This window comes from Macaca mulatta, chromosome 4, assembly GCF_049350105.2.
Source record: "Macaca mulatta isolate MMU2019108-1 chromosome 4, T2T-MMU8v2.0, whole genome shotgun sequence".
Taxonomy (NCBI): Eukaryota; Metazoa; Chordata; class Mammalia; order Primates; family Cercopithecidae; genus Macaca; species Macaca mulatta.
The window spans coordinates 149,383,303-149,441,607 of record NC_133409.1 but is presented as its reverse complement, the minus strand read 5'-3'; the positions used below and the strand labels follow the sequence as shown (position 1 = coordinate 149,441,607).

General features: G+C 38.5%; 4 long non-coding RNA genes and 1 pseudogene across 6 annotated transcripts; 1 reads left to right on the top strand and 4 right to left on the bottom strand.

Annotated features, from left to right (window-relative positions):
• Nucleotides 1–14,356: 14,356 nt before the first annotated feature.
• On the bottom strand, nucleotides 14,357–18,296 carry LOC106997904 (uncharacterized). The gene is made up of 2 exons (XR_013416570.1): nucleotides 16,834–18,296; nucleotides 14,357–16,700 (listed from the first exon to the last, which is right to left on the bottom strand). It is a non-coding gene; the product is annotated as an uncharacterized LOC106997904 (long non-coding RNA).
• A 964-nt stretch (nucleotides 18,297–19,260) lies between these two features.
• LOC144340619 (protein phosphatase inhibitor 2-like) lies at nucleotides 19,261–20,105 on the bottom strand (annotated as a pseudogene).
• A 6,060-nt stretch (nucleotides 20,106–26,165) lies between these two features.
• On the bottom strand, nucleotides 26,166–34,563 carry LOC114677629 (uncharacterized). 3 transcript variants are annotated; one of them, XR_013416566.1, is made up of 6 exons: nucleotides 34,512–34,563; nucleotides 34,072–34,193; nucleotides 33,488–33,585; nucleotides 33,176–33,308; nucleotides 31,784–31,884; nucleotides 26,166–27,576 (listed from the first exon to the last, which is right to left on the bottom strand). It is a non-coding gene; the product is annotated as an uncharacterized LOC114677629 (long non-coding RNA). The 3 variants fall into 3 exon arrangements; XR_013416565.1 differs by lacking the exon at nucleotides 26,166–27,576 and adding an exon at nucleotides 29,609–31,700 and having other exon boundaries at nucleotides 34,116–34,378; XR_013416567.1 differs by lacking the exons at nucleotides 33,488–33,585; nucleotides 34,072–34,193.
• Nucleotides 28,319–34,541, top strand: LOC144340459 (uncharacterized). Its single transcript, XR_013416569.1, has 2 exons — nucleotides 28,319–29,328; nucleotides 31,718–34,541. It is a non-coding gene; the product is annotated as an uncharacterized LOC144340459 (long non-coding RNA).
• A 115-nt stretch (nucleotides 34,564–34,678) lies between the features above and the next one.
• LOC144340458 (uncharacterized) lies at nucleotides 34,679–35,742 on the bottom strand. The gene is made up of 2 exons (XR_013416568.1): nucleotides 35,339–35,742; nucleotides 34,679–35,056 (listed from the first exon to the last, which is right to left on the bottom strand). It is a non-coding gene; the product is annotated as an uncharacterized LOC144340458 (long non-coding RNA).
• Nucleotides 35,743–58,305: the final 22,563 nt, after the last annotated feature.

The window sequence follows — 58,305 nt, the reverse complement described above, 5'->3', positions numbered from 1 at the left end:
AAAAAGGGCCCCTGCGGGCGGGGATGTATAGGGGAATCTCCAAACTGAGAGTGCAGGAGGAAATTCCCTAATTCTGAGTCTGAACCCTCAGGTGTACCAGGTTCCCCCTGAGCTGCACATGCATGTGACATGCCCTAAGGGCACAGCAAAGACTTTGAGAACCTAATGAAGATTAAATCTTTTAATATTAGAAGACTTCGGCCGGGCGTGGTGGCTCACGCCTGTGATTCCAGCACTTTGGGAGGCCAAGGCGGGTGGTTCACCTGAGGTCAGGAGTTCGTGACCAGCCTGGCCAACATGGTGAAACCCCTTCTCTACTAAAACTACAAAAATTAGCTGGGCATGGTGTCTGTAATCCCAGTTACTTGGGAGGCTGAGGCAGGGAGAATCACTTGAATCTGGGAGGCAGAGGTTGCAGTGAGCCAAGATCGCGCCATTGCACTCCAGCCTGGGCAACAAGAGCGAAACTCCATCTCAAAAAAAAAAAAAATTGAAGACTTCATTTTTCTGCATTGGCCAAATAACTGTTCTAATGCTCTTCATTCCAATAAAAAGTTTGTAGCAGCTTACAGACATAATTTTAAACAATTTTTAAAAGACGAAAACAACATTGGGTCAAAGAGAAAATATGGTTAAGAAAAATAAGTGAAGCCAAGGAGTGAAACTAATGGACAACATGAATATCTTTAAAAAAAATAGTGGTGTGCTGTCTTATACTGGCTAGCAAGAGCAGACTGTGAAGTATTCAGGATTTTTGAAGACAGTTGTTAACTACTGGTAACTTGATACCACGGTGGAAATATTTATACTATAGAAATCAGCAATGCTACAAGTCAGAAGCATTGTTTTTCTTGAGAGCCAGTTTAACAGGACACATATTTATCAGCCAACTATAAATGGATAAAAAATAATTGGCTCTGGGCCATAGGATAGTGAAAGCAAAGAAGGAAGTAAAATGAGGTACAAGATTCATAGGATTCATTTTTTAAAAGTTGCCAAAAAGCCAAAAATTATATGTAATAGTTCGAGCCACACAGAACATTTACTCAAATAGGCCATGCATCATTCCATAAAGGTAATTCCAATAAATTCCAGAGTATCAGTATCTTAGAAACTATCTATATTCTAGGCCAGGAGCAGTGGCTCACGCCTATAATCCCAACACTCTGGGAGGTCAACGTGGGCAGATCCCTAGAGCCCAGGAGTTTGAGACCAGCCTGGGCAACATGGCAAAACCCCATCTCTACAAAAAATTTAGCTGGATGAGGTGCACCTGTAGTCCCAGCTACTCAGGAGGCTGGGCAGGAGGATCGCTTGAACCCAGGAGGCAGAGGTTGCAGTGAGCTGAGATTGTGCCATTGCTCGCCAACATGGGCAACAGAGTAGGACCCTGTCTAAAAAAAAAAAAAGGAAAGAAACTATATTCTGCAACTATACTGTAATAAAATTAGAACTTGATAACTAAAATATACTTAAAATTGTAAGTGAACAAATATATTTATCAGTAACATGGATTTAAAAGGCAGTCGTGGATGGGAGGATCGCTGGAGTCCAGGAGATGGAGGCTGCGGTGAGGCATGATTGCGTCACTGAACTCCAGCCTCAGCAACAGAGTGGGACCGTGTGTCAAATAAATAAATAGCAGTTATAAAGAAAATTAACTATTTTTAAACCAGGTGGTAAAAATGTTACACATAAAATATACATATAAAATAATGTTATAATTTCAAATACATTTATTAGAACAAGAAAAGTTAAAATAAATGACCTAAAAATTCTACTCAAAACTTTGGAAAAAGAAATTGAGCAAACCTAAAGAAATAAGAAGAAAAGGAGTTAGTTATAAAGATAAGAATAGAAAGCAATGAAACAGAAATAGAGAACAAAAAACTAGGTAATGAAAATTAACACACTTTTGATTCCAAAAGCTGCTTATTTAAAAATATTTGTAAGATATTCACTTACAACAAGGCTGATTATGGATAACGGGAGAAAAAATGAATAAACAAATACATAATGAAAAAGGGGGAACAGCTACATATATGACACAGAAAGTGTAGAGTATTATGAACAAGTATATGCTAATAAATTTGAAAACCTAGGTGAGATAGGTAAATTCCTAGAAACATTTCATCTATCAAAATTAGCACAAGAAGAATACAAAACTTGACTATACCAGTAAGTATTAAAGCAATTTTTAAAGTTATCAATGACCTCTAATAAAAATTTATATATTTTTAAATGCCCAGATGGTTTCACAGATGAGTTCTATCAAACATTCAAGGAACATGAAACTTCTATATTATGTATTTTTCCCAGAAAATAGAAAAAAGATTAAACCTGATTAGCTAATTTTATCAGCAAGTGTAATCTTGATTCGAAATTGAGTTGTGGAAAACTCAAGGAAAGAAAATAATAGGCCCGTTTCACCTTAAACACAGATGGGAGACAAAATATTTATGAACCGAATTCAACAATATTACAAATAATAATACTGGGAGGCCAAGGTGAGAGGATCGCCTGAGGCCAGGAGTTCAAGACCAGTGTGGACAACATACTGAGATCCTGTCTCCACAAAAAATTAAAAAATTAGCCAGGTGTGGTGGTGAGCATCTGTAGTCTCAGCTACTGGGGAGGCTGACGCAGGAGGATCACTTGAGCCCAGGAGTTTGAGGCTGCAGTAAGCTATGATTGCACCACTGCATTTTGGCCTGTGCAACAGAGCAAGACCCTGTCTCTAAAAATATGTATAATAATAACAATAATAATAATGATTATGCTAGTAATGATACATCAAGATCTAATAGGGAATCCTTGGAATACTGGGGTGGTTCAATATAATAAAATATATTGTTGCTATAATTCACCATATTCATAGACAGAAAAGTCATTTCCTTTGCTCAGTCTATTAATAAAAGACATTTGGTAAAGTATATCCATTTGTGATTTTTGGAAAACAGTTAAGGAGGCAGGAATCAAAAGTTTCTTATTTTGGTAAAGGTTATATTCCAAAAAATCTGTAACCACCAGTATACATAATGGAAAAACCTCAGGTACCCAAGACAAGAATGTTCACTATAATTACTAGCTTAACATAGCACAAAGCCTATGGGCAACATAGCAAGACCCATTTACCAAAAATAAATTTAAAACATTTTAATTAGCTGGCATGGTGGTGTGCGCCTGTAGTCCTACCTACTTGGGAGGCCAAGGCAGGAAGATTGCTTGCGCCCAGGAGTTTGAGCTTACTGTGAGCTGTGATCACACTCCTGCACTCCAGCCTGGGTGACAAAGGAAGACCCTGTCTCTAAAAAATAAAAAAATACAAATACACATAAAAATTAGCACTAAACCAACAATGACTGTGTACCATGAACTGAAAAATATTAATTTTACCATTTGCATCTGAGGTTAACAATATGTCAATGACTTAAATAATATCATATCTCTGAGAGTAATTTCTCCTGTATTTCCAAGACAAATGTTACATAATTTTCCATTTTTTCCATTCAACAAAATAAACAGGAAATATAATTAAAGTTTTACTTGAGGATTGGGATTTAGAAAGGAAGACAGGAATTAAGAATAATCCTTAGTTCTCTTCCTAATTTTCACCTCTCTCACTGATACATATGTATTATTTTCTTTTTGTGTCTTTTAGAATCTAATAAACATGTTCTATATTATATAACAAACTAGAATATATGGATTATCTTTAGTCTTCCTTACCAAGTTCTTAACTCTGCTGGCTCTGGGGCACTGGACATACCATGTAAGAAGAAAAATGTTTTAACTCCATTGAACTTATTCAGAAGCATCGGAAATTGGTTCAGCAATATTCAACTTTGCCCAGCAATGTTTATGAAAGTTTCATATATAGAATAGTGTAAGTATGTGTAATACAGAATGTATGCTCTCAAAAACTAAGAGATAAAGTATGGAGATCCTAAACTCTGTTGACACAGAAGAGGGTGGATTTCTCGAAGAAACAGCCTTCTATAGAAAATGGCTTGTATGAATTGGGATTCTCCAGAGAAGCAGAACCAATAGGATGTTGGCAGAGAGAGATTTATTTTAAGTAATTGACTCATACTACTGTGGGAACTGGCACGTTCAAAATCTGCAGGCAGGCTGGAGACCCGGGAAGAGCTGATGTTGCGGCTCGAGTCTGAAGGCAGTCCAGAGGCAGAATTCCCTCTTCCTTGGGGGAACCTCAGTCTTTGCCCTTAAGACCTTCAACTGATTGGAAGGGCCACTTAAATTATGGAGGGTAATCTGCTTTACCCAAAATCTATTGATTTAAATGTAAATCTCATCTAAAAAATACCTTCACAGCAATATCTAGACTGGTATTCAAATGTCTAGAAACCATAGCCTAGCCAAGTTAACACATAAAATTAACTATCACTTGGCTCAAGGTGAAACTTCCAGATCAATGTGGCAGGAGTGTTGAGGAAGGAAGTGAACTCAGTTCTAACTAAGTAGGGCAGCCGAATCGTCACTGAAGTGTGGCACTGGCCTTTCACCAAGGTAACATGTGGCAAAGTTTTAAATTAGGATAGGTACCAGGCAAAAGCTGGGTGAATCGATGGAGGCTTTTGTGCCAACCTTCACAGACTGTCTGCGTCAGACTGCCCTGGATAGCATACAAAGGAAAAAAAGACAAATTACAAGCCTTTAATCCAAACTCACGACATGAATGAAAAACTGTAAATGCCTCTACAGCAGTTTTAAAGGCTATCAGTTTTAAAGGCTATCTTTTCTCCTGCAACCCAGCACAGATATGGCTGAGGGTCAAGCCCAGGGACTTATGGTAAAGGTTATGAAGTTGTAGAAATGTTTGTTGCATCATCCAACAGCGGCTGTTGTGATAAGGCAAGACCACTGGTTGAGATAGACTGGACCCTGAGATATGAAATAGGGACATATGAGCAGACACAGAGAAGTCTGAGTGAGAACCATGAATCACTACACCCCTCTGAGGGTCCTTGCTGAAAGAAGCAGACTCACTGTATTAGTTACCTATTGCCATGTAACGAATGACACCAGCTTAAAATAACAGACATTTACTATTAGGTGTTACTGGGACAATAGGGGATTTTTTAATATGGATTGTGTGTTTGATAATATGGTATCAATTTCAAGTATCTTGGGGGTGATGACAGTATTAGGATTATGCAGGAGAAATGTCCTTATTCTTGAATCATACATGACAAAATATTAAGGATTCAAGTGGCATAATTTCCAAAGATTACTCTCAGATTGTTTAACAAAATGGTTCTTCAACAGTAAACGGATAAACAAAACATTGTCTATTCATACAACAGAGTACTACGTAAGCAATGAAACTTCATGAACTACTGAAAATGTAACAACATGGATGAATATCATAGAAACAAAATACTAAGTGAAGAAGCCAGACTTGCAAAAATACATACTGTATGTTTCCATTATCTATTACAGTGCAGCACACCAACTCCAAACTTAATGGCTTAAAACAAAAACAATCCTTTTATTATCTCTTGTGAATCTGTGAATTAACTGGACTCTAAGAACCACTGATGTAGTCCATGAACCAAAGCACATATTCACGGCAGCGGCTCCACCCAGCACCTCACACCTGTAACGTTTACTGGCTGCTCATCGGATTTGAACACCTTCAGAGTACTGTGAAATTTCCCCTACCTTTTGAGTCCTGCCTCCCTAAAGTAGAAACCAGAAAGCTCACTTCCCCTAGCCACCTTTGAAGCTAGAGCACCGAAGTTCCACCAATTAAATTCATCCACCTAAGACTTCAGTTACAAAGGGAGCCACAGGAGGAACCAGGGTGTGGGGGAGCGGAGCACGTTTTACTGTATTTATTTCTCTGGCAAAGGTGACAGAAGCAGCAACTGTCTTTTGAGGAAGCAGTGGGTTTTTTTCCTTTTTTTTTTTTTAAGTGAAGTTCCTGAAACAGAAGTGGTTTAGGAGGTGTCTTCAGTGGTGGCTGCGGCAACGTCCAGGTGCTAACAACAGAACAAGCAGCAGCGTCTAGAAGCCGTGGGGCAGCAGCAGTGGTGTGGCTCATCAGATCTGCTGTCTGCGTGGTCTGAGCCGTTACACACATGTGCCTCTCATCTGTAGTTCCAGCATTTCCTCTCTAAAAGTCTGGTTCTGAGAGAAATTTCTTTGATAGACTTTTCAAAGTTTTATCAAACTCAAAGAAGGAACCAGGAAGAATACAAGAGCCTTGATCCAAAAAGTATTTGAAAAACAGAGCTGTATCTCTCAGTGAGGAAATAATTTCTAGGCTAGAGATTCAAAATGGCTAACGTACTAGAGGGCAATAAAATCATAACCTTGGCGTTATCTTCTTTACCAGAGAAAAAGAGAAAGCCAGCATCTCTTATCAGCTCTCTGCTGATTAACCTCTAATTGCACAGGGCTGGCCGGGTTCTTCTTAGGCAAATTACAGTCTCTGAGACACTCAGGGTTTGATCAGGCAGGGTTATGAGCAAAGGTTCAAGTGTGATATTAAATAATCAAGCACGTACAATTTTGCCTTATTTACAATTTTGAAACACTTTTCCTACATAATTTCTGACCTTAAGGGGCAGAATTAACCAAATAAAACTTTTCAGAAATGCTCTAATTCAGTTCCACTCATTTTATCATCTCTATTTGGCCTGTTTTAGGGTTAAGATATAAAGAGCCCCTTGTTGTGTAGTCAGCAAAACAAAAGTCTTATGCTATGAAGACTCGAGAAATCACCTCTGTCTGGAAGGGCTTAGCCCGTAAGGTCATAATCATATTTACTTCTTTCATGACCTAGCAATAATTGTGTTGTCACTCATCAACTCATTTATTCTGAGAACTCTCCCTCAGGAGAACTCAACAGCTAAGGATTTTGCTTGCAGTGCCTGTAACTGTGGATTAAATCCCATTTTCTCTGAAATGTCCAAAGTTCACCAGTGATCTGGACTTGTCACAAGTAACATCCTTTTCCACCTGTCAGGTGGGGACTCAATAAGCTATGAGTTCCTGTCCTAGGAGGACTTTGTAAGCTCTCTTTCCACATATAAACTGCAATCCTTGCTCTTTAATGATCTAATACCCAATTAAATGAGATTTTCCCTTAAATGTAACATTTCTGGAATAATCGTGATTCCAGATTTATAGGTAGAAGGACTATTGAACCATTGCACGTTTAATACGTGGCTATAAAAACATAAAGTGATCCATAAAAGCACCTAGCATAGTTTGCAGAAAAGAACTGTATGTCAAATTTTCTATAGAATCATCGTATATTTTACCAGTGATCCTGTCTATAAAAATGCTTGGTTGTTTATAGATGTGTGGGAGCAAATTTTCACTCAATGTTCTTTCACAAAGGATAGTTGAGATTTTTCTAAGCTTAAAATCTTGTAAAAGTACTTTCCAGAATTCCAGTCAATAGCGTCATTATATCATCCTCAATTTCTCCTAATTACCTTGTAAATTATATTGAGATTTACTATAGCTTATCTTTCCTGAATTCTGAGATTCCTTGGGAACAAGATACCATTCAAAGAACTTTTAGTTTCATTTTCCACAAGCATAGGCTGAAATTGAGGAGTGTAGATAGACAAACCAAGAAGAAATAAAATGCTTTCTCATATGCTTATCAGAAAATAGAACATTTATTCCAAAGGGCAGGTTTATCAGAAAAAAATGAACATTTAAAATAGTATCTACAGTATTCTAAAATAAATCATCATAATTAAACATTGATTTACAACTTTACCCAGTCTCATTTCTTGTTCCATTGATCTGGGGTTAGCAGACTATGTTGATGAATGCATCTGCTTCTGTACTAAAACAGTCCTATAACTGCTAATTTTTATGTCCCCTGGCATAATCTGACCAGGGCTGGCAACATCAGCCTAAACTAGTAAATTTGTTCTTGCAATTCTATTCTCTGCAGTATCAAGTGTCAAGAATATCTAGTAGAGGCCGGGTGCGGTGGCTCATGACTATAATCCCAGCACTTTAAGAGGCCAAGGTGGGCACATCACTTGAGGTCAGAAGTCAGAGACCAGCCTGGCCAACATGGTGAGATCCCATCTCCACTAAAACTACAAAAATTAGCCAGGTGTGGTGGCATGTACCTGTGCTCGGGAGGCTGAGGCAGGAGAATCACTTGAACCCAGGAGGCAAGGGTTGCATTGAGCCAAGATCTTGCCACTGCACTCCAGCCTGGGCAACAGGGTAAGACTCCATCTCAAAAAAAAAAAAAATTGTAGAGTCATTTCCACGGAGCCTCTGAGGTTGTCCTTCCTGTTGTTTCTCTCAAAAGACCCAGCTTTTGATGAGTAACTTATAGCAGAGGCCTTCAGACAAGCATGAGGATAAAGCAGAAAGCATCTGTTCACGGCAAGGCCAGATGGCTCTGTTTAATTTATTACAGTGACCAACAAGATCGGACTAGAAGAGTAGAATCTTCCATTTCACCATTGCACAAGGACCAAGAGTCATTAGTCTAAAGATATGAACACACTTTAGACAGTGAGGGCATTGACAACTTTCCATGGTCTTCTTTCCAATCTACCCTATAAAGTGTGCATTAGGACTCCTACGAATTGACAGCAGTATTTTAAACCCAGAAGCAAAATCTTCTTCAAAATGAATGTATTAACAGTCACCATGCCAAACTTGGAGTACGAACAAGAGCATCCTCCTAACCCTTACTGAAACCTATGCGGTCACTAAAACGTATATCAATAATATTTTTAACCTGGACAAAATTAATCTAGAAAATTGAGCTACTGTTTTTTATTTGTCAGCTTTTACCACATTGTGGGTTTGAGACACAGGGTAGCTCTTTTGATAGTACAGCCTTAATTTAAAATATATAAATCATGCCAAACACATCTAATTACTTTTAGCTTCCTTCACAGGCACAGGAAGGTGAAAGATTAAGCCTTTGGCTCCACCTAGTGGCCAAATGGGTAGTGGCTGTCTAGTGAGAAAAAACAAAGATTTGGAGGCGTGAAAAATAGCTTGACAGTGTTAGTATTCTGGATTCAGGGTATGAGGTTTGAAGAAGGCAACAACAAAAAAGAATTTTCAGAGAAACTGGTCACTTAAGTGCATAGGTACCTGAGAGTGAGCAACTGTTATAGTTTTGATATCTCAATAACCGAGTGACAATGAAACATTTGAAAATAAACATAAAGAAGGTAACAATTATAAGAAACTTTCGGTGTTTCAGAAGCAAATGGGTTTTTCGTTGTTTGTTTTTAAAATAATTTAAAAACTTGATGCTATCACCACAAGGCACTAAAAGTTATCAAGATATTAAGTGACAGCATTCTGATAAGAAACCACCGCTTGCTGGGCAGATTATGCTAAAGGGAAAGAAAAAGTTTTTCCTATCTCTTTAAGTGTAGAGTGTATATTCCAAGATCAATTTTAAATTACAAATCCTCTCCTTTTTTGCTTATTAATTCGAATTCATCATTATGTGTGTGTTTTACAGAAATACATATATAGTTGAATGACAATTTTATTTAAAGCTTTCAGCTTTAGTTTTAAAATGTAGTTAATCTTATCAATACAATACATGAAGGTATATCCACACAGAATTTACCACCTTAATTTGAGTTTTGCAAAAATTAAATACGGACAAAGGTATATACATAGAAAGTCACTTAGTGACCCAATAATCTTTCTATGATATACTTAAGAACATTTTTAGGTAATAAAAAGTCACTTATTAATTAACTCAGTGAAAATTAGTCCAAAGTAACAAAATCATTTGAGGCTGCAAAACAACATTATCACTATTGATATTAGGAGTTTTTCAAAGAGGTAAAATTCTAAAATTTTTACATAGAGTGCAAGTGAAGTAACTAAGTCAAATGACTTGCAATATTTTTCTGAAATTCACAGGAGTCAATAGTTTTTTTAAAAAGCATCTCTTGTAACATTTAATTAAATACATACATTTTCATTTAAGTTTGCTTCCCACAAACCACTGACACACTCATCGACACAGTGAATGAGTCTAGTGACAGGAAACAAATTATTTTTGTTAGGTCATTTCTAATACTCTGCCTCCAACAAAATAAGGAGGACCTATTCAAACTGTCAGCTGTTATATCATTTAAAGTAATTTTGGGGAGGAGGCCAGGCAGGAGGATCGCTTGAGGCCAGGAGTTCAAGACCAGCCATGGGCAACATAATGAGGCCCTATCTCTATGAATAATAATAATAAAATCAGTCAGGCATAGTCAGATGTGTCTGTAGTCCTAGATACTCAAAAGACTGAGGCAGGAGGATCATTTGAGCCCAGGAGTTCGAGGTTACAGTGAGCTATGATTGCACCACTACACTTCATCTTGGGTGATGGGGCCAGCCAACCACCACAGAAAAAACTGCGACTCCACTCCCACCAGCTAAGGTCAAATGAGGAGCCTAGACTTTCACCCTCACCTGGCTGTAATAAGGAAGCCAACACTTCAACACACACACGCACACACACCAGGAGGGTGTCAGAGAAAGTGAGTAGGGAGTCAGGATGTTCATGCACTCTTGGTGAAAATGTACTACTCCCTTCCCCAAGTCCCTGAAATGTCAATGGAAACCTAGATTTCCATTCCCCACCCAACAGTAATGAAGCATCTCTTCCCCTCTCCTCTAGGGTGGTGTCAGACAATGCCTAATGAGGATTTTCATCACCACCCACAGTTAATCCAGCAACCACTCCCTGATACCTACTACTCACTCCTCCACTCCACTGTTCCATCTTGGTGTCAGTAGAGGTCATGTCAGGGATAGTAAGTGGCACTCCTATCCCAACCAGCCAGGGAGGTATTAGTGGGCACCTGACAGGGAGGCAGAATTTCTCTCCCCACTCAGTAATAATGGGGACCTATCTGAGGTGTCAATGAAGGCAGAGTGAGAAACCTGGGCTCCTACCCCTACCTAGAGTCATGAAGCTCATCCACCTACCTACTGGAGTGGTGTTAAAAGAAGCCAACTAAAACAGAGTTTAAATAAGACCAATAGCCTTATAACATAATGCCTGAAATGTCCAAGTTTTAATTGGAAATTATTTGTCATATCAGGAACCAGGAATACCTCAAACTGAATTAAAATAAAATAAAATAAAATAAAATAGATGCCAAAATGGAAAGAAAAGCCTGATGAAGATTTTAAAGCCACCATTATTAAAATGCTTTGATGAGCAATTAACACTTAAAGAATGAAAAAATAGGATGTCCAGTTCTGTGGTTTAAAAAAAGGAAGAAGAAAAGATCAGAAAAGAAAAAAATAGGATGTTTCAGCATAAAAATAGGATATATAGGGAAGAAAATGTGGAAATTTTAGAACTGAAAAGTACAATAGCCAAAATAAAAAGCACAATAAATAAGCTTAGCAACAGAAGGAGAGAACAGAGGAAAGAATTAGCTACCCTGAAGAGAGAACAATAGCAGTCATCCAGTCTAAACAAAGGAAAGAAAGAAAATACACTGAAAAAAATGGACAAAGCCTCAGGGACCCATGGGGCTATAACAAAAGATTTAATGTTCATATACTCAGAGTCCCAAAATGAGGAAAAAGAGTGAATCTGAAAAAAATTATCAAATAAATATGGTTGAAAACTTCCCAAATTTGGCAGAAGATATAAACCTAGTGATTTAAGAAGGTGAGTGAATCCCAAACAGGAGAAACCCAAAGAAAGCCACACCAAAACCATAGTAATTAACTAAAAATTAAAGACAAAAAAAATCTTGAAAGCAGTAAGAGATAAATGACATCTAACAGGTGAAAAAAATGACAGAGCAAAATTTTCATCAGAAACTGTGTAAGCCTGAAGGAGGTCACCACATTTTTCCAGTGCTGAAAGGAAAAAAAAATGTCAACTTAGAACACTATTATCAGCAAAAATATCCAAGGAAATTAAGACATACACGGATGAGGGAAAACTAACAGAATTTGTCACTAACAGGTCTACCCTAAAAAACCCAAAAAGTTGAATTGAGGACAGTTGGAACATCAGGAAGGAAGAAAGAACATGGCAAGAAAAAATATGGGTTAAAAAATGGACTTTACTTCTTCTCTTGAGTTATCTAAATTATAGGGTTGAAGAAAAACTTTTAATACTGTATCATATGGTTATAAATGTATATAGAGAAAATATTACAGGCAATTATAAATGAAGGAAGGTAAACAAACATAAAGGGAGAAGAAATTTCTACACATCACTCAGACTGGTAATTAATGACAATAAATAAGTTACATAAATATAATGTAATACCTACAACAACCACTAAAAGAGCTATACAAAGAGGTACACAGACATATACACACATACACAGCTATAGATAAATTAAAATGGAATTTTAAAATTATTTAGGAAACAATGAAAAAGAAAACAAAGAAATGAAAAACAGAGAGAACAAACAGAAAACAAAAAATAAAATGTCTGACTTAAGCCTGGACGTAACAATATTATAGGAAATATAAATGGCCTAAATACATCAATTATAAGAGACAAAGCTTGGCAGAATAGATTTAAAAATATTACTCTGTCAGGTGCGGTGGCTCATGCCTGTAATCCCAGCACTTTGGGAGGCCAAGGTGGGTGGATCACGAGGTCAGGAGTTAACCATCCTGGCTAACATGGTGAAACTCCGTCTTTACTAAAAACACAAAAATTAGCCAGCTGTGGTGGCACACGCCTGTAGCCTCAGCTACTCAGGAGGCTGAGGCAGAAGAATCTCTTGAACCCGGGAGCTGGAGGTTGCAGTGAGCTGAGATCACGCCACTTCACACCACTGCACTCCAGCCTGGGCAACAGAGGGAGACTCCGTCTCAAAAAGAAAAAAAAAAAAAGTCAATCATTTGCTGTTTATGATAAACTCACTTCGAATATAATGATATAGGCGGTTCATAAGCTAAAGGATAGAAAAACATATCAGGCAAAAATAATAAATAATAAAGGTGTTCTAAATAAATTTAGAACAAAGAAAATTACTAGAAATGGGTAGGGACACTATATAATGATAAAAGGGTAAATCTACCAAAAAGACACAGCAGTCTTACATATGTATGCACCAAACAACAGGGCTGCAAATTACATAAAGCAAAAACTGATAGAACTGAAAAGAAAATAGGCAAATCAACAGTGATTGTTGAAGACTTCAGTAGTTTTCTCTCAACAATTGATTAAACAAATAGACAAAAATTGAGAAAAAACATAGAATAAGCAACATCAAACAATAAGATCTAATCAACATTTATAGAACACTCCAATCAACAACAAAAAATACATTCTTTTCTTTTTCCTTGCTTTCAGTAGATTCCACAAGATTTTCTTTTTCTTTTTTTTTTCTTTTTCCTTTTAAGTTCAGGGGTACATGTGCAGGTCTGTTACATAGGTAAACTACTGTCATGGAGGTTTGTTTTACAGATTACTTCATCATCCAGGAATTAAGTCTAGTACCCATTAGTTATTTTTTCTGATCCTCAGCCTCCTCCCAATCTCCACCCTCCAATAGGCCCCAGTATGTGTTTTTCCTCTCTATGGTGTTCCATCATTTAGCCCCCACTTATAAGTGAGAACATGCAGTATTTGGTTTTCTGTTCCTGTGTTAGTTTGCTAAGGATAATGGCCTCCAGCTCCATCCATGTCCCTGCAGAAGACAGGATCTCATTCTTTTTATGGCTACATAGTATTCCATGGCAGAATACACATTTATTTATTTATTTATTTTGAGATGGAGTTTCGCTCTTAATGCCCACACTGGAGTGCAATGGCACAATCTCGGCTCACTGCAACCTCTGCCTCCCAGGTTCGAGCAATTCTCCTGCCTCCGCCTCCTGAGTAGCTGAGATTACAAGCACATGCCACCATGCCTGGCTAATTTTTTTTTTTTTTTTTTTTTTTTTTTTTGGTGGTAGAGATGAGGTTTCACCATGTTGGTTAGGCTGGCCTCAAACTCTTGACCTCAGGTGGTCCACCCACCTCAGCCTCCCAAAGTGCTAGGATTACAGGCATGGGCCACCACACCCAGCTAGAATACACATTTTTTTTTAAGTGCCTACAGAATATATGCCAAGATAGACCATATCTAAGACAATAAAACAAACACCAACAATTTTTAAATAAAATCATAAAGAAAGTGTTCTCCTACCACAATGGAACCAAACCAGAAATCAACAACAGAAAAATAACAGGAAAATCTCTAAACATTTGGAGACAAAACAACACACTTAGAAATACATGGGTCAAGGAAGAAGTCTCAAGAAAATTTTTAAAAAATACACACAATAAACACAACTAAATAAAAATGAAAATATGCCATATCAGAATTTGTGGGATACAGTTATAGTAGTTATAAGAGGTAACTTTATTTTAAGTTCCAGGGTACATGTGCAGGATGTGCAGGTTTGTTACATAGGTAAACGTGTGCCATGGTGGTTTGCTGCACATATCAACCCATCACCTAGGTATTAAGCCAAGCATGCATTAGCTATTTTTCCTGATGCTCTCCCTCCTCCCACCCCTGCCCCAGACAGACCCCAGTGTGTGTTTTCCCCCTCCGTGTGTCCATGTGTTTTCATTGTTCAGCTCCCACTTACAAGTGAGAACATGTGGTGTTTGGTTTTCTGTTCCTGCATTAGTTTGATGAGGATATGGCTTCCAGCTTCATTCATGTCTCTGCAAACAACAGGCTCTCATTCCTTTTTATGGCTGTATAGTATTTCATGGTGCATATGTACATTTTCTTTATCCAGTCTGTCATTGATGGGCAGTTGGGTTGATTCCATGTCTTTGCTATTGTGAATAGTACTGCAATGAACATACACATGCGTGTATCTTTATAATAGAATGATTTGCATTCCTTTGGGCATTTACCCAGTCATGGGATTGCTGGGTCAAATGGCATTTCTGGTTCTAGATCTTTGAGGAATTGCCACACTGTCTTCCACAATGGCTGAACTAATTTACATTCCATCAACAATGTAAAGAAACAAGGTTCTCCGCAACCTTGTCAGCATCTGTTGTTTCCTGAGTTTTTAATAATTGCCATTCTGACTGGTGTGAGATGGCATTTCATTGTGGTTTTAATTTGCATTTGAGAAGTAAATTTAAAACACTAACTGCATACATTGGAAAAGAGGAAAAGTCTCAAACCAATAATCTAAGCTCTCACCTCAAGAATCTAGAAAAAGAACAGCAAAACAAAACGCCAGCAGAACAATGAAACTGAAAACAGAACAACAAAAGCAAAAACAAAAAAAATCAAAGAAGCAAAGAGCTGGCTCTCTGAAAGATTAATAAAATTGGCAAACTACTAGTAAGACTCAGAAAGAAAAAAAGAAGACAGAAGATAGAAGCTATGAAATGAAATGGGGTATCATCAAAGATTCTACAGATATCAAAAGGATAATAAAATAATACTATGAACAATTCTACACACATGAATTTGACACTTAAATGAAATGGATCATTTCCTCAAAAAATATAAAGTGCCACAACTCACTAAATATAAAATAATTAATTCAAAAATTTCTATACCTATTAAGGAAATTGAATTCATAGTTTAAAAACTCACAAAAGGAAATATTTAGGAACAAATAGTTTTAATGAAGCATTCTACCGAAGATTTAAAGAAGAATTAACACCAATTAACAATCTCTTCCAGAAAATAGAAGCAGAGGAAGCATTTCCCAGTTTATTTTATAAAGCTAGAATTACCCCAATACCAAAACCAAACAATGACAATGGGAAGAAAAGAAAACTGTAGACTAATATTCCTCATGATGCAGCAATCTTTAAGTAAATATTAGCAAGTGGAATTTACCAATATATAAAAAGAATTATATACAATGACCACATGAGAGTTATCCCAGGGATGCAAAGCTGGTTGGATATTCATAAGTAATTAATATAATCCATCACATTACAGGCTGAAGAGGAAAATTTACTTGTTCATATCAATTAATGAAGAAAAAGTATTTAACCTACTTTAACACACATTCATTATTTTTTTAATCTCAGAAATACAGGAGTAGATAATATCTTTCTTTACTTGATAAAGATCATCTACAAAAATCCTATGGCTAACATACTTGATTGTGAATGACCGAATAGTTTCTACCTACAATCAGGAACAAGGCAAGAATGTCCACTCTCACCACTCTTATTCACAGTGTTGGAAGTTCTAGACAGTGCAATAGGCATGAAAAAGGAGATTAAAGGCATACAGATTGTGAAGTAAGAAATAAACAGTTCCCATTTGTAAGTGACATGATTGTCTATGTAGAAAATCACAAGGAATCTACAGAAAAACTTCTAGAATATGTGATTTCAGCAAATTAACAGAATACAGGACAAACAAACCAGTATCAATTATATTTCTACATACTCACAATGAACAGGTAATACCAAAAATATTGTTATTTTTATTATTATTATTATTTTGAGATGGAGTCTCGCTCTGTCACCCAGGCTGGAGTGCAGTGGCATGATCTCGGCTCACTGCAAGCTCCACCTCCTGGGTTCATGCCGTTCTCCTGCCTCAGCCTTCCCAGTAGCTGGGACTACAGGCACCCGCCACCACGCTCAGCTAATTTTTTGTATTTTTAGTAGAGACGGGGTTTCACCGTGTTAGCCAGGAAGGTCTCGATCTCCTGACCTCGTGATCAGCCCGCCTCGGCCTCCGAAAGTGCTGGGATTACAGGCATTAGCCACTGTGCCTGGCCCAAAAATATAAATATATTATTTCCAATTACTCAAATACATGAAACACGTGTAAATCTAACAAAACATGCAAGACTTGCAAGCTAAAAACTATGTAATGCTGGTGAATGACATCAAAGAAGATCTATTTAGTCTCTGTCTACATAGAGAGCAATACTGTTCATGGATTGGAAGACTCAACATAGTAAATATGTCAATTCTCCCCAAACTGATATACAAGTTTAACACAATTCCAATCAAAATTTTTGCAGATTATAGGTAGAATTATTCTAAAATTTACATGGAAAGGCAAAGGAACTAGAATATCTAAAAGATTCTTTTTTCATATTATTATATTTTATTGCAGTATGTGTAGTGTATACTAACTTAAAGGGAAAAAATATAAACAAAATGAAAGATATGGAGGAAATGGCATCTTGCTTTAATCTTCAACTTAAAGTTACCCTTAACAATTCATTTACACCATTATGCCAAATTGTAGTCATCCCTGCAGATCCATCTCTAGAGGAAAATCTAACTTGAATCATATGTTTCATATTTTGACTAGTTCATAGCATATCAATTAGCAACTTATGACTTGAAAATACTTTTTCTCAGTTGCATTTGACTACCTAAAATTCTACCGAGCATGCTGTTTAGCATGTCTTACTCCTCTGAAGTCATCATCTACTTTCTAAAAATCAGAAAATTAGTTTGCTTGTGATTTGAAATTCAAAAAAGTTTGTAGAAAACACAGAAAGAACAAACTATGTAAAGTCTTATCCTTTTCTTCTCTCTAAAACAGCTACTTCGACAAAAAGAAGAGTAAGTGGATACTTTCTAACAACTCAAAACAAGAAAACCAAAATCAGAGGGTGCATGAATATATGTGCACAGGTATGTACAGACTTAATCTCTATATTCCCCAAAACAGGCTTAAACAGGTAATCCCAGCATTCTAAATTCAGAAAGCAAAAATAAAGAGTTTTGTTTCTAAATCAGCAGTATTACTAGCTGAAGTGTTTAGTAGAATACTGCAACTATAGATCAGCAGTACTTTGATGATATACCATTTAAGAAATCAAAATAATAAGCACATTCTTCTAACAGCAAAGAATTCTCCCACTTTTTATTTATTTTGACATATTGATATTTCCATAAACTTGCAAGTGGAAGATAAGCTGTTCAATAAAAGACTTCTTACATATATAATATACAGAAATTATTTTAGAAGTCTGTTCATATAACAGATTATTTTGGCACTAACAGAAATTGTTACAATCCATCAGTTGTATGGCTAGAAATGAAACCATCACGAAACCAAGACACACAGGGCTTTCCTGCACTTAGTTTCAGGAAAAAGTTCCCAAGTAATTCTTTACTGTGTTAGAAGAATAAAGTACATTTGTCACAGTATACATTATCGTATTCCCTTATAGCAGGGATTAAAGTTTTTAAATTAAACAATGTTCCCAGGTTTACTTCTGTCTGTACCTTCAGGAATAATCATATCACTGGTTACATACAATTCTCTCCTTATGCAAAAAAAAAAAAAAAAAAAAACCGAAAAAACAAAAACCCTCAGTTAGTTGTTTTCTTAAGTCTAATTAAGCCAGACAAACTAATAATAGCAATTTAATTAGCAAGCTGTAAATCAGAGAGGTATAGAAATCCAGCAGTTAAACTGTATTTCCTGCCTATGGGGTACTGCTGCTACTCAATCTATTTTCTTCATGTATTAGAAGAATTAATAGACAGTGATGGTTAAAATAAGAATTTCAATATTGCCGCAAATGACATGAGAGAAAGACTTCCTAATGTGTGACAATCCTAATGATCCCTTAAAAGGTAAAGGATTGTGTGTATATGTGTGGAAAGGAGTAGGAAATAAAAGCAGGAGGTTAAGACAGATATTTAAAGGGAATGCCGAGATAGCTACATTACAATACTTATTTTTTTAAAAACTGAAGTCTGCCCAGCGTACCAAAAACATTTAAAAAAAAAAAGAGCAGACATCAGTGCAAGTTTAACCTGATAATTTGTGAGAAAAAAAGCTAATTTTGTCAAGAAAAAGTCCAGTCCTTTCCTTATAAACACAAAGAAACGCAACAAGAATTTTAAAGGTAGTAGGCCAGAAAATGCAACAGTAACTCTTACAATCCTTTTCAATTAAACAGACAAATCAAGTTGAACACAAGTGTTAAAATACTATTCAGCCTGAAGATTTATCAACCTATATATCCTGTTGTTCAATTGGCTTTTGATTTTAAAAAAATTAACAAACTTTATAAGAGCTACCACCACATTTAGAATGATGAAAATAAATTAGTTCCCCCCCAAAGATACTGTTGAACTTCTAAAGTATAAAAAGCTATATAATATACAAGTTAAGCAATGTTTTTACAAAAGCAATACAGTTTCGGACTGATGGTATTACACTGTATTTGTGGTAAAGTACTAGGCACAAGTGTGTGTGTATATATATATATATACACACACACACACACATACACACATACACACACACATATCAGGCATTTTCATTTTCATTTTGGTCTAATCAGTCTCTAAGGTTATCATTTAATTACTGGCAATATATAATAACTGGTATGCATTTTGGTACTTAAGTCATGATTTGTGGAGAACAAGAAGCAATGTATTATAGCAACTGGGTTCATATCTAACAAACAATTGCAGTGTTGAACAAATCTCTTCTATGAACTTCGTGATTTGTTTTGCTGTTGGTCACTTACAGTAGATCCTTGATTTGATTCTTCCATATTCATGCTTTCTCCACCTGCAGGTTCTAACATTTCTTCATCTCCGTCATCATCATGTAGGTCTTTTGAAATTGTCCAGCTAGTTTGATATTGAGTCCTTCATTGTAGTGGCGCTTCCTTTTCATTCAAATTGTCGCTTTTTTTTCTCGTTCTTCAGATGAGAGGTCACTATCCTCCTCTCCACTGCTTTGTTGTTCCTGAACCTGATACTTTGGCTCCAAGTCTTCAGCAGCAGCCAATTTCGTAGCCAAGATATCTGGTGCCATGGCTTCGGTGGTTTCTGTATCACTACATGCACCTTCATCATCACCCATCATACTATGGTAAGGAGGGCTTGGTTCATCTATTTTCATTAAACCATCGTCTTCGTCTGCTGGATGATATGTCGCCAGGATGTTCATTTCATCCCACTTCCGGGATTGTTTGCTCAGCTCCTCGTGGACACTCCCGCGGGGCGGTTCGGCCGACGCCACCACAGAGGGGGTCGTAGAGGTCTTGTCCTTCAGGATCCCCTTGACGGGCCGTTGCGAGGTCGTCGAGGCCGCCACTGCCAGGTGCTCCAGCTGTTGGCTCCGGGTCGCTGCTTGGCGTGGGATCCGCGAAGAGAAGGGTGGGCATTAGCAGAGACCAGCAGACAGACGCGGAGCCGGCTCAGGGCTAAAGCGGCTGCACCTGCTGCCTCGGAAATGGGTACGGGAGTGGTTATGAGGACACAACGACCCCGACGCCAGGTCCAGCGCAGAACGGGTGGAGGCTCGTCGCGCACCCTTAGCGGCCGGCGCTTGACCCACGGCTAGCAGGGAAACGCGGGCCTAGAGCTCCAGGGCGGGAGCGACGCCGATGCCTAAAACACTCTTGAAAAAGAAGAATAAAGTGATTGAAAATCAGTCTGCCCTGTTTCAAGTGTTGTTATATACCTACAGTAATCAAGACTGTATGGTACTAGCAGAGGAATGGACACACAAATCAGCGGAACAAAATACAGAACGTACAAAAAGACCCACACAGTCTGCCCAAATGATTTTTGAAAGAGGTGCAAAAAGAAGTCAATGGAAGAAAAATAGCCTTTTTAACAAATGGTGAATTGAATAATGGTGAAATGGAACAATTGGGCATCCATAGGCAAAACAATAAAATAAAAATGAACCTTGACCTAAGTCTCACGCCTTATGCAAAAGTTAATTCAAACTGGATTGGATTGCTTGAGTCCAGAAGTTCAAGACCAACCTGGGTAAGATAGCAAGACCCTGTCTATACACAAAAATGAAAAATTATGTTGGTGTGGTGGCTCCTGCCTGTAGTCCCAGCTACTTGGGATGCTGAGGCTGGAGATCTGCTTGAGCCCAGGAGTTCAAGGCTGTCATAAGCTGTGACAGCACCACTGTACTCTACCCTGAGTGACTAAGCAAGACTCTGTCTCAAAAAAAAAAAATTGTCAGAGAAATGCAATACCTTAACCTTTACCAGATACAATTAATTAATTAAAATAAATAAAAGATTATGGAGTAAATGTAAAGCATAAAACTACTAAAAGTTCAGAAAAATATGAGAAAATATTTGAGATATAGGTCTAGGCAAATAATTCTTAGGCTTGACATCAAAAGCATGATCTATGAAAGGAAAAACTGATAAACTGGATTTCATCAAAATGTAAAACTGTTGCTTTGTGAAGATCTGGTAAGTGAATGAAAAAATGAGCTACACAATAGGAGAAAATATTTGCAAACCATACATTGAACAAAGGACTAGTATCTAGAATATATAAAGAACTCTCAAAACTCAACAACAACAAAAAAAACACGTTAAAAATCCAATTAGGAAACAGGCAAAAGACTTAAGGTGATATTTCACCAAGGAGGATATAAAAATGGCAAATTAGCACATGAAAAGTTGTTCAACATCATTAGCCATTAGGGAAATGCAAATTAAAACCACAATGAAATATCACTCCACATCTATCAGGATGACTAAAATAAAAGTAGTGACAATGGGTCAGGCACGGTGGCACACACCTGTAATCCCAGCACTTTGGGAGGCCAAGGTGAGTGGATCACCTGAGTTCAGGAGTTTGAGACCAGCCTGGCCAACATGAAGAAACCCTGTCTCTACTAAAAATACAAAAGTAGCTGGGCATGGTGGCACATGCCTGTAGTCTCAGCTACTCGGGAGGCTGAGGCAGGAGAATCACTTGAACCCGGGAGGTGGAGGTTGCAGTGAGCAGAGATCGTGCCATTGTACTCTAGCCTAGGCAACAAGAGTGAAACTCCATCTCAAAAAAAAAAAAAAAAAAAAGCGACAATGCTAAATGCTGGCAAGGAAGAGGAGATAGTGGATCACTCATAATTTCTGGTGGGAATATAAAATGGTACAACCACTCTGGAAGATGATTTGGTAGCTTCTTAAAAACAAAACAAAACCAACAACAACAACAACAAATCCAAGAACTAAGCATACTACTACCATCCTGCCCAGCAACTGCATTCCTGGGTATTTAGCCCCAAGAAATGAAAACTTGCACACACAAATACACACGCACACATGATGCCTTCACACAAAACCTTATATGCAAATGTTTGTCTAACTGCTTACTCATTATAGCCAAAGATAACCCAGATATCCTTTAACAGGTAAATGGTTAAACCAACTATTGTACACTTATGCCATGAAATAATACTCAGCAATAAAAAAGAATGACTGATACACACAACAACCTGCATGAATCTCCAGAGAGTTATACTGAGTGAAAAATGCCAATCCCAAAATGTTACATACTACATACTGTGATCATGTCACTTCACTCCAGCCTGAGCAATATAGCAAGACCCCATCTCTAAAAACAGATAAACAAACAAAAAAGATGGATTACAGAGTAAATGTAAAGTGTAAAACTATTAAAATTTTAGAAAAATAGGAGAAAATCTTTGAGATGTAGGGCCAGGCAAAGAATTCATAGGCTTGACATCAAAAGCACAATCCAGGCTGGGCATGGTGGCTCACGCCTGTAATCCCAGCACTTTGGGAGGCCGAGGCAGGCGGATCACTTGAGGTCAGGAGTTCAAGACCAGCCTGGCCAACATGGTGAAGCCCGTCTCTACTAAAAATACAAAAATTAGCTGAGCAAGATGGCACATGCTTGTAATCCCAGCTACTTGGAAGGCTGAGGCATGAAAATCACTTGAACCTAGGAGGCGGAGGTTGCAATGAGCTGAGATCATGCCAGTGGACTCCAGCCTGGGTGACAGAGTGAGACTCTGTCTCAAAAAATAAATAAATAAATAAATAAAATAAACTTTATTGAAAAGCAAAAAAAAGCACAATCCCTTTGTATAACATTTTGTATTAACAAGCTTGAAATCACAAAAGTACAGAAATAGAGAAAAAAAATCATGGTTGCCAGTGGTTAAGGAAGTGATGGGGGTGGGAATGAGGTGAACTGACCATAAAAGGGCAAGATAAGGGATACTTGGAGTGACAAAAATACTGTCTTGACTGTAATAATCGACATTGATACAAATGTCAGTATCCTGATTGCAATACTGTACTGAAGTGTTATAAGATGTTACCATTGGGGAAACTGGATTAAAGGGTAAAAGGTTCTGTCTGTATTATTTCTTACAACTGCATGTCACTCTCTAATTATCTCAAAATAAAAAAGTTAAATTTAAAAAACATGTATGAGGATGTGCATAGTTTTTCAAAATATATTTAACAAGTTCATGAGTGGAAAGTTTGAGTGAATAAAAATTGTATCTGGAATTCTGGTTTGCAAATTACCCTGGGAAATGTGGCCTGACTCAGTGTGACTCAGTTCTATACCATTGTTCTCAGCTCTGCTGTTGCTCACTGCTAATGTTGAAGCCAGGTAGCTCTTGAGTTGCAGGGCAACCAAGATCCCATGATCCAATGTTGCTCTCACTCCCCTTGGCCTTTGAGAGAGAACAGGAAAGAAGATGGAGAAGAATTTTCCCTTTGCCCCATTTTCCTCTTTTTGGGCTGAACCGTGTCCCCCTATGAATTCATAATGTTGAATAAACCCAGTACCTCAGAATGTGAATTTTTTTTGGAGTTAGAGTCTTTAAAAAGATAATTAAGTTAAAATGAGGTTATGAAAGTAGGTCCTAATATAGCTAGTATCCATATAAAGAAGAGATGAGGACATACATACACAGGGGACAGTCCATATGAAGATGCAGGGAAAAGACAGCCATCTGCCAGCCAAGGATAGAGACCTCAGAAGAAACCAACCCTGCTGACACCTTGATCTCACATTTCTAGCCCCCAGAGCCATGAGGCAACAAGTTTATGTTGTTTAAGACATTCAGTCTGTGGTATTTCTTATGGTAGCCCTAGCAAACTAATACATCCTCCTATATTTGGACATAGGCCTGTCATTCTTGATTAAAGGAACGTAAAAATAAGACTTGTCAAACTTTTAACAAGACTTTATGAAGACTTGGGCAAAATTGGAAAAAAAAGAAAATAGAAAATTCTTCCATTCTGATCACAGATATTATAGATGTAAGACATCACAGGCTCCAGCCCATCTAAGGGTTCTCCAACTAGAAACAGACCTGGTGTGGCTGATGCTATTAATACCTGCCATGTTCCTTGGGCCTTACCACTGTAGTGCACACTGGCTGGACATTTGCATCATTCCTGAAGGCTTCCTCAAAGCCAAGAAGGGCCACTCTGCCCGACTCACAGCAGACTAGAAGGGCTGAAGAGTTCACATGTCAGGCAGCAGCCTTCAGCCAATGGGAATTGATGTACAATTGCCCAACTCCCTCCTTACGTGGCTGGGTTAACTCTGAAGCATGTGCTTTCCCAGAATTTCCCCAGGGGATTAAGTTCCAGTCATTCATCCTTCGTTGGCTGCTTTCCCTTCCCAATCTATCTTTCACTCAACTGATACTGAAGTTTCATGCACCTCCAAAATAAATTACTTTCACTCATGTCCTTGTATCAGGGACTGCTTCTGGAAGAAACCAAACTAAGGCACCCCAGGCTAGCTTCTAATTTGCTTCACAGCAGTAAAGGTCAACTTTTCTTTGCATTAACCAAGAGAAAACTTAGCCATGACCTCATCGTGATGCTTGGATCCCCAGAACCCTGTCTCTCATGAAACCCTGATTCCTTCCTTTCCTTGTCAAGATCTCTCCTTACCCAGCCTGGATGACAGTCCATTCTATTGAGTACTTAGCAAACAGAGTTTAGAAACTGTCAGAAACATTTGTATTTTGTTCAAAATTGTAATATTCCGTAGACCAGAAACAGCACACTCTTTGATCCCACCCTTGTATGCCCAAAATATCTGAGTTGGAGGAGGCACTGACCCTCTGTCACACAGTTTAACTAGATTACAGAGTGCAAGACCCCCAAACCAGTTCCTGACACTCATTCCTCTCTTCAGCCTGTGGATTCTTATCACTTCCACAGCAAGAAAATTGGCTCTAAGATTATCCAGAGTTCTTTCCAAATCTATTATTTATGGAACAAGTGCTGACTTCAGATATCTTGTAATCTAAGATTTTTCATCTCCAAAGACCTTTCTTTCATTTTGCCTCTACTGGCTTTTCTATTTTATTTATTTTTTTGAGACGGGGTCTCATTCTGTCACCCAGGCTGGAGTACAGTGACCCGAACACGACTCGCTGTATCCCCAACCTCCCGTGCCCAAGTCATCCTCCTGCCCCAGCCTCCTGAGTAGCTGAAACCACAAGTGAGTGCCACCATGCCCAGCTAATTTTTTTTTTTTTTTAAGAGACTGAGTCTCATCATGTTGTCCAGGCTGGTCTTGAACTCCTGGGCTCAAGCAGTCTTCCTGCCTTAGCCTCCTAAATGGTTAAAGGCATGTGACCATCACACCTGCCTTACCATGGTTTTCAAATGTAAATTTTTAAATGAAAAATCTTAATCTTTTGGTCATTGCTGTTTTCCTGTGATCTGTCTCCCACTGCATGAGGGGAAATGTGTTATCTGCCTTTATTGTAGAAAGACGCAGTTGTAGAAATCTTCAGTTGATGTCTGAGGATTTTTCCTGCCATACACTTAGAACGTGTAAAAGCACAGGAAATATCCTAGCATAACACAGTTACCTTTGGGACCTAGAATGGAATGGGGAGGAGGGAGAAACAAAGTAGACCTTTTTACTCCATACCCTTCTGTATGGTTTGAACCTTTTTTTTTTTTTTTTTGAGACGGAGTCTCTCTCTGTAGCCCAAGCTGGAGTGCAGTGGCGCGATCTAGGCTCACTGCAAGCTCCGCCTCCCGGGTTCACGCCATTCTCCTGCCTCAGCTTCCCGAGTAGCTGGGACTACAGGCGCTCACCACCATGCCTGGCTAATTTTTTTTTATTTTTAGTAGAGACAGGGTTTCACTGTGTTAGCCAGGAAGGTCTCTGTCTCCTGACCTCGTGATCCGCCCGCCTTGGCCTCCCAAAGTGCTGGGATTACAGGTGTGAGCCACCGCGCCCGGCCGGTTTGAACCTTTTATAACAAGAGTGAATCCAGACATTCTCTAGGTAATTTTATATGTAATTTTTAAGAAGAAACAGGACTTAAAAAGAAATGAATGAATTTCCACTAGGGGGTGGTAGAGAATCACAATCCCTATCACAGTCTGAAACTGAAGGGCAGAAGGAAATAGTCAAGTTCAGAATCACATGCTGCAGCCCATTTGTAGTTATAAATCTTTATTAACTAGTTCAGTGTGAAATCTAATTTCTTCGTAAATGCCAAATAATACATAGTATGCTCTTTTGAGCAACGCTTTTCAGATTATGTTCTCATACAGCGTTTTACAGCCCTTTACAGCTTTTCTGTAAACTGGCCTGAGATGTACCACTATATGAAATTGAATGATAGGGGTCCATTGTGGTTGGAAAAGATACACACAGTGATTGATTTAGGTAGATTAGAAGGTGGTTGGATAGGTAGATAGACATACACACACACATTCCTCTCTTTGAGTCCCCCTGGGTGAGCTGAGGGATGAGTACTCTGAAGGAAAAGCAGCCACGAGTGAGCTGCAGCATCCTTACTTAACCTCCAAACTTAACCTTTGCTGTAATATATATAGGAAAATGAATTCTGAACTGAATTCCCTCCTTAACCTCCAACATGCAGGCACTATGCCTCTGCCCAGTTTCTTTACCCATGCCTTTTATTATATCCCATCCCCAACTGAACCCTATCTCTGACCTGGTCAATAGGTGTGAGACCCAGATATTCTCACCCAGGAGATGCTGTTTCTTTTTTTCCAGAGGCCAGAGGCGGTTTCTAGTAAGCACCTGTATCATTTTGCAGGGGTTTGTTAAAATGGGTGGCCAGACTCACCTCACTGTGCCTAGGTGCCAATATGGCCTCTCAGTTTTATTCCCCTTGCAATCCAAAATCTGCCAGAACTGGACAGCAGTTTGATCCTTGAATTAGACCCTGGTTCATGATGCTTGCTTTGCACCCTCCCACCAGCTGTGCTTTATTTTTCTTTGATTCTAACTATTACAGAAAAGACAAGTCAGACTCCTTCATCGCTGGGCAAAGTTCCAAGTAAATTGCATTGGGAATCCTTGGCATTTTAACAATGGCTCACCGCTCCCCTTGTGACTAATGGGCAACACAGGCCTGTTTATGGATTCAAATCTCTGTCCCTGGATCACGTAATTTTAATTGTTCTGTTACTTCATTTCGATCCTCGTCACTACAGCATTTTTCTCACTGTTCATTTTCAAATTTGGTGTCCAACCTATTCCTGTGTGCCTTCCTTAATCCCTAGACCAAGCACTCTCTGGCTTGCTCATTCTCCCACTTGGGCATCCTGGATCCCAGCCAGTGGTGGCCCTAACCACTTGGCTCCTTCCTCAGTGCCCTTGGACCTCTTTGGCTCGCAACTGCTTCTGCTGAAGGTCTTCCTTTTGGCTCCATGATTTTCATGGCTGAGGCTGCTTCATTACTTCTGGAGGGAAATCTTGCTGCTTTCTGTAAACATTATTTTCTTAAGGCATATTTATGTGGAACTGTGCCATTTCTTTTCCTACTTATTCTGAATGAATTGAGCATTCCTGGACCAGATATTAGTGGAAGGTTCCTGTTGGATGGGGGTGGGATGATGAGGTGGTGAGAGAAGACATGGGCGATAGTAACCTCCTAGGTTTTACAACCGAAGGATCAATCCTTTATTACTACCAGTGAACTTTATCTTAAAATATGCTGCATCCATGTTTCTTCCAACTTTGAGAATCTAATCTATTTCAGCAAGGATCCTACCACAGTGTTATAGCTCCCTGCATTCCAGAGGGATCCTTTGTTATCTGCCACCTTGGAACTTCCAAAACAATGTCTGCTCCCCCAACATGTGGGCCTTCTTCTGCCTCCCCCAGCATCTGGGCCTCACTGTAGCTCAGGCCAACTGCCAACAGCTCCAACCTAGGCTGGCTTCTACTCTTAGAGAGAGAATATTTTCGGGCCCTTTCCGAGATCCTGCACAACTAGTTTCCTCCACACTTTGATCTGTTGCCACAGCAACATTTTGGCTTCCTGTGCCCAGTTCTGCTGCTCTCCATTGCTTTAAGCACAAATGGCATGCAATTTGGGATGTAAGCATACTTTCTGTTTCCTAGTTTCACTAAAAATGAAGTTCTTGTGTGGTTTTCTTTTTCATTCTCTTTGCTGTACTATACAGAGAAATGAATTCTGAATTCCCTCCATATTCCTAGCAAAAACAAACTCCCTTGAACTGCAATTTTGACTTCCTTTTCAACCCAAAAATTAGTGAGATGTTTTTAAGTTTCCAAGTGGAGGCTTTCTTGTTAGTATTGTTTTGGTGAGGTTTTGTTTTCTTTTATTTTCATTTTGTTTTGTTTTTCTATGTATGTATTTTATACTGGTGAGAGAATATAGCCTGTGTAGTTTCTAATTTCTATTTACTTTGTGGTTTAATGCGTTATGTTTAGAAAAATATGTATTCACTATTTGTTGAGTACATAATTTTATAAATATTTGACAACTTAAGATCATTATTTGCTTTAGTAAAATATCTTACATTCATATTATTTTAAAATTTGATATGACAGTTTAGTTTAAAAGTATGCTAAAAGCTCTTAAATGTGTCAATTTATCCTTCCTAACAAACCACATTTTTTCCCCTAAATTTCAAAGACTTGTTTAGGATACAAAGGCTTATAACTTATGAGCAGTTGGTGAACTGTACATTTTAGCATAATAAAGTATCCTTCTTTGACACTGAAAAATTTCTTCATAATTTATTCTACTTTGTTCAATATTAGTATTTGCGATGGTTGGAATGTGTCCCCAAAAAAGCATATGTTGGAAATGTAATATTCAAAGCAATAGTGTTGGTAGCTGAGGCTTAATGATGACAGGTGTTTAGGTCACAATGACTCCATCCTCATAAATGAATTAGTGCCAATACAAAAAGGCTAAAAGCCTGTGAATTCAACCTGTTGCACTTGGGCACGCTCTTTTTCTCTTTTCCTCTCTCCACTCTCTCTTTTTATCCCTTTTGCCTCCCACCATAGTATGAGGCAGCCAGAAGATTTTTGCAAGATGCAGTCCTCTCATCCTTGGACTTCCTAGCCTCTAGGACTGTAATAAATCAATCTGTTCTTTGTAAATTATCCAGTTGGATATTCTGTTATAGCAGCACAAAATGGAGTAAGACGGTATTTCTATCCATAATTAATTTTTGTTAGCAGTTGCCTGAGTTTATCATTGTCCATTGGTTTATTTTAATCACTCGGTGTCATCTGATTTTAGGTGCTTTTTGTTTTTGTTTTTGTTTTGAGACAGGGTCTCACTCTGCCGCTCAGGCTGGAGTGCAGTGGTGCGACTATGGCTTACTGCAACCTAATCTTCCAGGCTCAAGCAATCCTTGCACCTGTTTCCTGAGTAGGTAGGACTACAGGCAAGCACAACCACGCCCGGCTAATTTTTTTATTTTTGTAGAGATAGGGTCTCGCTATGTTACCCAGGCTGATCTCAAACTCCTGGGCTCAAGTGATCCTCCCTCCTTGGCCTCCCAAAGTGCTGGGACTACAGGTATAAGCCATTGCCACCAGCACTTTTTGAACAGCAAATACACACACACACACACCATCTTCACTGAGAAGCAGAAAAATTTAGATTTAATGCAGTGATATAAATGGGCATTACAAATGCATATATATCTACCCTTAACATTAAAGTTTCCTGTGTTTGTCTTCCCTTAGAATCTCCCTTCCTCTCTGCAAAATGCAACTATTATTCCAAATTTGGAGTTGATCATTATCTTGCTTTCATCATAGTAAATATTGTCTTTGTTTCTGACAACAAATTAACATCATAATTAATATCACAATGTATTTTTCTGTTACTTGTTTTCTTCATTCAACATGATTTTAAGAATTATGCAAGTTTATTACTGTATCTGTATTCCACTGATCTTGATGTTGCATAGAATTCCACATTATTATGCCAAAATCTGTGCATCAGTTTACCTGCAAATGGACACTGAGTTGTTTCCAGCTTTTTCCAATTACAAAGAATGCTCTCGTGACTTTTCCTGCACATTGCTCTTGGTGCCTTATTCAATAATTTCCCTAAGGTGCATATATACTTAAGGGTAGAGCTGCTGTGCTTTAGGATATACTCAGCTTCAACTTTACAAAATGCTAATTTTTTTTCCAAGCAGATTATTTCAGTTGGAAGTCCACCATCAGAGTATGAGTTTCCCTCACCCTATATCCTCATCGATTTTTGATAATGTTAGACTTTTCAATGTTTGTCTATTTAGTGATTTTAAAATGTTATTTCAAGGACTGTTCTAATTCACAATTCTCTGATAACTATTGTGAGTGAGCTTCACTTTTGTATATTTATTGGTCATTTATATATCCCTTTTTGTGAACTGCCCTTTCACATCTTTTGATCATTTTCTTCTGGGGCTATTCTTAGATGTTCTGGATACTGATCCTATGTAAATTATGTGTGATATAAGTTTAGTTTGTGGCTTTTTTTTCTTTAGAGTATATTTTGATAAAAGTTTCTAATTTTAATGTGGTCAAATTTATTCATCTTTTCTTATACATTTTTGTTTTTAAAATGTGTATCTTTTTAATAAATATTTTTCTACTTTGAAGTCATACAAATATTTCTTTCACATTTTCATTTAAAAGTTTTACAGTTTTGCCTTCAATATGTTGGTCCTTAGTTCATCTGGAATTTATTACGATGTATATATATCCATTAATCCAGTGTCATAAATTCAAACTTACTGAATTATACGTCCTTTACCCACTGGTCTTTAATGACCATTCTTCATATACAAGGGGTCCTGATGCTCTTTCCATTCTATTCTATTGGCCCAGTCGTCTACTTCCCCTCTCACCAATAATAGCACATGGTCTTAAATCCAGTGGTGTATATATCTTCTCATGTAGTCAGAAAATTCCCCAACTTCCTCTTTATTTTCAATGGTATTTTGGCTCTTCTTGAACTTGTGTTCCTTCGTTTCATTTTAATATCATTGTGCCCAATTCTATAAAACATTTTGTTGAAATTTTTCTAGAAACAGCATGAAACTATAGATCACATTGGGGAAAACTGGCATTTTTATGATATTGATGCTTTCTAACCATGAATATATCTCTCCATCTGTGCAGTACTTCTTCAACTTCTTTTAATGATTTTAATTTTCCCCACTAAGATCTTGCATGCCTTTCCTTTTTGAGAATTTATTCCTGATTACAGTGAACTGTTCAACAATGCGAGGGCTAGCAGTGCTGACCACCTGTGCAGTAAAAAATCTGCACATAATTTTTGACTCCTCCAAAATTTTACTAATAGCCTACTGTTGATCAGAAGTCTTACCAATAACATAGTTATTTAACATATATTTTATATTTGTATGTGTTATATACTGTACTCTTACAATAAAGTAAGCCACAGAAAAGAAAATGTTGGCCAGGTGCGGTGGCCCATGGTTGTAATTCCAGCACTTTGGGAGGCTGAGGCGGGAGAACTGCTTGAGACAAGGAGTTTGAGACCAGCCTCAGCAACATAGCGAGACCCCATCTCTACAAAAAATTAAAAATTTAACCAGGTAGGGTGGCATGCACCTGTAGTCCCAGCTACTTGGGAGGCTGAGGTGGAGAATTGCTTGAGCCCAGGAGGTTGAAGTCACAGTGAGCCATGATCACACCACTGCACTCCAGCCTGGGCAACAGAGCAAGACCTTGTCTCAGAAAAGTAAAGAAAATGTTATTTAAAAAATCATAAAGAAGAGAAAATATACTTACTATTCATTAAGTGGAAGTGGAGCATCATAAAGGTCTTCATCCTCATGTCTTCATGGTGAATATGCTGAGGAGGAGGAAGGGGAGGAGGGGAGTTGGTCTTGCTGTCTCAAGGGTGGCAGAGGCAGAAGAAAATCGTATATAAGTGGACCTGCACAGTTCAAGCCCATGTTGTTCAAAGGTCAACTGTACTGTAAATTTGTTATATTTTATTAACCAGTTAATCACATTTCCACTTCTTTGTTTTTATAGAAAATGCAATATTTTATATATTTAGCCAACTGTGCCAAACTCTTAATTCTTATGTTTTAGATTATTTTTCTCTGTAGACAATTGTATCATCTCTGAATAATGAAAGTTTGCTTTATTTCACTCCTATCCTTTCAACTTTTTTTTGATCTGTTGTTAAAAGCCCCCCCATACCATGCCTAAGTAATAAGTAATCTCAATATTATATTCCATCTCATATAATAAAATTTGACTTCCTAAAAGGGCTTGCTTCTTTTTAATTCAATGTCAATGCTGGAATTTCAGTTCTTAGCCTTGAAATCCTGGTGAAAAAATTCTCAGCAAGAAGGAAAAAAATGTTCTCGCCTTCTCCTGAAGCTGGGGAGAACAATAAATGAAAACTGTTGTCATAAATGGTTATTTCTAACAATTTTTCAAACCCCTAGACTTCAGATATTTTGGACAGGACCTGACAAAATGACCCCTAACCTGTAAAACATCTATACTTTTGACCACTCATCTTTCTTAATAATTTAGTTCTCTGGTGATAATGTTTGAGTTTAAAATCTCAAGCTTCAAAAGATAACGTGATTTGTGAATTTTCTATCAAATCAGAAAAGAATCACTGGCATTGCTGTCTTCCCATACATGCATAGGATAAAATAGCTCTACTGGACATTTTATTAATCAAAGAGCCTGAGAGACGGCTGAATGGCTGAACCAAGCAGAGAGAGTCGGGGGAGGGTAATTCCTTGCTGGGCCTTAAAAGGAGCCCACGAGATGGGAAAAAAAAAAAAAAGGCCAAATAAGATGAACCTCTATTTAGGCCCCAGTGAGAGCCTGCTTGACTCTGATCTTTCTTTAGCTGGCTCAACGTTTTGTTCTTAATTATTTTTACTCAAAATCAAGAACTATTAGAAAATAAGAACAATTATGGAGTTTTGTTGTTCATTTCCACCTCTCTACATATATACATGGAATATATATCTCCTCCCAGTACACATGAACACATGCAAAAACATATTTAACTGAAACAAAAGTTTCATGAAACTATAGTTACTCTCATTACCTGTGATGCAGGCAAGTATTTTCAATTCTATTTTATTCTATTTCATTCTACTTGGAAAAAAAAAAAGTCTTTTGATCTCAACATAAATGGATTCTGACCTGCAGTTTCAAGCCAATACGTTACAGTAAGAGTAAATGTAGGGTTTCTCCCAGTTTTATCTGGCAGTCCCAAAGCCAGGATCAGAGTAACCGATGGAGCATCATCTGTACGGTCCACATCTGAGGAGGAGGTCTGGGAAAAGATCCAACATATAAGACGGGCGAGGAGGCTCAGGCCTGTAATCCCAGCACTTTAGGAGGCAGAGGCGGGAGGATAACTTGAGGTCAACAGTTCGAGACAAGCTATGCAAACATGGTGAAACCCTGTCTCTACTAAAAATACAGAAATTATCCAGGTGTGGTGGTGCGCACCTGTAGATCCAGCTCCTCGGGAGGCCGAGGCACGAAAACCGCTTGAAACCGGGAGGCGGAGGTTGCAGTGAGCCGAGATCGCACGACTGCACTCGAGCCTGGGCGACAGAGGGAGACCCCGTCTCAAATAAAAAAATAGTAATAATAATAAAAAAATGTATCCCTAGTCTGGCTTTCAGGGTCTTAGATGAGGTTCAGAAGTGGACTTACGAGCCTTAGGAGCGCAGTCAGTGCTGTGGATTCCCACATCCATGGGACCTGCGATTTCGGGTTATTCTGTTCAGGGACAGATGATGTCCCTCATTTCTACCTACCATTGGACTGGTCAAGATTCTTATTTATCAAGTCAGTTGGAGTGGGCTTAAGTAAGTTCTCAGCCAAGGCTGTAGGGTCTGGAGGAACAGATATCCCGACCAAAAGCCCCCCCCCTCCCACTTCTTTCACACGCCTGCCGCAGAGGTGCACGGGTGGGAGTGGGGAACTGAGGCAAGAAGCAGAGGAGGCGGGACCGAGAGAAGACAAACTACCCTAGAGGAAAAGCTCGAGCTGTTACCCCTCCCCACTTTTTCCGCCTTCCCTCTAACCCCTCTTTCCTTTCTTGCCCCTCTCCAGCTTTTCTGGTCCAAACCTCTTCTGCGCCTAACACTGGCACCTCCTTTTCTTCCGGCTGATGAATAATTGTTGGCACAGCAGCCTCCCTGGGGCACTGAGGGGCGAGAAGGTTAGAAGGAGCCAGGGCTAGAGTCCTGGAAGGTGGCAGTCAGGTCGCAGGGCCACAGCAGACATTCTAGGACTCTCTCTTTCGGGTGTTTCTCCAGCGCCACGCAGGAGAAGACGGAGCCTGGGGGCTGCGACTGGAGGAGCGGGAAGCGCAGTATCGGGATCACGGCCCTGGGACCAGGAACAACGCAGACTCTCCAGAGCCAATTCCTACTTCAGCCAGCGCAAGGGCGCGACGACCTGGCGCGGAGCATCTCAGGCCGCCGCGGGGATCCCCCTAAGGGACTCGGAGGCGTTTGCCTACCTTAGAAGTGGCAGAGAATAACCCGGCAGGGAGTTAAGCAGGCTCGGCCCGCGGCGTTCGTCCCGCCTCCACGGAGCCGAGCCCTGATTGACGTTCAGCCAGGCCAATCATAGCCTCAGCGTCTGAGGCGCGCGGAGCTGGAGCGCCCAGGCACGTCCGCGGTTCCCAAGGATGCAAACTCTCTGGCGCGGCAGCCGGGGCTGCAGTACGCCTGAGGGGGTCCTCCCTGTCTGCGCCTCCCGCCGCCGGCCCTGAAAGGTCTGCACCTGAGGCTGGATACTTGGACAGAGGCAGACACTGCGGCTCAAAACCCCAAGGGCGGGGTGCCTACTGTACAGAGTCCGGGAACGCCTGCCTGGAAGAGTTCCGGCGGCTCCGCGAACACTTGGAGAAAGCGCTTGGATGCAGTTGCTGGGTGAGATTTGGGACGGTGGTTGTGTTTTCCAGAAGGCGCTCGGGCGGGGTGGTGAAGGAGGGATACAGACCTCTAGATTCCTCTCTCGTTGGGGTGAGGTGGGGGACAGCAGTGAGAGTAGTTCTCATCCCTGACCCTCCTCCGGGCCGGCCGACGGAGGAGAGAGAAGGGGAGGAAGAAGGGTCTGCCCAGGCCTTCAGACACTTTACTTTGTGGGAGATGTATGTATTCTGAGTGTCCCTGCTCTGGAGGGATTGTTAAAGAATCCAGGTTCTTGGGGAGGGTCTTAGGAGAACTCTCCAGGTGATATTCTTATTCTTCCTATTTTCACCGTGTTTTTTGGGTACAACTTGTTCCCTTTAACCCGAAGTGGCCTTGGTGTCCGGCAGCTGTTTTCTCTGCCAGTCACCACCCTCTGGGCCTCACGTCTTCATCCCTCAAGTCCGCTGCCTCTGAGCTGCTACGTACATCTGGTCTGTTTCTACCTCTGCTGGACCAGAAGTTTGCATTAACGCCCCCACCCCATCCTGCAAGACCAGCGCTTCCAACCAAGCGCGCTCTCCTCTGAACCTAGAACCTGCTTGGAAATCTGAGTATTTCCTCTATGCCCAGGTGAAGATTGATGTCTGGGTTTCACATCTCCCGATTCTGTTGTGTACTATGTCGTTTCTCAGCTTGGTTATATGTGCCTCCATTGAGTGGACCGTATCTCCAGAATTTCTCCTAACCCTCCCTGTATACTCCCCGGCAATCTTCTTCCTTTTTTTTTCTCCAAATACCCCTCCCCCTACCAGAAATAACTTTACCCCTGTGCCACTTCTTCTGGCATGGAGCACTAAGGAGCCGTACCACACCCGGTGCCAGAGGTGGAAGAGAAATGAGGTTTGAAATGTGGGGAACAAGAAACTAATCTGTGGGAAATTCTTCCACTCCTCAGAAGTGTAAAGATGTGTTGGAGACTCTCATAAATATATATTCAGTAATGCAGCATATGCTATGATGACTATGTATTCATTTTTTATGGGAATCAAGAATTCAGAATGATCAAAAATGCCTGTGTGTAGAAGACATGAATCTATAGGAATATCACACATAGTGAGCACAACGGTGAGTGAAATCCCATGTTTCATGCTTCCCAGCAGTCCCAAAGGGAGCCTCCAAATGTGTACAAGATTCAGACTCCATGTAACCTGCATCTGTCTATGCACTAGCTATGTGAGCTGTTACCACAATCTTGATGAGGTTACTCCGGAAGTCTGGGATCTTGATTTTTGCCTGTCACTGATCACCTGGCTACAGGAAAGGAGACCTAAATCCAGAACTTAAATTTATGAACACCAGGTCTGTGGGCACTAGACCTTAGAAGTAGGTGGCTATTGGCTGGTCCCTTCTGGAGTGAGGCAGACATACCTATGCCATATGCAACATGAAAGGTTGCCTGAGCCCCTCAGCCTGAGGTAGAGTAAGGAGGGAGAGGTGGATAGGGACTTTCTTTTCAGACCAGGGAAATCAGAAGCCATCAGATGCCTTCAGTAGAGAATCCAACACAAAGAAGATCATAAGTCGTCTCCTCTCCACTTCTTTATAGTCATCATGGACATAATTGCTAGCCTACCTTTCCTTGGTACTCTGGTTAGTAGAGTGAAGTTGAGATAATATAGGTGAAAAAACTGAGCAGAAAGGGAGTGAGGATACGGGGCCTCTACAGTTTGCCTCATGGGTTTCCCACTCTAAATAGATGAGGTACACAACATTCTGGCAGTGTCACACTAGGGCCAGAGTTGGTAGCTCATAGATGTATGACAGAGGATGGAAGGAGTATGCCTCTCAGGCAGGCAAGTTTAGCCTGGTAGACAGAGGATGTGGCTTAAAAGTTACTGCCTACAAGACCAGTGCATGCAAGTGAGTCCCTGCTGCTGCTTGGGTCAGAGGAGACGAGGCAGAAGGCTGATGAAAACTCACCAACTGGTGGTCAGTCTGAGAAGCAGTCAAGATCGAGAACTGCAAAATTAACAGCACAAGTTTTTCAGGAGTCTCAGTGCCCAATGTGAGGTCTACCAGGGATGCCCAGCCACTATGGTCTGAGCCCCAGGAGCCTGGTCTGGATGTGGATGCCCTCTGCTTATTCATAGAGACCTGGGAAGCTGAGCCAGGAACCTGGATAGTGACCAGAAACACACCCAGACATCTGAGAAATGCTTCCCTTATATCCAAGAGATCCCTGTGTGTAGAACACATGAATCTATTGGAATATCACACACAGTGAGCAAAGTCTTACACTTACTAAACTCTCTCCGTAGATTTACTACATTTTTCATCAGTTATTTAATGGAGGGAAACCAGGTCCCAGACTCGATTAAAAAAAAAAAAAACTCTTTAGGTGAGCGTGTATGCATGTGTAAATTGTAGTATACAGTGGTATGATTGGATAGTCAAAGGAATATCTAAGCCAAGTGTACCTAAGGAGTAAATTTGGAGTCAGAGGAAGTTGGTCATTGTAGGAAAGTAACTGCTGCAAGAAAGATTTCTTGGAATGTAATTATCTAATGTGAGGCATTTATGCCTCTTTTCCTCCATGTTTCTAGTTTCTGCCTTGGGTTTGGCATTTATTTATCCTGCTTCAAGTATAAGACTAATGGTTTATTCGAGGGCCCACAACTTCTACTTCTGTCCTGGCTTCACACAGATCATTTTCTCTTCTCAAGTCATTGTATTTTCACTGGTAGTGAAAGAAGGTAATATCTTCATCTTCAAATAAATTAGGGGGAGGGGTTCAAATTATGAGGGAAAAGAAAAATTGGTGGTTCTGCTGTGGGGAAGAGTTGCTGAAAATTAAAGGACACCTGCTGAGCTGAAGAGAGCTTTGGGGTTTGGTAATTTGGGGTGTGAGGTGGGTCTTCAAGAACGCCATGGGCTTCAAGACTACTGTGTCTCTCCCTTAGTATTTTCCTCCTCAGTTTGAGAGGACTTCCTGGTAAAGGACTGAAAGAAATGTCCACTCCATCATGTCTCTGCTGACACCTAGCTTCTCTTCTCCAGTTATAAGTCCGTTTTCCTATTGGGGTAACACAAGAAGGAGGAAGAATAGCTCAGGTCTTCCCTTCACATCTCTTCTACAAGGATTGTGAAATGTCATATGCCTCTTCCCATAGACTTAGATAGACCTAAAATTGTCAACATGTGTCCAGATAGTTGCAAAAAAATATGATTTCCAACATATTCTCCATATTAACACTTTACAGTAAAACTGTTAGTCACTCATATGTTCAATTCAATCTAAATATCATAATGTTTTGACACCCATTATCATTAATTTTAAAAATATATAAACAACCTCTTTCTTAATGGTTGGAAATTTTACATTGCTCTTTTTTTTCCCCCTTTGAATCCATATTTTTATTCTCCCCCTCCCTGCAGAATTTTTCTTTTTTTTTTTTTTTTTCTTTTTTCTTTTTTTTGAGTTCTCAACCCTGGTTGCATCCCAATATAATTTTTTTTTGTTGTTCTTGGAAATCTTTTATTGAGCCACCTATTATGCTTCTTTGCAACAAAATATGTTCTTACACTGCATTTTTAATTTCTTGTTCCAAGTGTTTAAAAAGTTATATGGGCTGGGTGCAGTGGCCCACACCTGTAATCCCAGCACTTTGTGAGGCGGAAGCAGGAGGATTACTTGAGCCCAGGAGTTCAAGACCAGCCTAGGCAACATAGGGAAACCTCATCTCTACAAAAAAAAAAAAAAAAAATATGCTGGACATGGTGGCTCCTGCCTGTAGTGTCAGCTACTTGGGAGGCTGAGGTAGGAGGATCACTTGAGCCCAGGAGGTTGAGGCTGCAGTGACCCATGATCATGCCACTGCATGCACTCTAGCCTGGATGACAGAGTGAGATGCTGTCTCAAAAAAAAAGGTGTATGGATTAAGATAGGATTACCAACTGTTAGAGATCAAAATAATGTCAATACAGATTGGATATGCTTTATTTGAAATGCTTGGGACCAAAAGTGTTTTGGATTTCAGATTATCTTGGATTTTAAAATATTTGTATGTATATAATGAGATACCGTGGGGCCGGGACCCAAGTCTAAACATGAAATTCACTTATGTTTCTTGTATACATTATGCACATAGCCTGAAGGTAATTTTATACAATATTAAAATAATTTTGTATGTGAAACAAAGTCGTGTTAAGTACAGTACTTACGTGTGGCATCATATTGGTGCTCAAAAAGTTTCAGATTTTGGAGCATTTCAGGTTTTCTGATGAGGGATGCTCAATCTGTAATACACATTTTGGTAAATAAAAGTATAAGTTTGTAAAGGTAAAATTTAACTGGAAATGCATCTCTTAATGAGATACATAGGGACTTTATTTTCCCAATTTCATGTTGACAAATGTTACTTATTGTTAATGAATCTGGGCTGTATATTATTTCAATTTAAAAAAATTTAACATGAAAGAACTAAGGAATCTTGATCATATAAATGAATGAGAAAATAAAGACTTGTTGAGGCAACGACTCCATTTTAAAAATTTCTTCTTAGTCATATGCAAGACTCACGTAATGGGCTATTATTAAATAATATTTTTAATAATCTGTCAGCTGACAACTCAGGTATAAGGTTCTTCTTCAATTTTGTTGAAAGCAAAGAATTAGAAACCACTTGACTTGCAAAACTATTTTTATACATACACTTTTAGTTTTTAGAACCATACCAAAGACTTAAGTCTTATAAAATAACTAATAATTATACCTGCTGCTCTTTCACTTAGAGATACCTTGTTCATGAATCTCAAATTGGATAAAACTAGGGTGAAAGAAAAACAACCCCACACACACAAAATTGGAGATAAAAAATCAATAGATTCTTAATAAATATCTCTTCATTTTTTATGTCATCTGGAAGTGCCTTTTAAAACTATGACAGAGATAGTGCTGTATAGTTTACAGTACGTGTGTATGTGTTTAATTTCATTATTGTACAAAATGGTTAATTTTATAATCATGCATTTGATAGATGTAGAACAGTGTGTCAACCTCCAAGCAGGAGAAATTAATCCAAAATAAATGAAACTGGATTTCTAAAGTTTAGAACATCACATCCAAGATTGCATTTGGGAACATTTTGTTTTGTATCCATACACAAATGAATTTCTGTTTTTAAGAACATAATTTAATCTACTTAATGGAAATCAACAGCAAAATGAAGAGAAGGTATTGGATAATTAATAAATATAGGTTTACAGAAATTCTATTACTGACTGCTATTATGTGCATTAATTACAGCAGAATCCACAAAATATTTCCATCAAATTAAATCTTACTCTAGGAGGTATATGATAAAAATAAATAAATGAACAGAGAAATAACAACATACTGTAAACTGTTACCCAAGTAGAAAAATACATTTACGTGATCCAGAAATCTTTGGTAAAAATTAATGAAAATATTTCCCCTATTAGTCAGAAGAAGTTCAAGAAAACATACATTAAAATACCTTCAATATGCGTGTGTTTTACTCCAAGATGTGATGTTGATCTGTGAGAAATTAATGTTGAGTGTTTTGCCTCCACTGCCTTGAAATAATGCAAAATAAGCAACTGAGCTGGGGGCAGTGGCTCATCCCTATAATCCCAGTGCTTTAGAAGCCAAGGAGGGAGGATCGCTGGAGCCTGGGTGACAGAATAAGACACACTCTCTCTCTCTCTCTCTCTCTCTCATATAAATATATATATATATATATATATATGCAACTGAAGCGCAGATGGGACACAGGTAAATGGGAGAATTCACCAAGCTCTTTGTTAGTATTTAGAGTGTTTCATAGAAAGCTAATATTTCTTCACTTTTTTTTTTTGACAAATTTAGAATATCCTAGCTCTGAGACAAAAATTGGGAACCTCAGCATGAGTTTGTCACCTGAATGAAATTAAAAAAAAAAAAAAAATCACGTCGAAGGCTGGGTGCAGTAATACATGCCCATAGTCCCAGCTACTCTGGAGGCTGAGGCAGGAGGATCACTTGAGCCCAGAAGTTCAGGAATTCGAGACTGGCTTGAGCAATATAGCAAGACTTCATTTCAAAACAAACAGGAAAAAACCCACCACCTTCAGTATTTCTTGCCAAAGCAAAGGAGCCATTCGTTCTTTACAGTGGTCAGGAAAGGAAGCATCAAGGCCATCAGATGAAAAATTTTCAGCATTTCAGCTTCTCTGCTCAGGGAAATATATGAATCTAGAATATCACAACATAAGCCAGAACTGCCCCATTTCTCATGCCACATGTCACTCTTAAGGTTACTCAACCTCGAGCATGGTTGGCATTTGGGGCTGAATGGCATTTGGGGCTTTATTGTAAGGGGCTGTCCTGGGCATTGTAGGATGTTCATGAGCTACCTCAGTCTCCACGCACTAGATGCTAGTAGCATTGACCCCTGATCCCTCTACCCAAGTTGTGACAACTAAAAACGTCTCCGAATAATGGAGGAACCTTAAATGCATATTGCTAAGGAAAAGCCAATCTGAAAGGATTACATATCGTATGAGTCCAACTATATGGTAATCTGGAAAAGGCAAAACCATGGAGACAGTAAAAAGGTAGTGGTTACCAGTGGTCCATGGCAAGGGCTGGATGAATGGGTGGAGCACAAAGGATTTTTAAGGCAGTGAAATTATTTTGAATGATGTTGTAATGGTGGATACATGTCATACCTTTGTCAAAACCAGTAAAATATACAGCACAAAGAGTGAACCCTAGTGTAAACTATGGACTTTACTTAATAATGTATCAATATTGACTCACCAATTTTAACAAATGTACCACACTAATACAAGATGTTACTAATAGTGGAAACTGGAGGGAAGAGGGCATGAGGGGACATATGGGAACTCTGTAATTCCTGTTCAATTTTTCTGTAACTGTTAAACTGTCCAAGAAAAGTCTGTTTTTATAAATGGAGGTGTGGTTTTATATGGATCAAAATACCATGATTGCCTTTTTATTTTACACATGGTGAAATTAGAGCAGGACATATTTTAAACTCAAAATTCACAAAATTAATTTATGAAAATGTTTACCCTGATCAAGAATATTAAAGAAACTTAGATTAATATTGTTACCTTGAATTTATTTTACTGAGTAATCCTCTAAGACTCCTCTACACATTATTAATCTAGAAGGATTTTTGAAGTTGTTTAATGACAGTTATTGGTCTACAGTCAAATTGCATATCTCCATTAAACTAGAGTTGTATTTTTCTATTTTCTGATCTACAAACTTTTTAGGAACAGGAAATGTTTATTTTAGAAACAAGAACACTTCTTAAGCATTTGCTGTTAACAGTTATTTTCACATGTGCTTGTACTTACTTTACATTTGTCAGAACATAGTATTTACCTTTGAACCAAGGTTTTATAATAAGCAAGCACTTTTTTTATTTAAAAGGCACATTTTCCAAGTAAAAAAAATCATTAAAAATTCAGTCCTCTGAAGGCTAATTTCTTTAAATCATTTAACCTACTTGTTTAAGGTATAGATTGGAATTTTTCTTAGCACTCTCTTGAAAACAGGTGACAGTGGAACCTTGTTAGGTTCACAAATCCTAGACTTTGATTATATAGCCCAGGCTCAAATTTTTCTCGAATGTTATGAACATTCAAAGCATTAGGAGTCTTGGTTTTTCATTTCTTAATTTTTTTTCTTCTGGGTATATTTGAGACTCATCGTGGATTCAAATAAATTAATAATAATTTCACAAAACTGATAAAAATGGGAGCTCCATTGAACATGAGAGACATTGATTAGTATTTTATAACATCCTCCAAATGAGGATCCCATCGCTAATTTAGATGCTTCTTTCAAAGGAGGCTCCTTTCCTTCGTTATCCATAATATAGTCACACCAGTCCTGAAAAAAACATGCAAGAGACTCCAGATCTTTATATTTCATACTCTAAAGTCATACAAGCGGATCTGCATTTCCTCCAGTGGAAACTGTATAGCTGGTCATCTTTCCAGCACCCTTTTATCAAGAAACAATGCAGCTTCTACATTTGTGCTGCTTCTACACCAAAACAGCTGGAATCTATATGGTATGGTTCTGGATGCTCTTGTATACCTCACTCTTCATTTCTCACCTAACCCATGTGCTATGGTTTGAATGTTTCTCCCCTGCAAAACTCATGTTGAAATGTAATTGCTATTGTAACAGTATTAATAGGTGGAATCTTAAAGAGGTGATTAGGGTGGGATTGGTGATGTTATAAAAGGGTGAGTTCAGCCCCTTCTCACTCGCTCTCTCAGCCTTCCACCTTCCTCTGTGTGATATGCAACAAAAAAGCCCTTCCCAGATGCCAGCATCTTGATTTTGGACTTCTCAACCTACAGAACCGTAAACCAATAAATTTCTGTTCTTTGTAAATTACCTAGTCTGTGATATTCTGATATAGTAGCACAAAATGGACTATGACACCATGTGTTTGCACAGAAAGAAAAAAATTTCATACGATAATTGCCCCTTAATCTGCAGAGAATATGTTCTAATATCCTCAGTGGATGCCTGAAACTGCAGATAGTACCAAACCATAATATACACTATGTTTTTGTTCCCCATACATACCCATGATAAAGTTTAGTTTATAAGTTAGGCAGAGTAAGAGATTAACAATAACTAATAATGAAATAGAAGCGTTATAACGATGTGCTGTAATAAAAGTTACGTGGCTGACACTTCTTTTTCTTCCTCTTTCTCTCAAAATATCTTAATATTTTTAAGCCATGGGTAACTGAAACTGCAGAAAGTGAAACTGTAGATAAACTGTTAACTCTATTTAAACAATAAAAGAAATAGTTATATTCTTGGGAAAATTGACAATTATCCAGCAGCCCCTTTGCAAAGGAAAAAAAAAATGCATGTATTGGAAAAAATCTCAACCACAGGGTTCCCTAAGCTTTGCAAACACCAAACAGCATCCACCTATCCATCTTCAGAGAGCAACAGTTTTACTGTTATTTAGAAAAAGCAACCATTTCAGGTGCAGTTTTTGCACCTCAGCACTTCCCAGCTCTCTATTAATATGGGACAACTCACTATCCCTGACTTCAGTTTTTGTGAAGCTAGATGCCTCACTAGAGTCTAAATTCAGGCTAATTGGAGATCATAAAATTTTTAGATGCTTGCTAGAGGTAAAACACAATTTTGATTGGAAACTTTCCAGCAACCAATTCTAAAAGGTGTTAATGGTAACTATTTTCTAAAACAAATCTGAAGAGTAACTAATATGATAAGACCAGAAATATATTTCTCTGGTAAGTCCCTATAAAAAGAAAGCTAGGTAATTAAATAATCTCTCAACAATATTGTTTTAGGAAACCCAGTAGAGAGTTTCACAGGCCTGTTTCTTATGGGATTGCTCAATGTAAGTAAATACTATCAAACCAAAAAGTAACTTTGTAACAGGAATTCTACAGAGCCCCAATACCTTACAGAATGATGAGTACAACAATAGAAACAAATAGAAGATAACCTAGAAAAATAAAGCGAATAACTCTTAATAGCATGAGTTAGGTTAAGAAAAGCTTCCTGGGCCGGGCGCGGTGGCTCAAGCCTGTAATCCCAGCACTTTGGGAGGCCGAGACGGGCGGATCACGAGGTCAGGAGATCGAGACCATCCTGGCTAACACAGTGAAACCCCGTCTCTACTAAAAATACAAAAACTTAACCGGGCGAGGTGGCAGGCGCCTGTAGTCCCAGCTACTCGGGAGGCTGAGGCAGGAGAATGGCGTAAACCCGGGAGGCGGAGCTTGCAGTGAGCTGAGATCCGGCCACTGCACTCCAGCCTGGGTGACAGAGCGAGACTCCGTCTCAAAAAAAAAAAAAAAAGAAAGAAAAGAAAAGCTTCCTGGAAAAGGACATCTGAATAGAATTTTAATAAAATACAGCTAGGAATTTCCTAAGCAGGTAGAAGAAGGGGGACATTCCAGGCAAAGGAAACCATGTGAATACAAAGGTAGAGAGTCATGAATCAATATGTTCGTTTTTGGTTTTGTTTTTGTTTAAAAAAAGAGCTATAACAGGCTGGGCACGGTGGCTGTAATCCCAGCACTTTGGGAGGCTGAAACAGGTGGATTCCTTGAGCCCAGGAGTTCAAGACCAACCTGGGCAACATGGCAAAACACTGTCTACAAAAATTAAAAAGTTAGCCCTGTGCAGTGGCGTGCACCTGTGGTCCCGGCTACTTGGGAGGCTGAGGCGAAAGGAGCGCTGGTGGTGGGAGTTGGAGATTGCAGTGAGCGGAGATCATACCACTGCACTCCAGCCTGAGCGACAGAGACTCTGTCTAAAAAAAAAAAAAAAAAAAAAAAAAGAAAGAAAGAAAAAAAAAAAGCTATAATAAGATCTGCTTGCTAGACAATACAGTGAAATGAGGTAAGCTGAAGAGGTGGGCAGTAGCCTCTTACTCTGTGTAAGAGATTTGACATTATAAAGTAAGTTGCCAGAGTTCTGAATGAGGGCATTAGAAATAGTAATGAACAGGAGAGCATACACTTCAGAGCTGTCTGCTCTCTGGGCGGTGGAATTTACACTAAGTACGAGTAATACAATGAAGGAGTTGGGGGAATGGTAAGAATCTAGGGTGAGTGTAAATCTTCTGGTTCAGGGGATAAACAACAGGAAGTCATTGAAATCTATTGGCCTATCTTGCATTTTGAAATGATTTTTACTCATGTAAGATTCTGTAACATTACATGGTCATTAGGAAATATCTGTTTACTGAATTATGCAGGTATCCGAAATGTTCAAACATTTCATGCAATATCAAAAACTCAGACTGGCTGCAGTGGCTCATGCCTGTAATCCCAGCACACTGGGAGGCCAAGGCAGGAGTACTGTCTGAGCCCAGGAGTTCAAGACTAGCCTGGGCGGCATGGCAAGACCCCATCTCTACAAAAATTTTTTATATTTGCCAAGAGTGGTGGTGCACATCTGTGGTCTCAGCTACTTGGGAAGCTGAGGCAGGAGGATCACTTGCGCCCATAAGGTCGCGGCTGCATTCAGTGAGCCCTGGTCATGCCACTGCAATCCAGCCTTGACAACAGAGCAAGACCCTGTCTCAAAAAAATGTTATATTCATTACTGTTGCTGCTGATATCAGAAAAAGTTCTAAGTACCCCACAGTAGCAGATACAATCTTTTCAAACTTCCAACTTCTACTTTTAAAAGCTTAAATTTTAGCACTGACAACAAATATAACTAGTTGTTTTCCCTAAAGTGATAGTATCACTGTTGATTTTCAAGAAAATGTCTGCCAAATTCCCAAGTCTGAATAATCAATTTTCTGTCACTTTTTTTTCCAAGTGAAAAGATGGTGTTTCCATTAAAGCAAAGAAAAAGTGGCTAAATCAGCTCGCAACTCAAACAAGTGTTTTTCCTAGAGACAATTACATTTCAGCATGCAGTAGAAGTGTTTTATGGGTACATCGCATTGTGTCACAAAGAATATTTTTTAAATGTGCTTAAGGGTTGAGATTTAATAAAAAATAATTTTTACAGCTTCATCAAGGACATTATTTTAGTAAAACTGATTTTTTTTTTTTTAACTACGAATGTGTGGTAGTGAAGAATACAATGACTAATAATAAAATTTGGTGCCATTGCCTTAATTCGTGCTAAGACACCAGTCATTTTACCCACCATTGGATAAAATCCACCATTTTTGCACCATCAGTGCAAATGTTAGCACAGTTAACACAGTTGTGGAGGATAAACCACCAGATTCAAAAAAGTCATATAACACTTTTAATGTTTCAGAACCTCTGTTGCCCAGAATTCACATAAAAGAAGATCATCAATGGTCAGTTGGTGCCGATACCTGACGAATGAAAGCAAAGCAGGATGTATAGCCATCTGTAGATCAGTCCCTTTGTAAGGCTAAGGTACAAATCTTTAGATGACTTTTTTTTTTTTTTTTGAGACGGAGTCTCACTCTGTCACCCAGGCTGGAGTGCAGTGGTGAGATCTCGGCTCACTGCAAGCTCTGCCTCCAGGGTTCACGCCATTCTCCTGCCTCAGCCTCCCAAGTAGCTGGGACTACAGGCGCCCGCCATCAGCCTGGCTAATTTTTTTTTTTTTTTTTAAGTAGAGACGGGGTTTCACCGTGTTAGCCAGGATGGTCTCAATCTCCTGACCTCGTGATCCACCAGCCTTGGCCTCCCAAAGTGCGGGATTACCGGTGTGAGCCACCGCACCCGGCCTAGATGACATATTAACTCAGTCTTTATGTTTGCAGTTAAATCTTTAATTTGGCAAGTTATTGCATCATTGGAAAATGCCAGCACTATGCATTCTTGTGATTTTTCATCCAGCAGGTGTTCAGCAATGTCCACTGTTCAAGCCTCTATTAGTCTCTTTGCTTGTGTGTGCTCCTCCAGTCAATAAAATATGATGGCTTATCCTGTCAGAAGCTTTTAAAAAGTGTATTACATCTACATTTAGGTTATTTAATTCTCTTTTTTTAATAAACTCTGAATGATTAGTCCCAAAATGATACTGCAAATTTGTTGGAACCATATTAGTGTTTGAAAATGTTTTACTGCGCAAGACACAATATGATAAATTATTAACATCTATAAAGCTGAAGGAAATATCACTTTCAACATATTTTTGTTATGTGTAGTTGTACTCAGTTTCTTTGGAATAGATTTCTCCTTTTTATGAGGAATCAGATTACTTGCTGATATGTCAGTGTCATCCTTTTCAGCATCTCTAGACATAGGCAATCTAGACACCAGAAAATGTGTTTTTCTCATCTCCCTTTTTAAAGCCAGCCATCCACCCTATTCAGATACAATTTTTTTAGTTAAAAAAGTTTTTGAAAAATATATTATTGCAGAACAACAAAGCAAACATACTTTTTGTTATGTTTCTGTGTAAAAGCAGAAAAAAAATTAGGATTTAAAAATGATTTCTTGGAAGATAATGAGATTACCAAGATTATAACAGGTATAACTGAAAATAGTTGGAAAGAGCACGGTAGAAAATAAATAATTTCTGAAAACTACATATTTATACCGTAAACTCACTACCTTTGAAAACTCTAGAAAATACAATACACAGGCATACAACCTGTTAGGTGTCAGAGAAATAGTCATCACTATTCATCACATGCCATTGTAGTCCTTGGTGAACTCTTCTGTACACTTATGAGAGTCAGAGTTAAAAAAAAGGCGAATAACATCTTAGTTTTCTGAGTATTTTTGACCTTGTTAATCCTCTAAAAGGATCCAAGGGATCTCTGCCTCCCAACATCCCCAGGAATCCTCTGATCACATTTTGAGAACTGTTGGATAAGTCAGTTAATATTGCAGGGGCATAGGCTATCTCCATGGGGAAAAAATGAAATCCCCAGATCTCTACCTCACACCATCACTAAAATAAATTGTAAATGAAATAAAGGGCTAAATGTGAAAAGGTAAAGGTTTAAAGCTTTGGGGGGAAATGTAGAATAACTTTATTATCTCAAGGTAGATACCCTAACAATAGCACGTGCTGAAAGAGAAATGTGAAGAAATGGGAATTTGCATAGAATCTTGATGGAAAGGTTAGTTTTCCCACTTATTTCAACTACTTATTTCACATATGCAGTGTTGTACAAATTTAAAGGGACAAGTATCCTACAGACAAGCAATTCTATGTTTATGTGCCCTAGAGACCTGAAGACATTCTCAAATACATAAACAAAAAGTATGCATAAGGATGTTCATTACAGGTTTGCTTATAATTAGTGGAAAGTCAGGGGATGCCCATCAGTGAATAAAAAAGTAAATAAAATTGTGTTGCCTTTCTACAATATATTGTGCAACCATTAAAACAAATTAAATATCCATATTTCACAAGGGCAATTCTCACAACATAATAACAAATGATACGCACTAACTTTAAACTAGTAATTACATCTGGGGAGGGAAAAGAAAGGTGGACCTGAAGTCAGGTGCAAACAGCACAACTGTATTTGAGTAGTGGTTGCATGACCGTTGTTCCATGTATTTTCTGTATGTTACAAATATTTACTATTAATTATAACAACATAAGATGTACTCTAACTCCTTCATGCTGCTAATTATAGAATATCTACTTTGTTGACTAAACCCTTTGGCTGTATATATATATATATATATATATATATATATATATATATATTTTGCAGAGCAACAAAGTAAACATACTTTTTGTTATGTTTCTGTGTAAAAGCAGAAAAAACTTTAGGATTTAAAAATTATTTCTTGGAAGATAATGAGATTACAAAGATTATAACACGTATAACTGAAGATAGTTGGTAAGAGTACCGTAGGCTATATATATATATAGCCTATTTCCGTTCATGGTTCTGTGGGTAAATAACAGTTGACTTTTTTCCTCTGCTTAGTATTTTAAAAAATCTATTAGTTTATCAATCTCTTACTGATTTTTAGTTTTAAATTTTTGTATTAAGTATTTTAAACACACAGAAAGACTAGTGAACACCCATTACCCAAACACCCAGCTTTATTAAATCTCAGTATTTTGTCCTATTTGTTTCAATAGTTTTTTTATAAATCAGTGACTATAATAAAATTGATACCTCTGAATCCTTCCATTTTCTTTTCACCACCCTCAAATATAACAACCAATGTGAAGTCAGTTTTATTTATCATTGCTATGCATGTTTTTAATATGTTTACTAAATGTTTATGAATTCTTAAGCATTATAAAGCATTATATTATAGAGTTTTTAAGTTTTATAAAATATTATCTGATATCGTTACTTTAAGGAAACCTGCAGTAACCCCTTCTGAAAAAGAATAATCACAAATAATTTGTTACATATTAAAATAACTGCTCCTAAATAGTGATGTGGCCTTGGGCAAGCTTTTTCAAGTTTCTCTGAGCTCCAACTTTTCCTTATCTGTGTGATAAAAGAATATGAGACTATGTCTGCACTCTCTTTCAGATTATAAGTCTGTATAAATTATTCAACCTAAATATTCCCATTGGTTTACTTAAAGGATAGTTTTGTCCACTTATGAACAACTCTATTTCATCAAAATTAGAATTTACTGAATGTTCATTAGTTTTAACTTCTTTAAGTGGTTTGTCACAGAATTCTTTCAATGCTGAGATTTTCAAATATATTGCAACCATCGAGAGGACATTCTTGAATATTCACTATGAGCCTGATGCTATGCGAAGTGCCAGAGATACAAGAGGGAACTTGACGGGTACAGTCTGTCCCCCACAAAGCTTATGGCTGAGTTTTTAAAATATAATTCAAGCTTTTCAGGAACACAGTCAATCCATAAAGCAATAGGGAGAAACGTTTCCAATATCAAGAGGCACTGATTAATGAATGTATGAATACCTACATTTTATAACTATTTTGTTTTTTGTAGACATAAAAAATAAGCATTCACTGTATGATCCTTAAATAAAATTGGCAAAGTGTAGCCTATAAATGTCTGCAAACACCTCACCAAAGGCTAGAAGACATTTTGCCAGAAGGAAGTAATGTTTACATTTCTATATTGTGTTTCTTTTTCCTCTACATATGCATTTTGTCCTATGCCTATGTCTCCTTCTTAATAGGCTTTGACATCAACCCAAAGCAAATGTTTCCTATTATTTTATCTATTTATTGAATATACATTGTTTTCTGAATGCTATTCCTTTCGTTTACCAGTTCTAGTAGTCTGGGCTTGCTCTTATTTCTCTTTACTCTAAAATGGTTTTTTTTTTTTTAATCTGTAACACAAAACTTAGTGCTTGGTTATATACAGGAAGGCATTGTTTTCTAAAAACACTGGTTTACAAAATGGAATGTGCACACTACAAGGAATGTGCAAATGATCCTTGAGGATACAGGAAGGAAGTGTTAAAGTTTCTATTTATTTTGGTAACTTATAAACTTTCTATTTGTTATGGTGTGAGTTTTGATGTATATAGTCAAGCCATATACTAGTACATGGGATAATGTATAAATAAACATGTAAGTGTCGATAAGTACTCAACTATGTTTTACTGAGAGGGCTTTAGGCTTTTTTTTTTTTAAGTTTAAATACCACAGTTCAAATGTGTGTGTTTGTCTTATCTACGTAATTGTTGTGTGTGCTCTTCCAGGGAATGGTGGTGTCTTATGTCTCTTACTCTGTCCAGAGGACCTTGTATGTATAAATGCTAATAAATATTTATTGAACTCCATTGATAAATGATTCCATTCTTCAGACCATCAAGCTAAGGACTACCCTTTGAACATACTTTGGAAACATTTTCATTAAAGTTAAGAATGTCTCAGAAATTTTTAATTAAAAAATAAAATTGGCCGGGCACAGTGGCTCACGCCTGTAATCCCAGCACTTTGGGAGGCCGAGGCTGGCAGATCACAAGGTCAGGAGTTTGAGACCAGCCTAGCCAATATGGTGAAACCCCGTCTCTACTAAAAATACAAAAATTAGCCGGGTGTAGTGGCAGGCGCCTGTAGTCCCAGCTACTCAGGAGACTGAGGCAGGAGAATCACTTGAACCCAGGAGGCGGAGGTTGCAGTGAGCTGAGATCACGCCACTGCACTCCAGCCTGGGCAACAGAGTGAGACTCTGCCTCAAAATAAATAAATAAATAAAATTAAACGGGAACACAAAGATATTTTTCTTTGTACCAGTAGAAAGCAGATTTAATGAAAAATAAACTGCAATAGTAAATTTAGAAGTAATACTGAAAGAGCAACTGGGAAGTCTTAGATGAAGTTGTCACCAGCTTCTTCAAAGCAATGAAATATCCAGTTGTCTCATTTAATTCTCATTTGGTATAATTTTTTGTTGGTAAGAATAATTCATAATTAACCAGCTTACATATGCTTCTTAAATTTTAGTGTACATGAGAATTACTAAGAAGTAGATTTAAATGCAGATTCTCAGGCTCCAGCCCAGGGATCCTAATTCAGCAGTTCTAGAGGGGATTCAGAAATCTGCATTTTCATGAAGTACTCTGGATGATTCTAATACATGTTGTCTGTAACACAACTTTGAAATAAATGTCCTATATACCCATATTCTATCTTGCCACCAGCCATGAGAATTTAATTAAAGAGACAAGTCTAAGAACCCAACTACTAGTCTATTACTCCAACCTTTCCTTATTGCCAACTGTGATCAGAAGTATGAAAAAAACAGCCCATGTTCTTCCTTAGAGGAAGAGCATATTCCAACTGTGAAATGGTTCAGACATCTTGGAACTGAATATGGATTGTGATCCTGATACTCCCAACCCTCACTGGTGTTCATATACCAGCTGAGCATTTCATAATATTTATTTGATAAACCTTTCCTTGGTCCCTAGCCTCCTTGCTTCCTGACCTACTCCGTGTAGCCTGGCTACTCTTCTTTCCATGAGGTGGGCTGTCTTCTGGCCCTCTCATCATCTCCAACAGATGTGAACATGAGGGACCTTGGAGTAGGGGTAGATGCCCCAGTGCAAAAATAGTGGAAACTCACCTCTTCTAAGACCTTTTATAAATCGTTCTCTAAACACCTCTCAAACATACCCTTCCCTTGTATTGCCTCTTTCAGTGGATTAAACCACTGTCCACTCAACTGTCTGAGTGAGAAGATTGGATTCAGTGAGTTTTCAGGTGCTACCAAGTCTATTTCAAAGTGTCATTTCAATGATTTTCTTTCCTTTGCTTTTAAATAGTGGCATACATGGATATCAAGTACTATAGTGGGTTCAAAATTGGAGAAATTGATTTTGAAGTCATCTTTTTGCAGGTACAAGAGAAGCCATATTGAGTCAGTCAGAGAAGAGAAGATAGAGGAAAAGTAGAATCAAATCTTTAGAATATTCAAAGCATTACACAAATGTAATGTTTTATTATTAACTGTGACTTCATTTTGGTTCCAATTCTGTCCAGAGAAATTTGAATGCTGGAGTTTTGGGAATTTTAAGGCTTTGAGCAAAGAACATTTTATGATCCTCTACTTACTACTTGTTTATTTACAATAGAATTTCAGCAATGAAGAGAAAGTTATTTTTGTAGGAAAAAAAAACCTGCAATGCTTACTTTATACAAATTAGCTGTGCCTTGGGTTCAGATTAACATACACACTCAAAAGATTTAGTGGGCTGTTATATGGCACCTTATTTACTTAGTTTCATAGAAGAATATTGGATATGGAAACATAGCTTGTCAACCTGACGTATTAGACATCTTCATCAGGAGTCTTCACATATTCTAGGTGTTGATTCTCAACCCTCTCATCTCATGGGAATATACATGGTCATAGCAGACAAGACCACAGGAGTAGGGGAGAGGCGGCAGGGGAGCCATTCTAGGATGGAAGAATCTCTCACATGACAGGAACCATATCTTATACCAACCCCATGAGTTAGTATTCCAAGATAACAGGCATATTCAGATTCAAGAAGCACCATAACAAAATCCAGGACCTACATTTCCCAGTAGGGTTTCATACAGGTCTGGTCATATAGGTCCAGCAAGTCTAAATGCCTGCCCGCAGTCTGCCCAGCATAGATGTAGTTCACCAACCAGGGGTCATTTCCACAGTTAAAAATAAATTAAATAAATAAATGTGATTTGTTAATATAGCTGACATTTCACATTTATCTAAACAGTACATTTCAAAGAAACAGTAAGTATAAGATAAACTTGAGTTCATCTTCCCATGGGAAAAAAGAGCTTAAAAATGTTGTTAACCCTTTGACCTACCAACAAACATTGCTTACTCCCACTCAAGAGCTCATTCCAGTTAGGACACAACCTGATGTTGGCCCTTCCTGGTAGCAACTACTGAGCATTGCAAGGAGAAGAAATTGGGATGGGTGCCTATAAAGAGAAAAACCCTCTTTTTAACCTTCAAATCTAAAGAAAATCAATTTGACAAGCATTTGCTGCAAACCTAGTGCCAAACACTGCCACACAGGAAGATGCATCTGCCATCTGTCAAGACAGACTGAGGGAGGAATGGGAGTGGAGAACAATTAGAAAATAGGAAAAAATGAGACCAGCTAGGGACAGCTGCAGCAAAGCACCCTGAGGATACTAAACGCCCTCAGTATTTAGCTAGGATGGCCTAAAAGAGCTAATCTGAAAGAATTCATAAATTATATGGATGCTTCTATTATAAATTAGAGGAAAGGCAGATTTATACATCATAAAGACTATAAGGTAAATATTATCTAGCAGTATGAACATAGCTTCATGACACAGCCTCCTAAAAATCTGTGGATACCTTCCTGAAAAGAACCCCTGAAGGCATTCCTCCTGGATTCTGTGAAGTAAAATAGCCCTCAAGGTGTACCCAGCAAGGGCTCAATAGGTACACAATAAATGCTCAACACACATCTACCTCCCTCCCTCCCACTATCCAAGCTTCACGCCTACCTCGTGAATCTCCAAGTTCCTTTCTCTCCTGTCCCTGGAGCATAGGCGAATCAGAATCCCTGCTTGTCACCCCATTGGGCACCTTGAAGAGAGACCCTTGGAATGGCTATGACAGCACATCAGTCCTGGCTACGAGGGTAAGACCCTGGCCATCAGAAAGCCTCAGGCCATGAGTTATTGAATATCACTTGTCACTTTGCCCTTTGAGTACCAGAAATAAAGCTTCCAGTTCCTGTGAAATGGCAAATAGGTGGGTTCAGGCTTCCAGCTCCCTCACGCAAAATTAATTTTTGTAAAGGTGGAGAAGCAAAAGGAAGTAAGGATCTGGGGAGTTGGCAACACCAGAAATAAGTATAAGGTGTTTTTATATTTGCCAGGAGAGACAGAACTGCTGTCTTGAACTGGTGTGTGTAGGGAATGGGCAGAGCTGCATCCTGGGAGATAAGCCACACTGGGAGAACAGGCTGCATTGCAAGACTTTTTAATTTCTGCACTATGTCCTTCCCAATTGCCTTGGGACAATTGTTGCCTCCCTTCATACATAAACAGGCTGCAACAGGCCAGGCTGCTTGTATCTTCGAGGTAAATCGGTAGGGAACTGATGAAACCAGGTGTGAGCTTTTGGGTATTCTCTTCTCCACTACTCACAACCACTGCCCCAACTCCCAGAGCTGGTGAATTCCAACGTGGAGCACCTTCCTACTCCCAACTGTGCTTTTCCTAGGAGTCACCTGATAGAGCAGTGGCAGATGGTGAGATTCATAGTGTTTCTGGGCTCTCCATCTGGAGGGACACAGACCAGTACTTGACTTTATCTCTTCCCCATTACATATTACCCCACAGAGTAGCAGGTGCCCTTATGGAGACATGAGCTCACAGATCAACATAATTATATGGCTAAGGAACAAAAGTATTGCAAAACATAGACAACAAATTAACACCATATACTCTCTAATGCAGAATTATGAAAAAGATGAATCAAGAACTTAAAACAAAATGGCAAGTGTACTTAAGATAGTAGAAGATACCAGCGACATAAAGCAAAACCAATAACTCACAAAAATAAAGACAGAATATTAGATGTTAAAACTATAACAGTAGAAGTTGTAAGTACTATAGGTTAGACAAGTACCAGGATGGATATAGCTGAGGAATAATTCACGAGGTAAAAGATAAGATGAAAGATAATCCCAGAAGACAGTAGGAAAGAATAAAGACATCAAAAATATAAAAGAAGTTCAGCAAAATGTAGGCTAGAAATAGAAGTATCAACATCTGAATCATAAGAGAACTCACAGTGAAAGAAAAAAATACATACTTGAGAAAATAATGACTAATAAATTTACAATTTTTTTTTTTTTTTTTTTTTTTGAGACCGAGTTTCTCTCTGTTGTCCAGGCTGGAGTGCAGTGGCGAGATCTCGGCTCACTGCAAGCTCCGCCTCCTGGGTTCACATCATTCTCCTGCATCAGCCTCCCGAGTAGCTGGGACTACAGGCGTCCTCCCCCACGCCCGGCTAATTTTTTGTATTTTTAGTAGAGATGGGATTTCACCGTGTTAGCCAGGATGGTCTCGATCTCCTGACCTCGTGATTCGCCCGCCTCGGCCTCCCAAAGTGCTGGGATTACAGGTGTGAGCCACCGCGCCCAGCCACAAATTTTTTTAAAATGATGAAAGACCTCAGAGTAAAGGCTTCAAAGGATACTTAATAGGAGCTTCAGAAAAATCCACAACTCTGCTCGTTATATTGAGACGAATAACTATTTTTTAAACTTAGAAAGAAGAGTTTATCAACTGGGCACAGTGGTTCACACCTATAATCCCAGCACTTTGGGACTTTGGGAAGCCAAGGCGGGTGGGTCACTTGAGGACAGGAGTTTGAGACCAGCCTGGCCAACATGGTGAAACCCTGTCTCTATGAAAAATACAAAAATTAGCCCAGCCTGCTGGCATGCCCCTGTAGTACCAGCTCCTCGGGGGGCTGAGGCAAACCGGAGAGGTGGAGGTTCCAGTGGGTGACAGAGTAATACGCTACCAGATTAAAAAAAAAAAAAAAAAAAGAACAGTTTACAAAGGAGTAAGATCAGATTGATGTCAGACTTTTCAACAGCAATGAATGCAAGAATAAAATAAAATAATATTTTTATAGTAGTGAAGGAAAATAAACTGGGGTTTAGAACTTTATATGTATCAAAATTGCTATTCAAGTGAGATGGCATAACAAATTTATTATCATGCATACAAAGTCTTAGAATCCAAAAGCTCATATTCAAAGCACTCTTAGACTTGGTAAAAAAGAACAAACAAACAACAAACAAACAAAAACACTTTTAGAGGAAGTACACAAAAAGAGAATTAAATCAAGCAAGTTACAACAAATATAAGGGTGATTTGTCAACAAATCCAGGACCATATTTTTAAAAGAGGACAAATGAATGTGTGTGTGTGTGTGTGTGTGTGTGTGTGTGTGTGTGTGTGTAACTCCAAAATTAAAGTCCACATAAAGGTAATATCTACTTGGTAGGAGAATTGACATTAGGGTGAGGGAAGTAGAAAATCAAAAGGATAGAAGAGTATGCTAAAGAACTTAGAGGGCAAGATATACATATTAAGGTAGTTAAGACATTTTAAAAGGTAAATGCTCACTGTTTGTATTAAATTAAAGGCAACCACCATAACAGAATCAGTATGTATAACTTTTAATACGGCAGAAAAAAAATCAGTTTATCAAATGGAAAGCAAGAAAAGGGAAGAAACATTGTACAGTAAAAACAGAATGTGAAATTAATTGCAAAAGTAAATCTTTACTTCAGCAGTTACCAATAAAAAAAGCAAAGGCTCTAATCATGGAGGAAAAAGGGAACCAAATCAAGTGTGATTTATAACAAATACTCTTTTTTAACTTTTAAGTTCAGGGGTAAATGTGCAGGCTTGTTACATGGGTAAACTTGTGTCAGGGAGGTTTGTTGTACAGATTATTTCATCACCCAGGTATTAAGTCGAATATGCATTAGTTATTTTTCCTGATCCTCTGCCTCCTCCCACCTCCACCCTCCAATAGGCCCGTGTGTGCAGTTGCCCTGTGTGTCCATGTGTTTTCACAATTTACCTCCCACTTATAAGTCAAAACATTTGGCATTTGGTTTTCTCTTTCTGCATTAGTTTGCTAAGGATAATGGCCTCCAGTTCCATCCATGTCCCTGCAGAGGACATTATCTCATTCTTATTTATAGCTGCATAGTATTCCATGGTGTATATGTACCACATTTTCTTTATCCAGTCTATCATTAGTGGGCATTTAGGTTGATCCCAAGTCTTTGATATTGTGAATAGTGCTACAGTGAACATATGTGTGCATTTGTCTTTATAATAGAATGGTTTTTATTCATTTGTGTATGTTCCTAGTAATGGGATTGCTGGGTCAAATGGTATTTCTGTCTTTAGGTCTTTGAGGAATTGCCACACTGTCTTCCACAGTGGTTGAACTAATTTACTCTCCCTCCAATAGTGTAAAAACGTTCATTTTTCTCCATAACCTAGCCAGCATCTGCTATTTTTTGACTTTGTAATAGTACCCATTCTGACTGATGTGAGATGGTATCTCATTGTGGTTTTGACTTTCATGTCTCTGATGATCAGTGATGTTGAGTTTCTTTTTCATATACTTGTTGGCTGCATGTATGTCTTCTTTTGAAAAATGTTCATGTCCTTTGCCCACTTTTTAATGGGATTTTTTTTTCTTGTAAATTTGTTTAAGGTTCTTATAGATGCTGGATATTATACTTTGTTGGATGCATAGTTTGCAAAATTTTCTCCCATTCTGTAGGTTGTCTGTTTACTCTGTTGATAGTTTCCTTTTTGGTGCAGAAGCTCTTTAGTTTAACTAGATCACATTGGTCAGTTTTGCTTTTGTTGCAATTGCTTTTGGCATCTTTGTCATGAAGTCTTTGCT